Source organism: Strigops habroptila, chromosome 17 (genome assembly GCF_004027225.2).
Source record: "Strigops habroptila isolate Jane chromosome 17, bStrHab1.2.pri, whole genome shotgun sequence".
In the NCBI taxonomy this organism is placed as follows: Eukaryota; Metazoa; Chordata; class Aves; order Psittaciformes; family Psittacidae; genus Strigops; species Strigops habroptila.
Window position 1 is genome coordinate 1,699,396 of NC_044293.2, and position 63,889 is coordinate 1,763,284.

General features: G+C 43.7%; 2 protein-coding genes across 5 annotated transcripts; both read right to left on the bottom strand.

The window, feature by feature from the left end:
- Positions 1-32,156: 32,156 nt before the first annotated feature.
- PTS (6-pyruvoyltetrahydropterin synthase) lies at positions 32,157-36,749 on the bottom strand. 2 transcript variants are annotated; one of them, XM_030505345.1, is made up of 6 exons: positions 36,574-36,749; positions 35,645-35,724; positions 34,546-34,568; positions 33,476-33,532; positions 33,086-33,156; positions 32,157-32,586 (listed from the first exon to the last, which is right to left on the bottom strand). In XM_030505345.1, exons 1-6 carry the CDS (start codon positions 36,645-36,647, stop codon positions 32,445-32,447), a joined length of 447 nt encoding a protein of 148 aa, XP_030361205.1. In that variant the 5' UTR covers positions 36,648-36,749; the 3' UTR covers positions 32,157-32,444. The 2 variants fall into 2 exon arrangements, with proteins under 2 accessions (XP_030361205.1, XP_030361206.1); XM_030505346.1 differs by having other exon boundaries at positions 32,157-32,578; positions 36,574-36,716.
- Positions 36,750-38,041: 1,292 nt separating this feature from the next.
- On the bottom strand, positions 38,042-60,303 carry BCO2 (beta-carotene oxygenase 2). 3 transcript variants are annotated; one of them, XM_030505340.1, is made up of 14 exons: positions 60,061-60,303; positions 59,423-59,534; positions 53,441-53,533; positions 50,139-50,343; positions 48,847-49,058; positions 47,264-47,379; positions 45,459-45,561; positions 44,145-44,273; positions 43,859-44,019; positions 43,134-43,301; positions 41,072-41,209; positions 39,579-39,761; positions 39,048-39,158; positions 38,042-38,720 (listed from the first exon to the last, which is right to left on the bottom strand). In XM_030505340.1, the coding sequence occupies exons 1-14, from the start codon at positions 60,118-60,120 to the stop codon at positions 38,607-38,609; spliced, it is 1,905 nt and encodes a 634-aa protein (XP_030361200.1). In that variant the 5' UTR covers positions 60,121-60,303; the 3' UTR covers positions 38,042-38,606. The 3 variants fall into 3 exon arrangements, with proteins under 3 accessions (XP_030361200.1, XP_030361199.1, XP_030361201.1); XM_030505339.1 differs by lacking the exons at positions 59,423-59,534; positions 60,061-60,303 and adding an exon at positions 54,528-54,779; XM_030505341.1 differs by lacking the exons at positions 53,441-53,533; positions 59,423-59,534; positions 60,061-60,303 and adding an exon at positions 54,528-54,883.
- Positions 60,304-63,889: the final 3,586 nt, after the last annotated feature.

Here is a 63,889-nt window from a genome sequence, read left to right on the forward strand (position 1 = left end):
ACAGCAAAAGGAAGCTTAAAAGAGGCAACTGTCTTCACTACAGTTTCAAGAGCAACTCCGAGACATTAGCCATTGTCTACATCAATTCTGTTATTAATTTGAGTGTAGTATTCAGACCAGAGAATATGTATACATGCACTCTAAGGCTTCACGCTATCCTCAGCTTAGATTCATTTAATTACCTCCATTAATAAACAATAAGGCTCTTAAGAGTAACAATTTCCTTCTGCTGATCATTTCTCAGGCTCCAAGACAGAAAATGCTGTCTTCTAACTAGTAGAACTGACGGGGTAAAAAAGCTTTCCAAAGCAGTGGATCGTGGAGAAAATTGCAAGCAAAGTTAATAACTAGGATATTTTTAATGCAAATTCTGATGCACTTTGCTGTTTTAATTGCACTGGTTACTTACAAGAAATTTACATAATCAAACTCACAGCCTTTTACCATAGGCAAATTGCAATGAATGATGACTGACATCACCAGAGCATGTGCATTAATAACAGGAGTCCATCTCAACTACTGACAGGCAAAAAACCATATTGAGATGGGGTCTGTGGGGCTAACAGTGAAGTCACCCCAAAGCACGGGTGAGTCTTGGCATCAGTTTTCTAATGGGCTGATTTAAAGGACAGGTAGCTGTGTAAAGTCCTGTCAAATGTGTCTCAATCAGCAAGACAAAAATAGCTTTACAAGGACGCAATCAATGCTTTAAATCTTTTAGATGTGCTCATTTCAGAGCTATTGGAATCTGTGATTTTATTTTCGTTGGTCTATTCTTTAGATAGAATTTTACATTGATAAATAGCACTAACCTGTTTGATATCCTGACTGATGAGTGAAGCCTCACAGGCAGCATAAAAACTCTAAGCCATTCACTCACCACCCATATTGGTGCTGCATACAAATGATGATCCAGGCACTCTTAGATCCAACAGCAGGTTTCCCAAATAAATCCAAGGCCATGACTCCCTAGCAATAAATGCAGATGCCGATCACTTCCAGCTGAGGCAAGGGCTGGTTTTGATGATGAAGGATTTCAGCTGTTTTGAGGTCAGCCTTAGACACTAATTTAGAAACAAAACAAAAGAGCAAACAAATAAAAACCACCTTCCCATGCTTGCTCCACCAGGAAGAAACAAAGAGAGGTTTGGAGGGTGTTTTTAGACATCATGCTAAGTGAGCTTTCAGGAGGCCAGGCTATATATGTATTTTGAAATGCAGATGTATTAACAAGAGAGCTTCACATACTGCTGAGCTGGAGAAATACACATACAATGCTAGAAGCAGGTGACTTCCTAAAGTTGACTTTTCTCCCACATGTTGAAATTTGTCTTTACTCCTAAGTATCTAAAGTCAGATCTGTTGCAGAATCACTGACAGCATCGTAGATTTCTTATTTTCGCCTCTTTGCTACTACCAGTTCCTTCTGTAGACACTTGCCTGCACCCTCTTCTTCCAGAGTACTTGAATGAGAGCTCAGTGCCTTTGCTATTCTTCTGTCACCTGTTAGAAAACATCTCGCTTCTTCAGCTCTTCCAGGCAGATGGGACAAAGACTGACTCAAATATCTGGCATGCAAGCCATAATAATACTGCAAGAAATTTTATCATAAAACGGAAGGACCAAGGTGCAAAATGCTACTGAAAATGGTTTGTAAGAGAAATTTGGCAAAAGAAAAATCCTACCCTGCTATCTCAAACCTGGATAGACAAGCCTTTAAAGGATTCTTGTCAGAAGGAGGTTAACCAAGATATTTGCAATTATACAATATCTGCTTGCTTTTTAATTATAAATGGTTGATCTACAGCCCAGACATTCTCTGGAAAATGTTTTTAATGTAACGAGACAATAAATGTTTCAAGATGTTAGTGTAAAATTCATGAGGTTTTTTGAGGCAAAAATAAAATATTCTAAATGGCTTTTAAATAAATTTGAAAATATACTGCTTTCTATAGCAAGAAAAGCATTCCTGGCACAGAATCTGCAGTGAAGCCTCACTCTCTGTGGTGGAGGCCATTTTAAACAGGATCATAGAAACCTAGATAAGCCAGAACTGAAAATATTCATATTAGAATTCATCTCTATGCTGAAGCTAAGGAAACACAAAACATTGGACTGAATTAGATTTCTATGCCATGTTCCCATCTCTAAAACTGCTGCTTAAAAACCAAAAAGCAGTTAGTGCTGTTTTTCTTGCACCTGAGAGGTAACCTGCAGCGATCCCAAACTCCTGCTGAGCACATGAGCACACACAGTGTGTGTACAGCTGGGCTCCCGAGCCCAGCTGTGTGCCAGCAGATCCAGAGTGGCTGTCAGGAGAAGGAAGGCCCACTCTGCTTCAAGTAAGATTTTCAGAGACACAGTAATTGCAAGACTTAGGACTTTGTACCTCTTGCAACAAATGTCAAGGGAAAATGCATGTGCATGCTAGTCATTGGAAAAATTCACGCTCAGCTGCAAAGAGTTAATCAAAAGCCACTAAAGCAATTGCTCCTTGATTTGTTGCCCTATGTTTTCATTTAGTTTTCCCAACAATGACAGCACTGAATATCAAAGTCACTGGCCCGTGAAGAAATATCAAATAGTAAGGAAGAGAAGCAGAATATATTGCCCCAGCTAGTAGTGGAGCTACTGAACTGCGAAACGCATGCTGTGGAAGGTAAATGAGGGACAGCATAAGTGATTGTATGGTCTAATCACTACCGTCATTGGGCAGCCCCATCCTTGCATCTTCGTATCCCACCTAAAATGCCACTTCAAAAGCATTCCTGCTTTTGGCCGAGGTCGCTGTTTATACGGAAACCACAACAGGAACTCACACAGCACCCTTTAGCCTCTAAGCGGGCAGGGGCTGTGCCTCTGCCCTGCAGTCAGGAAATAGATGCAGATAAAGGCACTGCTTGGTTAAGGATTGCCATCTGCTGGCACGGAGGGGAAAGCCCATAGTCCTGCCACCGCCCTCTGCTTCAGCCCCTGGAGACACCCTGCCCTGGAAGCAGAGCTGTGGACAAGGAGAGATCACAGAGTCACCAAATGGTTTGAGTTGGAAGTGACCGTCAAAGATCATCTAGTCTAACCTCCAAAGATGAAGGCCTCAGCAGAGCGTTGGGATGGCAGTGACCTCCATCACTAGGTTTCCATCGGGTGCCTGTGCCCAAGCCTGTGGCCAGCCTGCTGTTATATCATGGCACCTGGCCTGTTACTACTATTTTATTTTTATTTACTCATTTACATCCTCTGGCAGGACGATTGGTGCAGGCAGTCATTAATAGCGCACACTCCAAAGAAGAAAGATTAAAGTACTGACCAAGTACAGCTGTAATTTAAGCAGAAACAGAAAAGATTGCAAGTCAAGGAGGAAATGTGCACTCCAAAGCCTTTCAGCCACAGTCCAGGTTTAGGTTTCTAACCATTTCTTTGATGCAGCCTGTCTAAGAAATATAAATGCTGTAGCCGTTCATCCCTTTCCCCCAGGCCAGGTGGGATGCTTTCTCTTCAACTGAAGCCTGTGCTGCTCCTTCCCTTGCAGAAGCTCTGCCTCCAGCCTGCACATAGCAGCTCATCACAGAGCTAAGTTCATCTCTATTTTACAAAAGGGGAAACCGATGCCCCAAGTGAGGCACATCGCTCAGTTGGCCAGTCAGGGTGGACCTTGGGGTTGCTCCCTGTTTGTATCGTAACACCAAGACCCCCTCATACCCCACTACTCTGAGCTCCTCACCCTGCAAACAATCAGCCAAGAAGCCAGGGAACAGCCTGTGCTGTCTCCAGGCCCAGAGCTGTTTGTGAACCCTCAGGCCCAAGGAAACACTGAATGTGCATGTTCACCCTGGTGAGCAAGTTGCCATGGTGATCCCTTGGCAGTGCGGCATCAGTACAGAGGGGCAGTGAAAATGACTGTAATTAATTTAAGGCATTAAGAACAATTAGCGTTTATTAGATGAAGTTTACTGAAAGAAGCACAAAGCAAACAAATCAGATTCTTAGTCCATAAAATAATGAAATCTGTTCTTTCTAATGCAGATAATACTCAGTGGAGAAAATAGTCCAAAGGAAGGATAAACTCTATCCCCAATCATATACAAGCAGCAAGTCTCACTCCTCAGCATAACAATTTATCACCCGTTCATCTGAAATGAAAACTGTGGCCTGTTAATCCATTTCAACCAGAACAAGCTTTTCTGAAGATTAAGAGGTTGAGAAGACTAAGTTAGCTGCAGATAAAATGTCTTGGTTCATGGCCATAAGCAAATATCACTGTGGTCAGGATTGATAAAGTGTTTTACCAAAGAGCAGGAAATCCATCTATCATTCTATCAGTCATCAGTAACTATTAAAGGCGATGGTCTAGATGTGCCCTCCAGCATACAAAGTCCTTAAGACACTAACAGCCTGACAGCAGCACTACACATACTCTGTGCTTTTGCGCTGATCTCTAAATATGTGCTACTGCTATTGCCCAAAACAGGGTGTCAGACCCAGCACAGTAATTCTAAGCATTGCCTATCCATCCTCCTGTCTTTATGCAGGGTTTAACAGCATCATTCCTTTGCAGAAGTTGTGACAATGATGTGTGTGTCATGCTCACTTTTAGTGGGTCACCTCAAAGAGATTAACAGCCTCCTCATGCTGCCAGCACTTGGAATGGCTCCTGCTTAAACACGCTATTGATCTGTGCAAAGAGAAGGTCCAGCAAAGATCCCTCCTCTGCAGAGATCATTACATGACCATCAAATCTAACACAGTTATTCAAACCAAAACCAGAGCTGGAATGGCTCATCTTCATTGCACTACACAAATGCGATGGGTATAAAATCCACAGCCCCTGATGAGCCAGAGGGATAGACATTTTGGAGGAAATGGCTGTACCTCACACTGCAGTATAAGCATATGCTCAGCTGAATAGCAGCTCTTCACTGGAGCACTTTCTAGTGGACATGTTTTTGCAGCTGTTTAGAAAGCCAAGGGCCTTGAATGTACAGAGCACAGCAAACCACCTCTGCAACACTTATTTGTCCTGCTTTATTCCCCAAATCCTCTTCTTGGAGCCTCCCTGGGCTTCACAAAGGTCACTGACAAGCATGGGGATATTTCCCCACTGTAACGCCGCAAAAGCAGAATTCCAAGTGTCCATTCCCATCATGGGATGGTATAAGCTGGACTTTAATTAGGTCACTCCCTAGATACATTAAACACAGATGTCCAGGTTCAGGAGATTACAGATTTATTGGGCATTGATTAAATGAAAAATCAGATAAGAGCTAGGAGAGTCACAGATGACTGCTGCAGCCATTTGCCAGCTCTCCCTGAGGGCATGTGATGCAGGCTATAATTAATATTACACAGTCCTGACAAGCAAGATAAAAGTTCTGGCCAGGCCAGGATGTAATTTAGCATCTATTTGTTCTCCAGCATAATTTATTAACTTGAACAAACACAGTGCAGGCAGATTTGTAGCTAATATGTTATGATTTCTCTGTAAAGCGTGTCAGGAGCACACTACACATGCTGTCATTCTCGCTCCCCAGACATGGCAGAAAGCTTCACTGCAAACAAACAGAGCCTCCAGCTGAAAATCCAGATCCAAAGAGAACTTCACAAATAGTCCTGCCAACTGCTCTCTGTGGACAGGGAACACTGGCTCATGCCATTGCCATCCATTAATCCCTGGCAAGTTACACCAGCACCAAGTGCACTCCTGCAGCAGCAAACCTGGGCCATGCAGCTAAAACGAAAGCTTTAGCAAACCCCTGCATTCATGCCCTTGGACTAGTGCCTGCTTTTAACACTGTTAGTGACAGGAAATTCTGGCTCAAATTAAATCAATGACAAAAGTCCCACTGGCTGTAGCGAGCCAGAATTTCAGCCTGGTTCCCATAACCTTGTGCTGCAGCATATATAGCTTTGTCCAAAACCAGTTCTGTTGATCTCAGTACAGCCTTTGTGAAGCACTACCCATAATGAGTATGGGCTTCAGAGGCTGGCCTTTCAGCAAGCTGGTATAAATAACTAGAAATACCTAGGCATAGCTGTGCAGGAAGAAGGCAGCAATTTCTAGCCAGCTTTCAGGTTCCAGGATTCAGTTTTCCAGCACATGTGAGACAGATACTGTTTTTTCTGTGATACTTGATCAGCCCGTAGAATTACAGAGGCATGAACTAGTTTGGGTCCTGCATCAACTGTCAAGTGCTTTTAAAAAAATAAGAAGTCAGTAAAGCACATCCCTTGGGATTCATAGCTGCATGCTTCCATTCAGACAATATTTTCTCCTGAAGGAAGACAGGTTCAGCTTTACCAAACAGGATGGAGTTTTTCCCATTTAAAGCAGGAGTAGTGCCTTTTCCTCACTCTGAAGACTTTACCAAAAATGGAGATAGCTGTGGAGGAGATTAATTTAATGAAAAGCATGAAAAAATGAAGACTGGCATTGCCCATGCCCCTGATGATCCCATGCTCCAACAGCCAAAAAATATTTCAGTAGCAGCATCCACTATAAAGCAGGGCTGTACTAATGTGGTTAATGGAGATGAAACACCTTGAGACTAGCTAGAGGTCAAAGAGCTATGTTTCTGATGGATTGGTATCATATGAGCAAGCCATAAGTCACCGGGCACTGAAAGCCTGTGGTTGGCAGCAGCTGTCTTGTCCCAGATGAAGCAGATTGAAAAATCCTAAATTAATTCCACCAAAAAAAGGGAGGCCAATTTCTCAGGGGAGCTTGGGTGAAAATCATCCACTATGAAGTAGAAAAAGTAACCTGAGAGCCAGGTGTTATTTCTGAAAGAAAGACTCTCCCTTCTTTACAACAAAAAGATAAGGCACAAAAACCAAATCCTTCTGGCAAGAGACATACGGTTGGAGAGGGGACAACCAAAAATAAATAAATAAATACCCATACCACAAAACCCCCCAATAAGCTAATGTCTGATTTGCTTTTATTTTCTTACTGCAATTCCTTATCCCTTCCTCCATCTTTACAAAAATATTCCCTCCTTTCAGAGTCTTGAATCTTGACTGAAGTCCAGATCGCAGGCAGCCCCTACCCTGGGTTTATCAGGTGGCTTGTTTCTATTGTCATTGACAAGACTGTTTATAATCCTATTAATCAGGCAGTGGGCCATGCCAGGAAACACAGCAACTCTATTTGTTACTGTGTCTGTGAAAAGGTAATACCAGCTACGCACAGAATACTGATTCTGAGCAGCTTGTAATCTCTGAGTTGAAATGATTGCTTAAAGTTAAGTCTATTGAGTATAGTGAAGCCAAGCTTCAGAGCACTGGGCACTGCTAAAGCGATAGTCTGACAGTTTAGTTTCCAAAATGTCTGGATCAGTTATTAAACCTACAGCCTGAAACTTAATGTGCTTTGTGTGAAAGATAAACAGCAAGAAAAAGAGAAAATATATGTGGCCATGTCCATCCCTTACCAATCTCTGTCTGAAATCAGACACTCTGTGAAGAGCTGGGAGTCAGGACATGGAAGGTTTTATCACACAGGGCTTATGCAAGGCTATCTGTCTCTTCCAGGTTGCAGGCAGGAACAGCTACAGAGTTAGAAACCATCTTTCTTTTTCCAAGATGAAACCCTGCCTCCTAGAGTTTAGGGCTGTCTCGAAAATTTACATGAGATTGGAGCTGGAAACCTAGGTCCTGTCTCCAGGAATGAATACCAATAAAACCATTAGGGGTTTACCACACAGTTCTGAGGAAACCTGACTTTGGCAAAAGCAAAAGCTCTTTCTGTGTTGTGTAATTTCCATCAGAAAACAGCTTGAATCAAGAAGAAGGTGCATTAGCATGGGTGCTGTCAGGAAAAGGCTGCAACTCTGATTATCGAAAATAATTGCCTGCCACCCGAGCCACACACAGTGCAGTTCCAGCTGCATCTTGCACAGATAAGGCTTGAAAGGCAAGTTCATATGTGATGCTCACCCATCGATCATTTCTGAAGGACACGCTTTTCTGCACTGAAGGTACCTGAAAGCCAGTGCAGATGTATCCTCTGTTTTGTGTAGTCTTCTCTTTATATTTCCCCTTTCCCTGTAACAAACACGCTTTCCATGAGGTGGACATGAATTTGACCTTAAAGAAACCCTGTCCGGTATCTTAAAATCTAATTCATCACAGCTGGTACAGGCCAAGACCTATGTCTCAGTTTCAGTCTCAGGTCAGTCAGCTTCAGGTGAAGACCCCTCTAGCATCCTGAGGACTGCAGCACAATACAACCTCATAAAAAACTGTGGGTTTACTATTAGACACAGAGCTGTATATCACAGTTGGACAGTTACTGATTTTGCACTTTCTGCTGTTGTTGTTTATCCAGTTTATTAACCATTTTCCTGAAAATACAATCCCCTGTCAGTGAAGAACAGCATCCCACAAGATGCAGTCACTCATGCAACTGTTGGTCCAGGGTAGAAGACACTGCAATGCATGTACTCAAAAGTATGTCACTGGCCCAACATGAATGCAGCATGACATGTGCCAGATCCTGAATTTGGGTGTGTATACACAACCATTTGCTCATTTTCCATAGGGAACTTGAGAAACCTTCTTGATGGAAGTTATTACAACAGATATATTTGCAGGAAAAGCTTCTAGAACATCAAATTGATATTTAGCATCAAAAAAACCCAATTAGGGCTGAAAAATCCCCATGTTTATGGCTCCTCTCTGGTCTTCTCAAGCACAGGTCTTCCTGTCTCCCTTATCTCATGATGCATAGGTACTGTATAAAGTTACCACAGAGAAGACTTGGTTGAAGAAGGGATGTTTGTTATGTCTTTAGAACGAAAAAGGTATGTTTGACAGGTGATGAAAACATTGATCAGCAACCTACTTACCTGAGAACACAGTAAATTTGTCTTCACGTCACAGTAATATACAAACATGCAGGCTGTGCCTTGGGTTTGGCAGCATTACAAGGCACACAATTAGTCAGCCCAGCCAAAGACTATCCCCTGTGCCATTAAGTCCTTTGTGAGCTGATAAGAAATGCATGCCAAGGAGCAACACAAAAGCTTGTTGAGACAGGACTAAATTTGAGGTCTCTAATGAAATGGGCTTTTGCCAACATCCACTCCCTCGAGTTCTCATTCAGACATAAAGCTGCATCTGGGCAGATGAATGAGGCTGCACGGCTTGATAGGGACAGTGGTTACCAGCAATGTACTCATTTTTAAATGATGTAGTTTATTTCAATGACAAATGCCTGATAATTTCCAGCAGCTGAAGCTCATTCTACCATCCCCTACAACAGAAGCAGCCAAGCATCCCTGCACTGGGGCACGAGCAGTCAACTGGCATGAAGAGAAACTCCCTACAGCAGCCCAATAAAAAAGGCAGATAGGCTCACTAATAGACGCATGGGCAGCTGACTCAAGATGGGGTTTTTGGACAGTCCAGAAGTGTCCACTGGACTCACAGAGGATGTTTGCTCCTGGGTTTGTCTCTAGGAGGCTACGCTCAGGCTGCTCTTAGTTATTGCATCGGAGTCCCTTTCTACTCATCTTTTCCACCGAGACTGCAAGGTTCACAGGGCGTAAAATTCCTCATATGAAGAGTTTATGCACGAATTAAAAAAACACCAGCCTGATGCCTTTCTTGACCTGGTACGTAAAAAGAACTGTAATAACAGTAAAGCTTATGTTCCTTAAGAAAGAAGGTGATGTCACTCAAGAGCATGAGGACTGGCCTCAGGTACCAAAGGGACCTAATAGAGTATCAATGTTTTGACATCCCCATGCTTCAACCTTTCCACTGTTCCCACAATCTGAGCTGAACTGATCCTGATTAAACCACTTAATGGTAGGAGCAGTGTTGTGCCTTTGGATTAGTCTGTGTCTAGGGAGCTTAACCACCAATTATATGTGCTTCACTGCTGTAGACGTGATAATAACAATAATAATCGTCATTTACAGGGGTCTTTGCATTTTCAGAGCTCTTCGCAACCATTAACTAATTAACACCATTAAAACCTTTGTTTAATTTAGAGCATCTTTAGATGGAAGTCATTCCTCCCACACACAACTGCTAACATGAGGTGTCTCAAAGCAGCTCTTTCATTTGATTTATGTGCATGTGTTCCCAGCTTCTCATTTTGGAAGAGAAAGAAGAAAGGTGACAAACAGATTCAAACACAGCTGAGATGAGACGTTAAACTGTCTTTTGATGTTTTTCTGCGGGCTCCTCTAGTGTTCTATGCTCACTGACTAATTATTGAGGTTCTTTTAGAGTAAATCAATGCCTTGCAATTCATTTAGCTGAAGAAACCTCCCAAACAATTCCTCTTGAAGCTGTTCCAAAAAACAGGAGCTAAGCCAGGCTGTTTTATGGGAATGTGGGCTGACTCGCATCGCAGTGCAAGTGGAGGAACATGCCAATTTCAGCCCTTTCCTGCACTAGGAAAGTCTTGAGCCAATCAAAAACATATTTACATTCAAGCAACATCTTCCTCTGAGCACAGACACTCCATGCACAAGCTCTTCTCATACTCCTCTTGTATACTTAGCACAAAGAGGCTGTCAACAGTATCATGCTTTCTTCATGACCTTCTGCACACAAGTAAAGCCCCACTTCTCTGGTAGGTCCTGAGAATCCTCAGGTTGGCATTGAATCTGTAGTAGCACCTCATAGCCAGAGCACATGGCAGGAGCCTACCTCTGCTTTCAGCCTGAGCGGATGTGCAAGAAGCATGAAGGAAAGAATCACTGGATTTGCAAAGGACTTGAGAGGAGGAAGCTTGCCACAGGAACCTTAGACATAATCCAAGTAAATTTAGCATCTGTTCTTGCCAAACAGCATTAGGATAAGTCTTCCAACCATTGCAAATAACAGGAGCTATGCCATGTCCTATGTGGCAGTTAGTCCAGAGCAGTATATAGGTATAAGAAATCATCTGCATAGTACAGGGAGAACTATATGGGCAACCATTGAGGGAGCATGGCAAGAGAAATGCGATGGATGAGCAAATCGAATGGCTTGAAAACTAAGAAATTTGATCAAGAAAGAGAAAGATCCACAAATACAACACACAACTATACTGAAAGCCCCTACAAAAAGAGGAGCAAGTGGCCTGGAGTTGGGTTACATGTAATGAGTATCATCTCCATTTCAGCCCACATGGCCAACTGACAAGCATTTGAGTGGGACCACCCATGTTTGTACAAATCCCAGAGTGCTATATCACGCATGCACCACTTTAACTTCATGCCTTGTTTTCCTCCTGGATAGGCTTCACGCCAGCTATCCCTTCCACACACATTCTCCCCTTTCTCTGTCCTGCATGATTTATGCAACATTTAAATAATAAATTGCATTGATGTTATGGAACTTATAGCACTCAGAGTAGGTCATTAAATAAATCACTGTATAATTCATTCAAATCAATCTGGATCTTGCAGTGGGAGGATGTCATTGGGGAAAAAAAATAAAAATCAATCCACAGTTGATAAAATTGAAGGATTGTCAGAGATTTGCAATATTTAAGTACTGTGTGTATTTAGAGTAAGAATATGCAAGTGATTTATATAGATTGACACCTTGGTTTCCACTCAGCTGGACATCTCTGCCTCTGCTTCACCAGCTGTAAAAAGGGAGGACTGACACTCACTGCTTTGTAAAGCACCTCAAACTCTACAGATGAAGAGTATCGCTGCAGTGCTGGACAATATTACTACACCAATTAAGCAAATTAAATGAGGATTAAGCTTATTTAAGTGGTCCTGACAAAGACCAGCACTGAGGTGAGTGCAGCATCTTTTGCATCTGAAGCAGCATCCCCATATTTCTGTTCCCTCAGCTTGATTGCCCATGCTGGGGTCAGCTGAGACATCCACCTCACTGAGCTCCAGCTCCTTCTCACCTTTGGGGGTCTCAAGGTCAGGGTACCCCTGTGGGGAAGATGATTCAAACAAGGAAGTGTCCTTGAGATCCACCAGAGCCCATCCCACTGAACACAGAGAATCAGGCTGCTTGTGCCACCCTGCACAGACCATGGCTCCTGCTGACACTAAGAGTTTCACCACTCTTGCTAAACTAGATCAGCAGCGATTGCGCTTCCCTGACCTTGATGTTTGCCAGTATCTGGGCAGATGTGTGTATCAGTACATGTATGTAAGCATAATCTGCACCCAAATATGCCTTCACCCACCTCTGGATCAGTTCTGTTGTTGGAACATATTTGTGCCTAAACACAAACAGCTTCACGGCCAGGCAGGACTGTGGGAAGGAAGGATGGAGGAAAAGGGGAAGCTAAGATTGAATAGTGATCTTTTAAGTAGGCTTTTGATGTATATTCTAATGTCAAGCTGCATGGTAAGCCTGGGAGCCCAAGAACCCGGCATGCTGCAGAGATCTGGGTGCCTTTACTCCACTCATTTTATCAAACATTTGATTTGTGATGCCAGTTTGCTTTCATGGCTGTGCTGCCTTCTCTGGGACTGAGGTCCTTGTCACTTTGAAGAACCCAGCTATTTGACTGCTTTGAATTAATTTGTTTAATGAACCTCAGGGGGCCACTGCACTAAAGCATTCCCAAAGATGTTCAGAGCTTTGCAGTTTCTTCACTAATTAGGGACTCCTCTGGGGCTAAACACAAGAGGTTCTGCTGCTGTGTTTGAAGATGGCAGGAAGCCAAGACAGTGCTGAATCTCCAGCTTAGGTGAAGCATTTTTAGTATTTTCCCTCCTCTATTTTTTCTTCTCCCCAGTCAGTGCAAAGTTGCCAACCACAAACACAAATTACTCAAGGTGCTCTGAGAGGGAAGCATTTATCAAAGCATAAATAAAACAGCAAAGTTCTGCAGGGTGCTTTTTTGCACATGTGCACTTTTCCCAGTAGACATTACACAGCTCTCTTCCACAAGCCCTCTCCTCAGTGCCTGTAACCTACTTACTATTAAAGGCTCCCAGCAGCTAAAACTGCAGCTCAGGTTGCTCATTAGCCACTATCCAGGAACACACCAACCTCAGCACTTGCATGGTCCAGCTGGCCAACTTCATGAAGCCAGGCACAGTCCACACAGTGCATTGCTTATAGGGGCTTAGGGTGGGAAAACAGGGGAAAGATCTCCTCAAGTGCCTCAAGGATGTGGGAGTGTCATGGCTGAGAGATGCGAGACAAAATCCACTCATAGCAGCTTTTCTTAATGCGAGAGCTTTCTCTCTGCCTTCCCTCACAGTGCCTGGCCCTTTATAGCTTCCCTACCAAGAAGTGAAACACACATGACCTAGTTAAAAAAAAAAAAAAATAGATCCATACTTGTCAGAATGAACCAGGAAAGAAATTGGTATCTTCTATTGGTATCTTTTGCAATCCATTACAGCAACTTTATTACTCCTCAGAATTTCCCAAAACTAAGAAAGGGCTGTTCAGAATCCACTCCACAGCACTCAGGGCACCAAAGATCCTGCACATCAATTACCAGGCACATTCATTACTGGTTAAATAGGAAATCCCCAAATACCGTTAGAAAGTGATGATTAAACATGTACCACTGATTGGACACATCCTCTCTCCCTTCCAGTCTCGCTGTAAGTCACCTTCCTGTTGATAAGTCCAGAAGAACAAATGTATAATAGGAGGCAGCAGTTGTAAATAAACATAGCATCCCCATAAAGCTGGAAACTGCCTTCCTGGAATGAAGTTGCAGATACCGTGCTAGCAATCGTGGCACCACCACAGGCCGCAACCTGCCGTCCAGCCTGGCAAAGCCTTTGCCAGCTAGCAGTCAAGGAGCACCGGTCACTGGAATAAGGATCTCCATCCAGCCATCTCCCTGGCTGGAGAGCGCACGCCTGAACTGCCGGGGATGATTGTAATCCTCACAGCTCTCACATGGGGTCACTGCTGTCTAGTTAACGCCACCAGCGTGACCATAGTGCTAAATCCAAGACTCAAAGTAGCCTCCAGACAGAGGCTGCAAGCCCTTGAGCCAATCTTCAGTCCTGCCAACTCCTGGGACCCATAACATCTCCACAACTGGCCACTGTGCCCTGAGCCATCTCCAGCACATTATGACACTTCCTTACCGCTTCCAGAAATAGCCTCTTTCAACATAAAAATGCCAGATGAAGACAGCTTCTCACACCATCCTGTTTCCCTGTGCTTACCTTCTTTGCTCGCTCCACATGAGGTCTCAACACCAGAGAAGTTAATAAACTTGTGGATACACCCCTGGGAGATAGAAAGGGACCACAACGACTAGCAAAGACACTCTCCTCCCCAGCCCTTAAAGGCAAAGCTAGTTATGGCAGTAGTGGGGGATTAAGTCAAGCAAATTCCAGCCCAATACAGAAGTCCCCAGATCACCACAGCCACATGCTCCCATTTAAAGCTCCTCCTGCTTCTTCCCACTTCCTTCAGATCAGATTTTACCCGTACTTTTACTATGACAACATATGAAACAGTACTTCCAGGTCTCCCACACTCACAAAGATAGCAACAGCGCAGCTCTGCCCCAGCCCCACTTATACTCTCAGCAGCACTCACACCTGTGAAATTCAGCCTCAGCCCTCTTTACCCTTTCAGCCCCTCATGCAAACACAGCACCCTTCAGAGTCTGCAATGAATATGAAATAGAAATCCTCTTTCCCAACTACACCCTGCAACCCGCTCAGCACCCCAGGCATTTGGCCACTGCTGGAAATGTGGATATGGATGGTGTGAGCACTGTGGATGCCCACATGAGGAGGAGAGTGTACGAGAAGCAGAGATGGCTGAAGAGACATCGTCTCTTTCTCCTTCGCTCCTTCCCAAGGGTTGTTTGTGTGCAGTCATGGCTCAGCTCATCAGAATCCCTGCCTCCTCCAGCAAATGCTGCCTCCTCCTGCCTCTGCATGACAGGGTGTATGTAAAATGTTAATCAGGTGGAAATCGCTTTCGAGGAGGCAGGAGGCAGCAGGGCTGGATCAGAGCCATGGTGCAACCTGGCACCAGGTTTCCTGCACCTTGCCCTGCTTCCCACTCCCTGCCAGCACCCCAACACCCTCTGCCACGGGACAGAGAGGAAGCAGACAGAGTGTGGGGGGAAACATGGGGGCTGATAGGGTTTCCCACACCTCCTCTGCTGAGCTGCACCCAAGACTCACTGTTGGGGTTAGCATTTGACTTAACGAATGGTATGGGTTCCCGCAGAGACACCAAAGAAAGGAAGAGAGTTTCTAGGGACAGCAGCCACCTGATTCCCCGCAGGACAGAGTGGCACACATTCCCAGACCTATCTGGGGTGGTTGCTGAGCCCCTCTGCAGTGGGACAGCAGAGAGACGTTTTTACCTTCTTGGCCTTGCCAGCACACACCAGAACCAGCACAGCAAACCCAGGCACAGTTGGTGGAAAGCTGCTGCCATCTCCTGGGCAGCCTGTCTCTATCCAGCACCTATCGCATCAGCTGTTTTTCCTTAGGGCTATCGCTCCCTCCTGCCCATACCTACCCCTGGAGCTACAAGGGTGCTTGCTCTGCAGCACCCCCGGCAGAGCAGGAGCCTCTGACAGCTGCCTGTCCCTGTGGCACCAGGGCAGGAGCCATCACCCATGCAAACAGGGGTGTACTCTCTGCATTGCATGATAATGCTTCTGAACAAACATGCTTCCTTGCAAAGCAAATATACCATGCGACACATGCCCGCTGACCTTCTGCTGTGCTGTTTCGATCTGCAGGGCTTGGATCCTACCAAGGCAAACTCCGTTCCCCAAGAAGGTGCCACAAGTACTTGCACTCCAGTGCTGATGCCTGTCCTCACACCAGACCTGCTTAGAGATGGCACTGAAACACCCGCATTGCTCTGGACAGATTTCTCTTGCTTTCCCATGGACAGGTTTGAGGACAGAAGGGACTGTAATGGAAACTCAAGGAAACCATCCAAATGCTGAAACAGGAAGGAGGGCAGCAGGAGCACCAGGACAGCCAACAGGACTTTCTTTCCAGAAAGGCTCAGCAGACATAAAAAGAGGACAGTAATGATTATGGTCCAACAAGGAGGATTGTAGGTGACAGCAGAGACCTCATCTCCATTTTGGGAAAGAGGAAGTAGAGGAAGCAAGTAAACCCAGATGCTATTCTGTAGACCTCCAAGTTGCAGAGAGGAAGCTCCTGGCTGCTATTTCTCTAATCTCTTGTGATCAAGCACCATTTGGGGACCAAACTTACTCGGCTTTCCATAGCGCAAAATGAGATTTGCAGTGGCCTCTGCACATCTGGCAGGAGAGCTCCTGCACCTGGGCTGTCTCACCTTTCTGTCTTGGGCAAGTTGGCACGAGCAAACAGTACTCGTTTGCATAAGGATGTGTCAAGCCTATTGCTCCAGAATGTCCAGGCTCCATTCATCCAGGTGCTACACATACCCTTCAGCAACAGGCCCTGCCTTCCAGCACAATGGGGTGTAACTTCATGTGTGTTTTGTCTCATAGGTCAAGATGTACTAAGGTCTGCCTACCTTTCCCTGCCTCCCCATGTAATCCCACCTTGCATCATCTCCCAAAGGAAGCACCTTGTGGGTTCAGGGCACAAGCAAGGGGAGGTGGCTAGGCTGGCAGAAGGTCAATATGATGGAAAGCTGTACCTGTCAAACCCATTGGAAGAGGGGAAAAATTATTAGGAGTTTCACAATAAAGTACAAAGAAACAATGGAGGGCAAACAGGAAAATTCCCTTGTTAAAATGCTCACTTGAGGGAAGTGCCCTTTTGCAAAATGTTTGTCCTTCAAACCAGATTCCTCCCCTTGCAAACTGCCAGAGCGAGCCTGCCCTCCCTCTACCTGCAGCCGACAGCCCTTCTGATGGAGGTAACAAGGAAGCTTTTTAGGACCTTATCCCTCAGAGGTAAACACAGAGTACAACACACCTTTTCTTATTCAAGCCTGGATAAAGCCCCTTCAGGCCTAACAGACTAGGATAAAGAAAGAGCCTTAAAACTAAAGATTCCTTCTGCTGATGTCTGTGGGAAATCCCATGCCAGGGACACGCTGAGAGCCTAGCTGGCAGAGGACCAGGACTGAGGTGTTTCCCTGTAGCAAATCTGTGACACGTGGGGGGACTGGCAGCCTCCCAGATCCCTCCTGATGCAAAATGCATTCTTCATCCAATCTGCAACTCCGGCAAGCCACAAGGCCCTATGTGCCCTACTCTGTGCCTCTTGAATGGAGGCAGGAGATGGCGTGAGGCAGGGCCCTCCATCCGACTTCTAGAAGCTGCAGAGAACTGCTGCGACACTGGTAACTCCAAAGCCCCTGGACCAGAAGTGCAAAGTCCATCCCAGCAGTGGTAACTCGCCTCACACCAAGAGCAGGACAAGGCATCTTTTAAAGCCAGGTCAGCAGTGCAAGCAGTAAAAAACATCCTACATTTACAAAACACACTGTTTGCAAAACAGGACAGTAAATCTCAACTGCCCCGAGCTCTTTACCCAGAGCAAACAGCCCAACAAACCCACGTAGAGGAGCACAGAGCAAACATAATTCTCCTTGCCCTGAGCTGGGCATAGTCCCCTTCTGCCACGTAGGGCCAGCAGCCTGGTGAAGAGGATACTTGGAGTCATGGGCCAGAGTGTTGTGCTGGGGCCAAGGCTGCGCTGTCCTTGTACAGTGTAACTGCAGCACAGACCAGGCTCTCCCATCCAGCACTAGAACAGGGAATATTCTCTCTCTCTGTTTGCTGCTGCTGTCTGTTCATTTCTTCAGCACCCTGCCCTGGCCCTAGCTTAGCCTCTGCTTGACCCGAATGTTTTGCTTGCTGCAACCACAGTGCCAGAGAGACAGCCTGATCCAGTTTAGCTATGACTCACATTTTCATGCTGCGAAGCAGGTGGTTACATGCAATTGTTGCCAAATAATTGCTGCATTTTTGCCAAAAAGACACCCCCTCACTTGCCATCTCCTCCTACTGGGTTGCATGTTGGAGGAGGTTTTGCTTTACTTGCTCCTGATTAACTCTCAGCCAATATGCTGAAGGGTTTCACCTCCATTCCTGAAGCAAGCTCTAAACTCAAAGTGCTGCTGTTTGCCTGGGAATTCCAGTCCTCCAGGCACCAAAAGGAAGATTAATTTAACTCTGGGGAAGGCAAAAAGGAGTGGATTTACTGCAGAAAAAGAACGCAGGGACCAGACACCCTCTGCACCAGCGAGTACAGGAGGCTCTTCGATGAGCCACGCTGGAATGCCTTCACTGCCATACCCAGTGATGCTCAGTGAGGCCCCACTGTGAATGAGAGAGGATCAGGCTTCCAGGAGCTCCTGGTCTGCAGAGATGGAGCCTTTTGAGAAGCTCCAAGAGCTGTGTGGACATTCCGCAGTGACCAGCAGTCCCAGAAGTCCGGTTGTACACAGCAAAGGAACTGCTGAGACACCTCCCTTCAAACTCCAACAAGCCAGATCGCCTTCAGGAAGCCCCTGGAAGACATGAGCCGTGGGGACTGCAGCTTCTGAGCTACCCCCTGGGTCACTCCCCTGGGGAACAGAGAGAAATGCAATGCAGTGTCACCTGTGCTTGTACCTGCTCCCTCAGCACATGGGTGGTGGTGGGGAGTACTGTAGCCTGAGGTCTCCCTGCTGCTCCGGTCCACCTCTCTGTGTGGCATTGACTGGAACACGCAGGGCAGAGTGGAGCCTCCCCACAAAAACAAGGCAAAGGGCCCTGCTCCAGATAGCTGTCCCTGCCGGTTCTGGGAGGCAGAAACCACCTACTGCAAGGAAGCAGAGAATGGCGCAAGTTTTCTCGGAAACGGCTGTGACTTGACCTTGAGAGTAGCTTCTGGAAATTAGAGCTCTAGCTTAAGTTACGCCCACAAATACATGGAAGGAACCAAACCACTTGTGCTAGCAAGGAGAAATAGAGCCAAGAGACTAACCTCTGTCTGCTTGCCAAGAGGGAATAAACCCCAAGTGATTCCATATTGTGTAACACCTGTAGTAAGGGTGGGAGACAGGGAAACATCCCTAAATAATTTCGAAACCATCCTTGAATTTACTGAGGAACTCCCTGCCCTTTCTCCACTGGACTTCACACCCATTTGATTTACGTTAGTACATGGGCTTATCACTGGATAAATTAATGACTATGAAGTCACCTTTTGGGCTAAAAATATATACTTTATTGCTTCCTGGAGCTTTCTTCTTGACGGAGATTTCTGGCTCTATCCCCTCCCAGAGGCAGGCCTCAGCTCCCACTGCCCCCACCAAGTTCAACCTCTTCAAGAACCAATGAGGAACAAAACTCCCCAATGAGGAAAAGCCCCACTGAGTGTACATTACATAATAAACATTGTCACTTCCATCATCAGTTACAAAGACCTCTTTTGCCCTGGATAAGATTTTGTAGCAGCATGTTCCTTGTTATATATGTGACATGATTCCCACCCTGCCTTTTCTTTTCAAAATTAATGCTCTCTGAGAGCAAACATATCTATTATCAAGTGTTTGTTCCAGTGACACGATACTGAGTCATCGTCACAGACTGAAAGATGGCACAGAGCTTTTGCAAGGAGACATCAGATGAAACTGCCAAGGCCAAACAGCATCACAAGTGAAGTTGTAATCCTCTGTTTCCATTTTTATTTGCTTTTTCCCCCATTCCATTTTGCTGACTAACTTCTCATGTTCCTTAAGGTGCTTGCAGAAAAGGTTGTTCAACAAGTGGGGGAGAACAGTTCCTAATTCCAGAGGACTTGCAGCCCTTTGGTGTACTCTCTCCTGCTTATCTGCCTTGAGGGGAACATGCAGAGCCCTTCTGAACTCAGCACTGTGCTGCCCACTGACGCTGGGTATCAGTGGAGCTGCAGACATTGCTCAGAGAAGCTCCCAGTAGGGCAGAAGGCAAGGAAGAAAACCACAAGGAAATGAGGCCCTGCAGGAGGGTTTTATTCTGTGAACTTAGTGAGCCAGAAGAACTCAGTTTATCATTTCCTCCATACGTTGCATTAAGGTCAAGTTTACCTCTGACCGATGTTAGCATCACCGAACATGGATCAACTCTTCCAACACATCCTCTCTTTCTCTGGCCTCTTTCCTGCTACTCTCCTTTTGCTCTGCTTGTCCTGAGCTCATCTATTCTTTTTCTTGTACTTTCCCTTTTTCTTCCACTTCTGCTCAAGTTTTATTTGAAGCATGTAACACAACAGCTTCCTTCTAAAGCTGCGGACCACTGGCAGGGTGGTGGAGCCTGCCTGGGCACGGTGCTTTGGGGCTGGAAAAAGGGAAGATGAGCACAGGGAGGAAAATCCAGACCTCCCACTCTCCCAGCCTCTTGGGTGACTCAGCAGAGGCTGGAACAAAGTGGAGGAGGTGGACTTGACAAAACTACAGCATAAACACTCTCCAGGAGCTTCCTGTGGGCTGCCAATTATATGTCTGCAAGTGTTAAGGCAGAAAGGTGAAAAGAAAGGGCATAGCCTTTTCCTTTTTGAGGATCCAGCCCATCTGGAGTACCTATGCATTCAGCATATTGCTTATTTTGACAGCTGGAAATAACTGCCCTCAGTGGAATTAGCACTGGAAACAGGTTCTGGAGCGATCTCTGTTTCAGTGGAACCAATTCATTATCATCACCATCTCCAATTACTGGGTGTCACACACTCTGGGTTTCGCTCTGGACTGTACTCACTGCTCCTTTCCCAACAAGGTGAAAGGCGTGGGGAAGGAACCCTTCCTGCTCATAGAAATGAGGCAGTGCTCCCTTTCTCACTGCACATCAGCATCACCCCAGTAACTCACAGAGCACTTGCAAAATCAGCTTCTGAAAACCCCAGGGAATAGTCTGCAGAGGACAATGGAGAAATCCAGGCAAGAGGAAAGGACTGAAGAGAAACTTATCCAATATGATTTGAGGGGTACAGCCAAAATGATTTGTCAAGGTAGCAGGTGAGAAAAAAATCACATAAATGATCGGCCCCCTAACAAGAACATGCTGTGTTCACCAGTGAAGTGCTGTGAAAGGGGGTTATGGTCCAGAGTTAGAGACCATCCTTTCAATAGGCTCTTGGCCCTTTACTTCCCGGCTTTCTCCACAGAGAAGTAGAAGCTGTATTTGACCATCTCTACAAGGATGTATCCCTGATGGGTTTTCTACATTTTCTGGAACAGCTTGGCTTTTACAAAAAGCCTGGACCTGAGCTGAAAACAGGAGTGCAGATACTCCACATTTCCAGAATGTGGGCTTCTGTAAGAGGTTACAAAGACCATGAGCATGCAAGCACACAGCACAGTGTACACCATGCAAAGGAAGCTCAAGGGATATACACATACAGACACTTGATTTTCAGCCCCTGGGTTCCTCAGTGACATGCGCACTGTCCATTTTAATCCCTCTCAGCTGGTCACCACTTTAATTTGTTCACTCGGAGGCTAAGCAGGTAGAATGAAGTAATGTCTAAAAGCGTGAGTGAAACCTCCCATTGGGGGTGTGTACATTTGAGCTGGATGGGGAGGAGGAAATATTTGCATTTACCTCATCAAAACCAGAGTATAAATAAGCTGGAAAGTGTGAGGCTTTCTCAGTTCCCAGGTGCAGGTGTATGAAGCAGAGACGTCAAAGTGGATCATGGCAACTTTCCTCTTCTTGGTGCAACTCCTCTTCATTGGGACACTAATTGTCCCATCATATACACAAAGATGTGTTTTGCTCCAGAACGCAACTGCAAGCAATTTCACCGTAACCGTGACACCTGAGGCATACCACACAAACACAAGCTACCTAGGTAAGCCACCTCTGTCTGGATCTCAGAGTTTTCACACTGCACCCTTCCTTGGGGTGCTTTTTTCCTCCCTTAATCTTTTTGCCTAAATTTGCATAGAAGGACTTGAATGCTCTTGCAAACACAGAATTTGTGGGGAAGTTGTTTCATCACTTTGTTTCCTTTCCTTCTTCCTGAGAAGCCGCACTTCTCAATGGCAATGGCTGTAAAGACAAAGGTGAAGAGGTTCCTTTGACGCTGACAGATAGTTAGAGTCAATATCTCAGGAAATTGACCCTAAGTAAATGGCAGCCTGACCTTTGATTCTAGTTACCGTCTCACATCAGCTCCTGTAGCTTCTGACAATCTGGGCAGATTTAATTTGACCAGAAGGGTGCTAAGGGCCAGGAGGGCCATGGCAGTACAGCATGCACAACCACCTGGGCTGGGAGGCACAGCTACGGAGTCGCTTGTTCCTGGCATGCAGGTCCTCTTTGCTTCATCTGCTTATTGTCCAACTTCTGCTTGCAACAAAAGCATGACACAAAGCTGTGAAACACCAACCCGGAGCAGAGACGTGGCAAAGAAAGGTTGGGGTCTGGCACACTCATAGCTATGGGCTGAAGGGAGGAACTGACAGCCCAAAATCTTGTCCCCTTTAGCTTTTCCATCCCTGCCACTTGTATGGGATCCAGAAGAGATTTACTCACAAGCAGCGCTGGTTTCACTTACAGATACAGTGCCCACAATAGCAGGGGCTGAATCTGGTGACTGAGGAGTTCTACCTAGTCTATTCCCTAACTGAGGAGGGAGCAGATAAGGGGGTTCCTGCCATTCAGGGAGGACTACACTACATCACCTTCTCTTTGTATGCTTCTGGTGTACTCGTGTTACATAGAGAGCACTGTGCGAGCAAATACTTCCTTGGCTGAAAATCCTGAATGCATGAAGTCTGGAGATGGCTGTCTTACAGAACAGACAACTTACTTTGTCTAACTTGCTCTGTTTGCAGTTACAATTAGTGACAACACAAACACCACTGACAGCAAGAGTGTGACTGAGTATTTACTGCAAGCCCTTTCCCCAGAAAATATCTCTGTGGGAGTATGGAATGTGGAAGACAGGGACAACTGCAGCTCTATTGACACGGCAGTATTAAATGCCACTCAGAACACAGCAAACTGGACATCTCCAGACAGTGACATATCTTCTGTGGAAATAAGGTAAGACTATACTCCACCTTTAAGTATTCAGTTGGGACAGTACATGTCCATATAAGCTCTTGGCAATGCCCAGAATCAAGAACCCACCTCTAGAGCAGGGGCTGAGACAAACCTCTTGAGCCTTCTCCAGATTTTCCCTTGAAAATACCAAGGAAACATTTACTGCAAAGCCATATCTAGAGGTCACCCCACAGATGGTCTCGTAGTTAAAGACTTGCTCATATTAGTAGGGATGTAAATTAGTTCTATGGATATGAGTAGATTGAACACCCCTCTTGTTTCCATTAACACTAATGGAGTTGCATCAGTACGAAATATTTGTCAAAGGAAACCATAGCCATTAGCCTGATTGGCCTTATCTGCAGGAAGAAAGAACACAACAGTTCATGACAATAGTGGCTCTAATTAGAAGGAGCAGATGGTCACAGTAAATTGCCACCCTTTTACAAGGCATCTCTATCCCATCCACAGAAGGGCAGTAAAGCAGCCAAAGTGTAATGAAGAAACAGTGTTTCGGGTGTTAAAAAAAAATGCAATATGGCTGGAGGGAAACATAAGTGAGCCCAGGATGACTTTGTAGTTCCTGTCTCTTCTTCTGCTTTTAAAGTCCTCTTTATATTCTTACATGGGGCTACATGAGACACTCAGCTGCTCTTCTCTGAATGTATTTTCTTCTCCCTTCCTTCCACAGGGCATACATCATCTTCACTGATAACTCTACCGAGTTCAAGACTGTGACTCTGAACACAGGTAAATAAGCTTCAGTTGGGCAGTTCAAAGAGCAGGGTGAATGACACACCAAGCAAGGGCTTCACTTGTACTCTGGTGTTTTGGGAAAGGGGAAAGTTGGACTCAGTGCACCACCAGCTGAAGAATAGCTCATCTTTCCAATAGTCAGGAGAAGGCAAAGACACTAGAGTGCTAGAGGTTATAATGTTGGACTTAAAACCTTTTCAAGTTTCCTTTTTGCTTTAAGGGACATTAAACAGCTACAAATGAGAGGACAGGCTTACTTATTTCTGCAGGTACTGGCAGAGGCTTCATCCCCCTATTCACCCTGCCATGCAGATACAAAGTGGAAATTGTGACTTTGCCATCACACATTATGTTTCTCATAATCCAGAAAATCCCCTGCCACCGAGGAGCCCCAAGCCTATGCTGACGATGCTCCATTGATAACAGTGGATATAGTCAGACACCCCACTTCCCCGCAGTGGGTTTGACCCCTCATTTCTAAGAAATCAGTTGATGCCAAATCAGTTACATGCAGCCTCTTGGAGTAGGTCTGTAGCCCAGCTGCTCCTCTGGACTTCTAATCAGCCCTGGGGCTTTCCTTCCATTTCAGAATCAGAAACAACCACGGCACAATCAACCACCACCTCCACCTTCAACTCTGTCTCCATGGTTCAGAGCAGCTCCTTCTTCATAGCTGCCATTCAGTTGCCACTGCTCCTTGTCACAAGCAAACTGCTCTCCTAGAAGTCAGGAAGAGAAGATGACCTACCTGTGGTGCTCCTTTCCTCCTTGCTTGTGGTATGCATGGGAGGGCAGGCAGCTGATCTACTCAGGAAAACGATTCACTTCTGTGTATTAGAATGGTAACTGCACTTCTACATTAAATTATGAAGGTCTATTTGACCAGACAGCTGATCGTCCCCATAATCCCCACAGCCAGGGCCAGCAATCTCAACATGAAATGTTTCATAGCAAGTCAGAGATCACTCTGTTACAGCTTTTCAGCTAGAAAAGCATAGCATGGGCAAGAGCAGACCCTGTCTAACAAAGGAACAATACCTGAATCAATTCCTTCCTCATCACCTGGGGTTCTGTGAAGCATACAAAACGTATGAAAATGCTTGAAGAGGGAAAAGGCCCTCTTTCTCATCAGGGTACCAGGATCTGCTGAGAAGCTCAAGGAGAGGTCTGCTTTTGGCTGTGCAGCCTGCGACTTGCCCTCACAGCGTGTGCGTATGTGCCTCAGTGACAGTCTGACACAGTCCCCGACAGTATATTCACCAAAACTGTTGGAAGCAGAATTGATCCTGGGAAGGGAAAGTACAGATTTAGGATTCACATGCCTCAGCCAGTTCAAAACCTCCAGTGCAAGCACAGAGAAAATCAGTGTGCCCTCCACTTGGACAAGCTCGGCAGCGACAAACTGGAGATCCTGCTGGCAGGGTATCCTCCATAAAGGCCCAGGCCTTGGGAGTTTATGCTCCACATTATTATTATTCGATCCAGCATCCCCTAGATTGTGTTATTTCAGTGGATGCCTTATAAAGTTTCTCAGGTTTTCTTCTGGCTTTGTGGAATGGCAGAGTGGGTATTTTTTATCCTCATTTTTTAATCAACAACTGATTTTGCTGTAGGGCAAGACTGTATGGGTCACTGACTGTCTTGCTTTTATTATTATTATTGTTTGTATTTTTATATGGATGGTGTTTATTTAGAAAATTTCAAACTTCTGGAAAGTAATTTTTTCTTAAACTGATCTAAATAAATGAAGGAATGAAAGTTAGCTCTTGTATCTAACATTATTTCCTGGCTTCATTGGGACGTGGTAGTGGGGATGAAATGATTCTGAATACTGTGAAATATTTGGCTTTGACCGAACAGATGAGCACATAAAGACGCAAATATAGGTGAGCCCTGTAACTGCAGTCCTCTACGGGGTGGGACAGAAGGCTTTTTTGGAAGACAGAGTCAGAAAGGCAGCCCTATCCCACTAATCCTCTTGCTGTTTCCTCTTTAGAAGACGGAGCTCCAGATTGTAACGGTCTTTCGATGGTCATGGATCAAAGAACTGGCTTTTACCTGGCCTTACTGGCCCAGAGTTTGTGATGTCCCTACAATTAGCCCTTACAGGTGGTGGCCCTGCCAAGACCTCTCCTGGTCTCAGCTCCAGGCCAAGAAATTATCTACCCTTTAAAGTTAACGGAATAACAGGAAGCTTTAACATGAAAGCTCCTGCTTTATCACCGTGTGCAGACTCTCTGGGCCCAGATTAAGCATGTGTACCCAGCAGGGATAACAAGGACCAACCCAGCATATAAACAAGCCTATGGGGTTTGCATTCAGAATCCTTCTCATTCGAAGACAATTTGCCCATGCATTTCATCATACTGGGAAATGCATCCCCCTCCCACACACACAATTCAAAGGGAAGAAGGAGAAAGGACTCAAAGCTGTGTTGCCTTTCATGCTTATCAGAACAGTCATTAGGTCCTTCAGACACTGGAATGGGCTCTATCCTTCCCATTAGATACTGGTGTAAGGCCCAACTGAGAACAACATCTGAGGTGCAGGTCCAGTGCTCAGGGTCAGCATCAGGCTGCCCCTATAGACTCTGGTCCCTGCATCAGACACACAGACACAAATACATTCAGACTCTCTCTCATGCTCTGTTCCTGATCCTCTGCACCCTCTCAGCCAGGAACTGAGAGGTGCCATTTACTTGGAAATACTGAATACAACCACTGCAAACCCTAATTTCTCCTACCTTGTTTGGGAATCTGAATTCTTCAGCACTGTCCCATTTTCTCAGCACTTTGCAGATGCCAGGGCAGCTGCTGGGACAAGGACTGTACTCAAACCTGCGTGGAGACAACTGGTGCTCTGGTCTGATGCCTGTACTGGGAGTGATGCGCTAATGAAATGCTTGGCCAGAATTTAGTAGAAATAAATTTTTATTGCTAAAAATAAAAATTATTCTATTCTAATTGGCATCTGTTTCGCAGGCAGGGTAATTAGCAGAAATCTGAATATGTTTTATCTTCTGCTACTGCAGTGCACAACACAATAAAATTCTTACTAGTGCTGTAAACTACTGTTCGACTTTAATCTCACTGTTGATGTCTCTCTAAGATTACAGTTCCAGCCTAGGACAACAGATACGAAACTCCTTTTAAATATGCTTGTGGCAACTCCCATTTATTATCTACAGGCACAGGGCATTCAGAGCAATGCAGTTTACCTCGAAAGATGAACTCCTACTGGCTTTGTCCCACTGATATGCCTCATCGGTGGCATTCTCATTAACTTTTACACTATTCTGTAGCAGATACTAGCACTTCCTTTTATATCCCTGTCCCATTTCCCTGGTGAAAGTTATTACACAAATGTAACCAGGAAAAGGAGTGTAAAGGGTACAGCATTGTAGCATGGAATTTGAACCCAACATATAGAAACTCTCTTGCTTCAGCAGGAAAGGAAATAAGGGTGAGGCCTGCAACACACAAAAAGCTCACATCAGTGGACAAAAGACATGGCCGAGACTAAAACACGTGAAACTGCTGTAGATAACTAAAAATAAACCCCAAAAGAATAAGGTGCCAAAGATAAGAGCTGTCAATAACAGTATGAAAAGAACAAGCATAACCTCAGTTTCCAACCCTGAAGTGCAAGCAAAACTTGCACTCCAAAGACCCTCCTTTGATTCAGAGCTGTATGTCCCAAAAGACAAGAACAGGCCACATTATCTGGCCCTGCTACCAGGACAGCTGCCCATGTCTTCCTTTTTTGCCCCAAAGGCAATCATGGAGCCACGCCACCACAGAATCTAGATTGGAATGTCAAGTATTTTGCTGAACTTGTGAGTTTTGCAGCAGAAATATATGGCAGAGACCAACAAGGCCCTACAGCTGCGTGGATGCATGCAGAGGACAAATAAGTCACCACATTTAAGACAACCCTTTCTCCTAGAAAATGTCCCCTTGGCAGCTCTCTCTCTGGCTCTCTAGCCTGTCTTCACTTCTGAGAAAGCCACAATGCTTTCATGCATGGCTGATATGAAGAAGGTCCATGGAAACGAGACAATTTACCTCCCTGGCCCATTTCCAGCACTTGCCCGAGAGCTACGCATAAAGAGCAGCCAGTGTTAAAGTGCTCTGCTGTGGTGTTGGAAGGTTGGGGATCACTGGTGCAGTCAACCAGGTCTGCTGGATCTGGGGCTTTGTGGTCTTTCAGTCCTGGGCTCCCTTCTGCTAGCTCTAATTCATACAGGACCCAAAATCTAGTGACTTAGTTCAACCTCTGTTCCTGTGATAGTCTCTGGGTTTCACACTGGGGAAACTCTGGGTCATTGTTCGAATTTTCCTTTGTGCTGTAAATAACTTGGTTCCATTTATAGCACAGCATCGAGCCTTACACTGCATTTGGAACAACCTCTGGGAGCACCTGCCAGAGGAGGGGCTGTACAAAGTCATGACATGGCATCTGACAGGGACGTCACTGTCTACAGAGCCAGAGAAGTGGCTCTGAGGGCATACAAGATAAGCCCTGAAGCCCATTTCTCCAGGACACATCTGTGAAATGTTGAGTTAACCTTGACTAGGAATCTGTTACTGGAAGTACTTAGCTTTAAAACATCAATTAATAATTAACAGAGAGATTACAGCAAATGGATTACTGCAAATGGATAAAGCTCCATTAAAATTTTTCCCACCCTTCCAGTGACTTCCTGTAGTTGCTAAACTTTTAATAGCTTTAAAGGCTATTAAACCTGGGTGCTAACCCAGGTGATGCACCCTGCCTCAAAAAAATCGGCAGAACAAACCCAGATTTCACTGCTCATTAATCTATGTTACCCTAGATGTCACAGGAGGAAGGGCATCACTCATTCTGGAGTAACCCAACAATCAGGATCGAACATTATTTTCTTAACTTACACCATTCCAAAATCCCACTGCTGCAGAACAAGATGGAGGTTTAGCCCTCGGTCTCTCGTGGGCTGCACCCATCCCCTTCTGGTGGAAATATGGCAATGTTCACTCTCCCAGCAGCCCACCGGGAGGGATAACAGGAGATAGGCAACACCTACCCATCTGAAGCAGAAACATTTGGCTCAGAGGTGCCTTGTCTTGTTTAGTCCTTTGCCACATCCACAGACATTTCTACATAACTTTTAGAGCAACCATTGATTTTTCCAAACCAGTACTTCTGCAGTGTCTGAATTAACAAATCCTACCCCTTGTATAGCAAAACCTTGCTTTCCCTCCAATCTTAATGACTCTATCGTATTTACGGACACCCACACCCACACCAATAAAAAAACACTGGTGTGGGCCAAGCACGCAAGTATCTGCGAATGTCCAAACCATGGCTTTGCCATAAAACAGCTCCTCTTGTACGTATGCAGTATGATCACACCTGCTTTTCCCCAAGCTCTGGCCTCATTGAGTTTACTCTGGGGCAGAGGCAGGGATGGGCCCTGTTTCTTGGCGAGTCAGCAGCTCTGGTCACGGTGGCCTTCCCAACCTTTTTGCAGAACAGAGATGTTGCTTCATTGAACCTCCTGTTGCCTCCCAAGGCACTGCCAGTCTTGGGCACCAAAGCAGGCAGAAACCCTATGAATGCACCCGCAGCCTTCATTGCCTTCCAGTCACTGTGCGCACAAAGAAGCCGTGTTACAGGGGAAGCTTCAATTCAGGAAGCATACATTACTTCAAGTTGTCTGAACTTGGAGAAACAGCTCCTGGTAGGGGCTCCGTGTCCCTCATCAGAAGCGATGCCTGGATTATTTATTAACTTGTCACTGTAGGGGTGACAATGAACTATAAATAACAGCCCAGGGAGTGGCACATAAAACTGAGTGGCAGGACTTCGCTCAGTCCTAGCTGCTGTTTTTTGCTTTGCTGATCCTTTTCTAATGGTGCCCCTTTTGCTCTAATGCTGTTCGTAATTCCAGACGTCATGGGAAAACAATCAATTGCCTCTCCCCACACTGCGCAAGCCTTGGCTGAACCCGCGGTCCTCATGTGGTCAATGTCTTTCAAGCACAGAAAAGAGAGTAAAGACTTTCCATCCCCACAGTAAGGCAGAATAAGAAAATGTTCCCTAGAAGCACTTATTAAAAAAGAGCTGCTGCTGAACAGCTTTCCTTTGGAACTGGGCAGCCCCAAACTTTTCTTCTAGTTGGCAACTCCCCATTCACTCAGTTTCTGCCCCAGCACTATTCCTCTTCTATATAATCTGACGATTCATCATTCCATGTGACACAAAGGCAGAACTGGGTCTTCCTCTTCAGTCCCTACTAAGCACTACCCAGCTTAGCTTCTGGTCATGCTGTCATTATACTGCTATTTACATTTACGTGCATGAAAGCTGGGAATCTTGGTCCTACAGTAGCTCTCCTGGGATCAGCTCTGACATTTGAATTGCTGTCTCGGACCCTACTGTCACCCAAACAGTTCTCTTTCAAACAATTTAATCACTCAGTAACTAAGTTATAACAGAGAAATGCTTAATGTTTAATTATGTCAGTTAATTCTCTCCTTATATAACCCTCCTTCCCTAACCTGTGAATTTGGAGGCTGATTCCTACAGAGACTTCTGTACATGGAGCTCACACAGTGCCGCAAAGATCAAGGCCCCTCTAAGCAGGATAAAGGACAGAATACACTGAAATTTCTTGTGACCCAGGCAATTACAATTCCAGCTCTGATACTGCTGACCCCCTTCACACAAGCCACTACTAAATCAATCCGTTTATTTCCACTTCTCCAGATCTGCTGCCATTTAAACCGGAGAGATAAGAATAAAAGATATGAGTAGATCTCCATCATGCAACACTGCAATAAACATAAAAACTCGAGCTATTGTGGGACTTTATCAAGGCTATGTTGCACTGCAGTAAAAGAACAGGAATTGGGCTAGATTTTTCCCGGGCTAGCACCTGACTTCTTGACAATAGTAATAGGCTGTGCTATATACATATAACCATTTGTTTGCTTGGGGTTTTTTTTTGTCAACGTCAACGGCTAAATTACTCTTCTGATAAAAAGATCAAATGATATGTTTTAGTCTCCATGACTCACTGAAGACACCAAATGCTTCATGAATCATTATCAGCAGCAGCTATCATCCAGTATGACTTACTTACAGGATTTTAGCAAACCAAGATGACATAGCATACTAGTGAACTACAGACCAGCAGGAACATTCACAAAAGCTGCAAACCTCCCCTGGGCAGAGCCTACACTGAAAAAAGCTGACTGGTTCCTATCTGGGGCAAAAAAAGGGAGAAGGGGCAAAGTCTGTCAATGGTGTTCCCTCCTTCTTGATGCACTGAGCACTCTCTACTTGAGTGCCACTGGAATGAACCTTCAGCCAATTATTCACCAAGGCACTACTGCTAAGAAAGGAGAAGAAAGAGGAAAAAAAAAACCAAAACAACCAAAACCACAACAACGCTGGAGCTCCCATGGCAGAGGTTTTGTTCTACCAAAGCGAGAAGGTTGGAATATCCCTCATCTCCACCCTTTTCTTACTGTTCCATTTTAGAAGCTCATCCAGGAAGTTTGAGCAAAGACGGATCAAAGCAGGAGACAGCACAGCACTGTCCTCACATAAAGCTGTCACAGTTTAAAAGAAAGCAGTCTGAAGTATTTTTTGGAACTGTAAAAACTACTTTCTAGCACAATGGATAGCTACAGAAGGCTACTTTACCCTCAGCCTGTAGCAGACTGCAGCCAAGGTTAACTATTAGGCAAGCTTCTTTAAGCCTTTCTAAATGGTGCTGTTTGCTACCATTATTCAGATGAATAATTTCCTTGTAAAGCAAGGGAATTATTACTCTGGAAATCTCTTCTTAAATTATATGCATAAAGTTATTCTTCATGGCCATACCTAATTACTCTTCAGGATGTTGCTCATGTGACAAACAGAATCACACACTCCACAGAGGTGGAAGTACTATTATTTCTGCCTCTGGAAAGACACGTTGATCCTATGGCTTTTAACCATAGGAATTGTACAGTAACTGTTCCCTAACTGGTTTTAACATGCATTCCTCTTCCAGCACTTAATTTTCAGAGTACACCTACCAATTCAGGAATCTTCAGAATAATTTGACTAGCGTTCATTGTGTTCATTTAAACTCATTGCACAGCCTCGTCCTTTTCTAACAACCTATGCTGAACAGTGTTGCATCTTCTAATGTGCAAGTGACAGCAGGAACCTGCAGCCCTGATGACTGATACCAAGAGTTGCTTGTGTCTAGAAATGCTTCCCAACATGGGATTCTGGTAATGAAAATACCATGTAACTGCAGATCATCGCAGGAGGAATATGAACTGACTGCTTTCTTCAGAAAGATTAAAGGAGAATGATTGATCCTGTTCCTACAGAACTTAAAAAAACCTCCCTAAGAAAAACATGCTTGATCTGGCTGCTTGTGCCAACAAGCTTTGAGGGGTCTTCGGTGAATATGGACTCAAGGTATTCCCTACTATTTCAGCTGTCCATGATCAGATGCAGAATGAAAAGCCTCCTGTAGCAGCGATGACCCATCAGCTTTATTTAACATGGCACAACTGCAAATTTCATATTAGCTTGGTCGTTTGGATCTGCAAAACCGCAATGTCTTGAGAAAAAACAGACAGCTCAATACCGAGAACCCAAAGCATTAGACTGCTGCAAGAATTCTTGTGAAACATCTGTATTCGTCCTCACATAAGATGTAATCATTGTCTAGATGTAGGAAATACAGTGAGCAGGGTTGAAGTAATCCACTGATCTGATTGTGCAGCAGAGTTTCCGACCAACTGAACTTCAGATCTCTTCACTTCTCAGACATTATTTCTTCTCCTTTATAAACGACAATATTCTGGTCTGTTTCATACACTTTGACTTTATAAAGAGTTCCCACGGGCAGGAGCTTCTTGAGGTTTTCCCAGATGAATACAGCAAGGTTCTCTGTGGTGCTAAGAATGAAACATGGGCAAATTCAGAACTGACAGCAATGATATCTGAGGAGGCTGTACCCAGAATGGACCAGAGAGGATGCTAACAGTCACAGGGAGCCATGCAGGCACCTCTCACATGATGACACCTTGAACTGAAGTGGGACTAGAACCATTGACAGCAAACATGGGTGAAATGAGGTCTAATTAACAGGTCATATATGTCTCCCAAGCTGTCCACAGACAGTCCCATGCGACAAGTCCTAGCCTGTAAAAGGCTCCATAGGCATAAGCAAGTGGTGCCTATCTTGGTGTGTAAGCAGGCCTCCACCCAGCCCAGCATAATAAGGGCACAGCAGTAGGGCTTGAAGGCAGGTAGGGCACCCAGCCCCTGACATGCACAGGTCTGTGCAACACGTGTGCAACACACACAGGTATCAAGGCTGCTCTTTCAGATGTAGGACTAAGACTTGAAGACTGTTCCTTGTAACCAATGCCACGAGGAGTCCCCATCACCCACCTCACAACCTCAGCAAAGTACGGCACATCCTTATCCAGGTTTTTGTGGTCAAGGGGTTCCATGATTGCCTCCTGCAGAAAGAAAACAGTGTCAATCTTGACCCAGTTTATCAGTGCACATGAAGTTCAAGTTACCATGCACATGGGACTACAGCAAGGCAATGGTACACAGAAAAGGATAAGAGCCCTATATCTACCTGTTAACTTCCTAGCCGAAGACATCGTACTGCCTCATATCACAGCGCTAAAGCATTTTAGTCTTAAATCATTCCTTAATTTCTTCTTTATTTCCTACCATCATCAACTCACCATGTCTCCACCCTGGTACTAGACAAATTGCTAAGCTCTAACCAATTCTCTCAAGGGATGTGTAGGAAAATAGTGCTATTACCTGCATATATTCTTTCAGGTCTGTCAGGTTTATAACCATTCCTGAGACTGGGTCAATCTGCAGGGAAAACAAAAGGGAGATTAACAGCCTAGCTACACTTACATCCTTATTACCAGGCTGCCATGAGCCTGTACAAACCAGAATATCTGTGCGTTCAGGACATCTGAGCCACAAGAAATACATCTTTCCACCTTCACATAGTGAGTTCCAGTTCTACTTCTGTGATGTTCTCAAAGGCTACCTACAGCCTACAAAAAACCTCCAATGTTTTCTCTCTCTCTTTAAAACTGACACCAGGGAGGAAAAAAACTCACTGAAACACCCAATCTTCAAGCAATGGTCCAGCATGAGCATAAGCAGGAAAACTGGCATTAAACTTCTGTGTTGCACACGCACAGACAAAACAGAGACCAGCCTGAGTTCAGGGCATCCTCCCATGTGGGGAAGGCACAGCTCTAGGGCCAAAGTCAGCTGTGTAGTTCACAGCATATATGGGGAATGTAGAAGGAAGAGGTTTTAAAATTTTAGTGTCTGTTCCTTTTCCTAGGAACTGGAAATCCTCATAGTTGTTTGGAAAACATACACCAACGTGCTATCTAAACAACTGACTCTGCAGATTACACAGAACAATGCGGGATGAAGGGTGAAAAATAACTGCAAAATCAGAATTTCCCTTTATATTTTCAGCAAAATAGCTTGATAAAACAGCAGACACAATCAGTTACTGGAAGTGCTAAGCCTCCCTGTAGCTCAGTAGTCATCCAAAGGTGTCCCACGGATCTGACCTGAGCCTATACATTCTGCAGTGAGACTCTGGCAAACTAAGCTGTGGGCCCAGAGACGATTACAAAGCTTGGACTTGAATGTGGTCACCTGCAAACCCTTGTTAGAGGCAAGATGAATAGGACAGTGATTACAGAAAACCTTCTTCTATAGTTATGCATACAGAGTTTCCACAAACAGCCTAGGAACTCTAGTAATTGAGCTAGAACTTCAGTACCGCTGAAGACAGGGACCCATGTGTCCTGCCACCCTAAGGAATGGAAAAAAGAAGTGTGCATCACACTTACCTCTCCACGCACAGTGACTATAACTGAAGAAAAAAAAGAAAAGAAAATATCAGGTTAGGGTAACACCATGAACCTAACAACAAATACACTACTGACAGGGACAGAAAACCCATTCACCACTAACCCACAAGGACTGGTGCATTGCTTCCCAGCATTTACAAGCGAGACTGTTTTTATAACATGAGTATCCATTCCATAAAGAATAATGATTCAGAGTCACCCAGCTCATTGAAGAAGTCATTCTCCAAGGCCTAATGCCCAGAGACACACCACCATCCCCAAAGTGCTCCTTGCAGGCAGAGATAAGACTAGATGACTTTCAAAGTACCTACTCCCTACGTCAGCCCATGCCCTGTACACTCACAATCAGAGCCCTTTGATCGGCAAAGTCTACGGACAATGCAGACATACTAAAAGCCCATACAATCACCAGCTTTAAGAGAGACAAACCTTCAGTCCAGCAATTTGTCAGCCTGTCCTTCCTGGTAAAGCCAGTAGCTCTGTAGCAGAGGTTTCAGGGTACTAACAACACACAGTGCTAACAGGGAGCCAGCCTAATAAGTGGAGAAATCTGGTTTTATGTGCACAGGTTGCATATAGATGGCAAAAGAATTTGTGAAAACAACATTCAAATAAAGTTTACGGCCTGCGTAAATTGCGTGTCTTTTGCTTAGAAAAACATTCAAAACTCAGTGATTTTACAGATTACAAACACATAGATTTGACTAACGAAGTGAGTTTCAAGGCCAAACTGGGTAGGGCTTTGAGTAACCTGGTCTAGTGGAAGGTGTCCCTGCCCATGGCAGAGGCAGTGGAACTAGATGATCTTTGAGGTCCCTTCCCACCCAAACTATTCTGTGATTCTATGATCTTGAGATATTTGCTATCTATTTAATAGCTTGCAAATCCATGCCATGGTTCAACCCCCAACTGCTGAAAATTCCTTCTAACTATAAAAAAAAACACCAAACAAATCAGCCACTAAAAGCCATACCAGACTGCTGAGATGCATCACTGGCCCAGTTCCTCCATGGGTTATCCCACATTCAACCCAGCCTGCCTGAGAGCAGCCTCTATCCACAACTACACATGTAATTACCTTTATAGTTGTGTCCATGGCCATTTGGATTGTTGCATTTCCCAAACAGCTTCAGGTTTTCTTCATTACTCAGTGATTTACTGTGAGAAATACAAACATGGCATTTCAGGATGCATCAGAAACGATCCTGGCTTCACTTCAGCTGTGATTGCTTTCTAGCTCTTCTACCTGTTTACTCTCCCAAAGTTAACCCACTAGCTTTTCTTACTTAGGAGGCACAAACAGAAGTGCTGGGTTTGGCCCACAAAAAGACGTTGCTGACAATGGAGCTTTTTTGCTGTGGTTTTGTATTTGTATGTGCAAGTTTCATAACAAACTGCCTAACACTGCTGCTGTATAAACTCTAACAGCTATTCACATATGAATATGGATGGCAAAACTACTTGGGCTCCTACGAGGAAGCACCTGGAGCAAACTACGCATATTATTAATTAACAAAGCTCGGGGAGCTTCTCCAAGAAATACAAAAGATGACTTCCCTCTCCAAGTCTTTCCTTTGAAGAAATCCAAGTGCCTATTCCAAGGCGTATTTCATGTCAAGGCACTCTTTAGGAATACTTAAATTTTGAGGGAAAAGGTGACAGATTAGGGGCACAATGAGTTGTTTACACACCGCAAGCGTAATTTGCCCCATTTAAAAACAAAACTTCCGTTCTCGTTAAACCTAGTTAAATATTGATGTCTGAAGTCCGGACTGACTACTACAGACTGCACAAAACGGACTGCATGGAGGAGAACAGGGAAGCAGCAGGCACGGATACACACACATGGGCTGAGCCCGGTTCCGCACTTCCAGTGCGCGAACGCAAAACCCGCGCAGCTGCCGGAGACCTTTGTGCCTTTCCACCGAGGTCTGCTCCCAGGGCCAGGCGGCGCGGGGGGAACCCGCGGCCGCCCCGCGGGTGTTTCCGCGCCCCGGGGCCGCTCACCTGTGCAGCCGGTGGCAGGCGCTGAAGGTGACGGCGCGGGAAACCCGCGCCAGCCGCGCTGCGGGCGGCGCCATGGCTGGACCGCGGCGACCGGCGCATCCGCGCTGGCGCAGCCGCCTCCATCCGGGCGCCGGCGCGCAGGGGGGGCCGGGTCTCAGCAGCGCCGCCCGCGGGAGCCACTCGCCGGCGGTGCCGGAGCCTCGGCGGATGCGGGTCCCCGCCCGCCCATCTCCGCGGGCGCAGGAGGCGGCCGTCTGCTTGCGCTGATGCGTGAAACTCCTTTGTTGATGGCCGCAGCTCGTCCTTATCCCCAGCACACATACTGCGACCTTGTATGAGCCGGTGATACGGAAAGAAAGCAAAAAAGGCTCTTAGGAGCCTCTGTATCAGCCCTAATAAATGCGGGAGTATGACAACTGCGCCAATGGACCATCGGTGTGATTTCCTGTAGCAAATGCTTTCCTACATCAGCTGTTTACTAGCTCACTTTACACTAAATCACTGAGTGATGCAGAAAACTGGAAGTTCTCTGCAAACAGCAGTCAAAATTATGGGAATCACTAATAGGACAAGAAGGGGTTGTTTAAAACATTTCTACGTGGGCTTCCAGGGGAGGGAAGGATCAGCTCTGAAGGCAGGGACGTGAAACTGAAGAACATGTATTGCATTTTCCAGTCCGTTTTTCAGAGCGGTAAAACGCCAAGCCTCAGGGCAGGATCTCTGTATAACAAGAACAGGAGAAGAAACAGCTCTTAAGGTAGCGGAGCGCAGCCTTGTACACAGTGCAGGCAGGGGCCGGGATTACATGGTTATGGAGGAAGCAGTCGGCTAGCAGGGCTGGAGCACCAGCAACGGGACGTGTTTGCCATCTAGTGGCTTTGTGAGATCAGGCTTGACAGGAGTCCACAGTTCTCACAGTGCTGCAGCCCTAGTGTACAATCCTTGTTTCTCTCCCTTGTCTTTTCCCAAGGCCTGTAAGGAAGGTGAAGAAAGCTCAGAGGGGAGGTAAAGCTGAGTTGTTTGGGAAGAGCGAGTCAGCTCTGATTTGATTCTGTTCTGTCTGGTCTGGCCTCCAGAATATCAGGAGTGAACTGCTATAGAGGGCTTCCTTCAGCACACCTATCCACCTACAGCTCAGAGTTCAATGACTATAGGAGCCTGGATGAGGAAGCAAGCTTATGAGATGGTGTTTGAGTTTGATCTGCTCAACTTAAGAGCAAAGGGATATCAAAGCCACAATGGAGTTCTACGTGTTTCATACTGGTTGAATTAGGAGGAGGGCAGTAAATGTTAGCCATCAGAGCTGTATCCAGCTATGCTGCTTAAGCAGGGGCATGGTGACGATGTGTAGTGCATGTCTACAAGACCATATAACATAATAAGATCTGTGTCAGGGTTGCAGCTGTTGCCTCTTGTGGCACAGCACAGAGTTGGCCATGGGTCTGGTGAGGGCAAGGAAAGAAAGGAAGAAACTTCACAAGGTTTTATTTGAGGGCACCATCAGTGTACAGACAAAAGCACTACAAGTACAGCTTCTGTGAGGATTTGCACTTGTCTTCTGGAGTTCACGGAAGGCAATCTTTATGCAATAGGGTGAAGTTACATCCCTTCATTGGGCCTACCTGTTACTAGTTGGTTTTACTCCTCTCTTCTGCTTTACACATTTCAGCCAAAGTCACAGCCCTAAGCACCAATATTCTCTTCCCTTCAGAGCACATTGCTACCAAGGGAAGGTATGGTCATCTTAGTTTCCATTTTCTCCATTGCAAGCCTTATTCATGGCAGCTTTTGCAAACTGCTGCTAACTGGTCTACCAAGATAAAGCAGTGGGCTGTTTGAGTGAAGAGGCTTCTGCCGTCCTCTGACTCTTTGCTGTTTATTGTTAGGAACGTAGCAGTAACTCAGAGGTTATGATAAAGAAAATGCAGTTACTTCATCCAGGGCGTAATGCAAAGGTGGGACATAAAAGAAAGCAGAGGTTTCTTTCTGAGCCTGATGCGGCCCTGAGTTGCAGGAGATGACAAGGTCTTCAGTCAGTGAGAAGTAAAGACACCATGGAATCCATAAGGCATTGGCACTGCGACTTCTGCTCGCCCCAATTCTCTGAAGGTTTCTGCATCCAAGACAAGCAGGAAAGCACTACGGTTCTGCAGGGTGAAAAGAAAGATGGAATGAATGCCCAGGCTGAACTTCATTTCACTGTCCAACCCACTACATCTGTTGCACACAAAGGAGCTCAAATGTACAACCAGGCTGTACAGATACTTGGCCAGGAGCACTGACAGTCACAGATGCCTCTCAAGAAACACTGACGTTCCAAGGTACACTCCTGCTTGAAGTTTGCCTGGCTGTGCTGGGCAGTTGCAGAGGCACATGCATGGAACTATCTGCCAGAGCGATTACAATTCAGTTTTGTGGTATAGAAAGTAAACCTAATACTATGTGACTTTGACAAACTAGTAGCAGTAAGTTACCTCAACTGGGGAGACCACAACAGACAAGATGACTCCACTGTCTTCTGCTGTGGCATTAGGCACTGGCACAAACACAGGCTCTGATGGGTAGGATCCATCCTCCTGCCAAATCTAGCAAGCACAGTAACATATTAATTTGTTTCATATCATTAATATTTGTCTACTACAGTTAGAAAAGTTGCACATTGGAGTGCTCCCCACAAAGATGCCCAGGCACACTCTATGCTCCAAAAAACCTACAGTTCAACCTTTTAATTAATTCTTTTGATTCTACAGTATGATGGTGCCACTGTTGTGACAGCATGCCTATCGTGCCAGGCATCATGCAAACAGGCAGTGAAAAGGGTTTCTATAACTCATTTCATCCAACAGCTTGCGCTGGCACAGATATAAGCTACGAGCTCAGAAAGCACCACCATCCTAGCTGGCACAGCCACCTTCACACCACCCTAATGCAGACCATGTTGTGCCCAGGTCAGTTCAGTGGAATGACTCCCATTTATGAAAACAGATAATCTCACTTCACCTCACCTTGAAATTCTTGGTCTCCACATCAACCTTGATCAAGGAATCTCCAACCAAATGCCGAAAACCACATCCATAGAAGTAACGGTACCTCCTACCATTGTACTTAGAGTAGTTGATCTGGGGGAACTCCAAGCCCCCAACCTTTTCAAAGCCCTCAGGGTGGAGATTTTCATGTGTGCACCAGACCTAGAAGTATGCATTACACAACTGTCAGTTTAGCTTTGACTGGGCAGAAGACCTGACTGATCCCACCTACCCACTGCACAACCACTGTGGAGAAGAAATGTTAAAAGATGAGCCTGACATTGCATTTAGGCAGGTAGAAGCACCAATTCCATCTCTCTTATGTGTTTCACCCAAAGAACTAACTCATCATCACAGACGTTGGAAACTTCAAGAATCAATCTGATGTGAAAAACAGGAGCAAGTCTACATACTCCTGCAATGCTAGCTGTACTCATTTTGGCTGGGGTAGTGTCAATTTTCTTCATCATAGCTAGTATGGGGCTATGTTTTGGATTTGTGCTGAAGAGCGTTGATAATTCACGAATGTTTTCATTACTGCTGGGCAGTGCTTATACAATGTCAAGGCCTTTTCTGCTTGTGAAAAGCAGAAAAGGCCTGCTCACCACCCCAGCAGTGAGTAGGCTGGGGGTGCATAAGAAACTGGGAGGGGAGGCAGCTGGGACAAGTAACCCCACCTGACCAAAGGGGTATTCCATACCATATGACGTCATGCTCAGTGTGTAAAGCTGGGGAACGAAGAAAGAAGAGGGGACATTCCGAGAGATGTAATTGTGCCCTCCCAAGTAACCATTACACATGATGGAGCCCTGCTTTTCTGGAGATGGCTGAACATCTGCCTACCAATAGGAAGTAGTTAATTAATTCCTTGGTTTGCTTTGCTTGCATGCATGGCTTTTGTTTTACCTATTCAACTGTCTTTATCTTAACCCACAAGTTTTCCCACTTTTACTCTTCTGATTCTCTTCATCCCACTGGGGCGGCAGTGAGCAAGCAGCTGTGTGGTGCTTAGTTGCTAGCTGGGGTTAAACCACGAAACTAACTCAAAAAATCCCAGACCAGCACTCAGCAATCTGATGTACAAAGTACACACAGAGATGACTCCTCTCATAGTGGAAAACACACGTTCTACACCACTGAATGCCACTCTGCGTGACTGTTCAGAGCTGGAAGCAAAGAGCAGTTCTGTAGCCAGGCGAAAGCATGGGCGATTTTGTCAATGAAATTTGGCCAAGTATCATAATGGCTCATAATACTCTTGGGCATTTTTAGTAAGTCACAATCTGTCTTTGCTCTCTCATATAAGACAACCTAGTAACCTTGATGCTAAAACACTAAATCCCATCTTAGTAATGACCAAACCTTGCTTGCCTGGTGGACAAGATCTGGGAAGACAATAGCACAGAATGTTAACTGTTACAGGCAATCTCACCACTGCCATAAATGCAGTTATGTAAGTCTTTAAAACATACCTTGCCATCTGCATCTTTCACAGCCCTTGCCAATGTATAAGACAGTGGGTTCAGATTCTTCCCCACAGGTGTGTCTGAATTCACATTCAGTGGGAGAACAAAGCGACGAGGGAAGGCTCGGGATATTGAGTCATAAATCTATTACAGAGAGAGAAAGTTACAGTGATGGAAATAGGAGAGTGGCATTGAAGGCTAAGTGCCCTTTTTGGGAACAATTCCGTAGTTTTAGACATTCCTCCCACCCTGAAAACTTCTTTTTCTTTCTATTATGTGTTTTGCCAAGTTCTGGTTAGAGCTTTCCTTGTTCCGGTACTTTACAGTAGAAAACAAAAAGATAAACAATTAAATGGGTCAGCATTGCTTTCACAGTAATTAATGCTGAGTTGTGTATGCAAATCACTCAGCCTCCAAATCCAGGATAGGGACATGTGCTGCACTATATTTTACTCAGTTGGAGCAGACTTACATTGATCCTTTTTACAGCTTGTCCACATATTCCCCGCTGACTGTGTGACTTTGGTCCTTCTTGCCCGACCAAGATCATGAGCTAATAGGGCGAGCAAACTAGCAGCCCCGGTGTGGGAGACATTCTGTGGGTTGCATGAGAGGAATAACTCCACCATTGCCACTGAAGTTCTCTTCAAGCCAAGTTTAGAAGCCATAATACTTTCAAATATTAAGCTTCTAAATAAAATAGGTGGCAAGGACCCTGGTTTGGTGGTTTTCGGTTACTTCAATCTGTAACTCACCAGTTCAATGTGAAACTTCACTTGAATCATATGTGTTAATCTTGGAACCCTATTATCAAACCTTTTATGTTCTGTGTAACCACAGTAAACTGATTGGTTGAGGAACTCTGCCAAACAAAATATGGTTAGTCAGCAAGCAAAAGCACTAAGCATGGGGTGGGGAAAACAGACAAATCATGCTCAGGCATGCCTGAGTCTGTCAGTGTGGTGTCAATTTAAGATTCTGTTCTGAAACGACTTGCAGTGATGTGTGTGTATGCAGTTTAATGGCTATGCTACTTGTCAAAGAGTGTGGGTGTTGGAAACACATGCCTCATAAGGACATAAGGACACTTTCGGACAGATCGAATTATGGCTTTTTTGCTCAGAGAAGGCTGAACAAGAGCTGGAATCAGTTTGCAAAACAAAAGGTCATATTAAACTATACTTGAATTAATGTTCACCACAACAAAGGAAAGCGGAACAAAATGACCCTATGGGGACACAACTGTACTTTTCAGATCAGAACCAGCTTGCTTCTAAACAGATCAGAACATAGACAGAGGAAGTTCAGAGTTGTCTGAACATGTTGCACAAATGCCTGCCCTTCACCCACAATACGACCTATTTCCAATAAACACACCTGCAGTACAAGAAACTGAAAGCACCCCCACTTTTCCATTGTCTGACCTATGCAAAATAATGGCTCTTACATGGCTTTAAATGGTGCTTTTGACAGAGCTGGACATAACAAGTGATTTATGATTACATGCTGTTGTGAGGTGAATGTGAAGAACAAAATAAGGGTTTCTGTGATGATTGTGTTTCTGTGAACTATATAATAAAGGCTGGTTTTCTAAAGTAATGCCTTTAAACAACAGGGTTAGTCTTTCTTTTGCATGAAAAGTCCTGCAAAAACTTACTCAAAGGTCATGCAGAAACTTATTTTGCATACATTCTTGGGGGAAACATCTTATTACACAGGGATATGGAAAATGAGTATCATTAAAAATGAGATTTTAAAACAGAAGTACATTCTGCCAGGCTGATAGAGTTCTGTGTCACACACCAGTTTTAAACGTTTCAAGGAAATGCTCCATAGAGATTATCTTCTAAAGGACTTAAAAGGAAAGAAAAATACCAACATATCAATAGCCCATTATTTTAGTTTTTCCTTGTAGGCATGGTTCCTTTCCCCAGTTCACATCCTTCATCCTGTGGTCTCCCATACATAGTGTTTTCCATTCTACTAACCTGTCCCTTGCTTCAGAAAAGTAACACAACCAGCATGAGACCCCATCAGATCCTATGCAACACAAATGCAGACATCTTACCTGATCTAGACCTTCTCCACTCCTCCGCAGATTCTGAAGTTTGTAAGTACTTAGAGTTGTTCCGTCATCCTGGCAGCACAGATCAAGGACCACACAGCCATGATCTTCAAAGGCATTGATTTGATGGAAAGAAGCAAAGGGCTTACTGTACCACTGCCCTGGGAGCACCTACAGTGACCATAAGTGAAGTTAAATTTCCTCTCGAAAGATCCTAACACCTCAAAGAGTTTTCTTTTTTCTCCCCCATTTCATTCCCCACTCATTCCTTGGTATTCGACTTGTGTCTGTGTTACTACAGAATGGCTACTTTAAGGCAGTAAGTAGACAAAACCAGATGAAGAAAAGCAAAAATGTAAAGCAGCCCAGGATAGGCCCCTTGCTTTCAAGACCCCATCCCTATAGCACCATTCCCATGACTGGCTCTTTTATACTGCGTAGCACTTGTGAACTGCATTTCAGCCCCTGAGCTGGAATCCCAGGAACCCCAAATTGCTTATTTCTGCCTGTTCTTTTAGGGTTGGCAAAGAAGTGAATCAATAGAGAGGAAAATACATGAGGTAATCCCACTTCTAAAAAACTACACATATTCTTATAAAGCCTACATTACAGTAACTTCTGGATTGATTCGTATAACTATCTGTGGCTGCTACCCAGCACTCTTCTGTTGGGATCTAACATTCCAGCTACAGCTGCATAGCTGCTGGAGAGGACAAAGATCCACGTACCTCCCCAGTGTGCTTATTCACCACATGGAAGCAAGTATTGTACTGAGGCTCCCAGCTTATCCCTTCAGAAATGGCTTCCCCGCGGAGTTTGGAAGTGATAATCTGCAACAGATTCAGCTTGATGGGTTGCTCAATGAAAATGATGTAGTTTTCACTCATTCCTGAAAAGAGAAGGAAGGAGGTATCATCTGAGCGTTAGGCAATGTAGGGGCAGAGGGCAGTGAACAGCCCTATCTGCCTCACAGTAGGCTAAATCTGGAAGGTTTGAGATAGAAAGTATTCTTACCAAAGCTGTGATAGTAGGAGGGTTTCATCTTATCCATTGGAGCAATGGAGCACAGTACTTTCGCTCCTTCTAACGTGTCACTACAGTTTGACTTCTGTGGAGGGACCTGAATGATGTTATACCTAGACCCTGGAAAGGAGAAAGGGTGTTCAACACCACTGAGATGCAAGACCGTCCACATTCACAAAACCAAAGTCAGGCTCTGATCCTTTGTGTTTCCCTAGGATATTAGGAACCACAGTCATAGCTAAACTGAGCAGAAAACAAAAAGCCAGTTGTTAAGTCAATAAAACAATCTATGGAGGATTACCTAGCAAATAAAAAAAAGCAGCATGAAAGGATGTAGAAGGATCTTCTCAGTCTGATAGACTGCCATCTAACTTTATTGTCTGCAATGCATTTCTTATGTTAATTTAGATGATCCTATAAGAACAGGATGAGAAGAAAACCGAGTTCATAGCTCATGCGTCAAAGGAAATGAAAACTTGAGCCTTGGTGATTACTTACACTCCTTTAATAAATCTGACCACATGGCAGGAAAGAATGGCATATTTGAAATATTAATCTACAGTTTGGTCTCTCCAGCTGAAAGCAGCATGTGCTACAAAGATAGATATTGCTAAGCCAAAAGGAAATGAAAACAGCAAGAATGAAAAATGATCAAAATAGGGCAACTCTTCAGTGAACTGGAACCAGCCTGAGGTACCACAACGAAGAGCAGTGGCTGTTTGCACAGGCCTCAGGCATGTGAAAAAAGAAAAGGCTTTCATGTAACTAATAGTGAATGCTAGCTCTGGGCAGCCATGTTAGACGTAACTAGATCCCAACTAGATGTAATACTTATAGTTTTGGGAAGAAGAAAAATATCCCAGAAGATTCAGCTTTGCTGTAAGATAGCCAGGTCTCTGATAAATTCTACCTTCTCTCCTGTATTAACCCTTATGGTCCTTATCAAAAGCTGCTTATTGTAAGTGGAAAACACGTGGCTAATTGTCAGTTCTTCAGATGAGGCTTCAATGCTGGATCTGACTTCAAAAATTGTTCTCCTGTTTTCCATCGAAGCTTGGGAGAGGAAGAGTGGAATCTGTTGAATATACACAGGCCAAAGTCAGAAGCAAACTAATTGCTGACAGAAGCTATTTTTATGGGACTGCCTGACATTCTGAAATAAGAACTAATCTGGTTTGCCGTCATTTTGGCACAAAGAGAAACAGCATCTTCAAGGTCTCTTTAGACACTGAAGTTTCTTCAGGAACTGCTTTTTGAAGCAGCAGCAAGAAGCAGCCTGTACACCCTGTTCATGCCCAGTCTTACCATGTTTCCCATACGAATTGCCCATGTTGTATGTTGTCCCATCAGACTCATAATGAGGATGAGCAGTGGCCCCATTCACTGCAACAAATTTGCTCCAGTCTACCTGCAAATGCCAAAGAATTTCAGTCAGTACAGAAGTTTCCTGTTGCTCTGTAGCAAGCCACAGCCTTTCTAAATGTCAGTTTCACAAAAGTCTAAAGAAAAATAACTTGATGATTATGGCTCTAGTGTGGGATCTGGACTTTAGCCTTCATTTTACCTGGAATCTTCCTAAAATCCTTGAAAATTAACAATGTTTCTCTCTGTGTTAGTCCTACCAGTAGAATGTGATTATTAGCACTAGCCATTTCTCTGGGAGACATGAAGGTTACTAATGGAAGGAAGAGTTGACACAGTGGGAATGTTGCCCTTATGAGCATTTTAGCTGGGAGCCCATGTGATAACCACAGACACACATGCATGAAGAGACAGTCACTGCCCCAAAAAATCACCAAGTTTTTTGAAAGTACCTATAGCTAATCAACAGTTTACTCTCCTCACAGAAAAATCAGTTTAGCTTCGATGCGTCCAGCTAGCAGGAAAAGCTAGAACAAAGGTACAGTTGTGAGTACTGTTAACATGTACTCCTAGTTCCTGGGTTAGAGTGTCATTTTGGCTCATACAGTGCAGAGGCTGTATTGGGAAGAAAGACTGAAGGAAAAAGTTGGAGGAAGATCAATCAATGCATCTAAGAAGCAGCTTACAAGGGATTTTATTTTAATGAGAAGATGGCTCAGAGCTGAACATTCAAACTAAAAACACCCACAGATCTTTTCATCACTGCATTATGGCTTACAAAGCAGACAAAATGTCAAATTGTCAAACTCAAGTAGCATGCTATACTTCATAAACAGTTTCTTTGTGACTTGTAACTGATCCTATATGAAAGGAAAGACTCCTGGAATGCCTCCCTCGAGATCTGAAGGTGCGCTAAGCCTGGTATTTTGTGGTATTAAATAGCCTGCGGTAACATATAGGCACAATAGCTAAAACTGATTTAGGAATGACAGAATCCTTCCTCGGATCTTCTCATATTCCTCTAGCCCATCTAATAGCCAAATTCACTATAAGGGTGCAGGCAGGGGGACATATAGCTTATGCTTTCATTTCACAAGTCATTCTTCTCTCAAATACAGCCACACTCCTGTGAGATGATGCACAGAACAGATGAGCAGACTTCTACTCTGACTTTTCAAGTCACTTGCTAACATGGGAGAAAATAAAGTGGCAAAAATGAACTCTGACTTGACTTTACATTGACTTCACCACCTATTCACAACAGAGAGTTTAGTCTAGACTCTGAAGGGCAGTTTTGGAGTGTTTAAAACTGGGAGCGTAAGAAGGAGATAAAGGGAATAGATAGGAAGAATGAAGAGACAGGGCAAGAATACCAATCTGAGATCAGTGAAGTGAACTTCTTCCTGTATGCACTTTTATCCTTCACACACTGGTAGATACAGACAAGTCCAGGCAAGTAGCGATTGCACTGTAAGAATGCCAGCTGTACTCAAACGGAAATTAGTCTATATCTGTCTCCCCCTTGCTTGCTACAGTGGGCGGTGACTGAATCTTCACTCATGAAAGCTGCCTTATTGCTAAGAGATTTTTCAGGAACTCAATCACACCATGAAGAGATGCTTATTGCTATGGCCCAGAGCTGCACTGATAATTTCTTTTGGACTCTGGATTCCCCCTTGCTGCTCCTAGAAACAGCAAGGAGTACCTCCCGTATCATAAACTAATCCCCTTATCCCACCTCCCCACACCTTTTCCTTTGTTTCAAGTGTTTCCGGGTCCACTTTGTACATGAAGATGTTCTCACTGGTGGCATAATAGTCTCCTTTATACACAACGTAGTTCACACTGGCATTGTCACTTGGCTCTGAAACGAAATCCTGTATTTGTACACAGCTCTGTTTAAGCATGCGTCATATTATAGCAAGTTAGACAAGTTTAAACAAATAAACCCATTTGCAATAATCTAATCCCTGTGACTGATACCTCACTAATCTACAAAAGCACTCAGGAAACTCTCTGCACAATTGAGTTCAGAAGAAAAGGACAAGAACTAGTTCTGGAGGAAATCACTGCAGCGAAGCCAAGGTAATCTTCTTACTGTCGTGCACCCTTTGTTTCTGACCTGTTATTTCTCTCCTTTTCCTCCTTAGCCAAAGTCCTCTCTTCTGACAGCCATATGAAGAGTGCTTGTTTGATTTACAGCATTGGAAACAAGCATTCAACAAGACTTGAAGCTACAACTTGGGCTGAGGGGAAGGCAGGGATGCTATTTCTGTGACACGGCCTGGACAGGGAATGTCTCTTCTTTCCCTCTTCTCTTTCTGTTTAATACTGAGTCAGGTAGATGCCTTTTGAGAGCTATACACACACAACAGCCAGAGGTGTTCTTGCTACTCCTAGGGGAGCTGAGACTAACTAGACAGGTGGCTGAGAAGAGCTGAGGAAAAAGCAAATCCCCCCATTGGGGGGAGGAGGGGGGCAGGAACACAAAGCCTGAAGTTGCTACAGAGAAAGCCTGGAGAACAGGAATAGCCTGCAAGTGTGTAAAGAGTCAAACAGGCACAGGTGTGCAACTCCAACAGCCTGCTGGAGTTTGGAAAAGAAGCTGAGAAACGTAGACAGCTTTGAAATTTATTGAGAGCGCTGGGGTGGGGAGTTGGGGAACTAGGCAGACCAATGAGTGAAGGTATGAGCACCTTTGAAGAGAACAGAGACATGTCAGGACAGGATACACCTCCTCAGGGAAAATAAGAAGCAGAAGATGGTCACACATGTAAGCAACAAGTTGCAAATTTCAGGTCTGTTCTGCTTTTAGTAGAAAGTACTTTGCTTGCGTTTAAGCCTATTTCTTTTCTGACATACATAGAATCCTATAGGTAATGGTTCTTCCATTCCTGTGCAATACCGTCTCTTACCCTACTAATATAATCTCCTGCACCTTAGTACAGGAAGGGATTAGCCCACTTACCCTACAAGCTTAGCAAGGCAAGGTGTTTAAAGGGCAAAGCTGTACCTGAGAGCGAACAGCACGTTGTAATGCTCATTATCAGGACCGCACAGGCTGTTCTCTGTGGAATGATTTCTGTTGGAAATTTGCAACAAACTCTGGAATCGAGGTGAGCCGAAGTGGCACTAAAACATTAAACTGAACGTGCCTCTCGCAGCTAAGCCTGGCACCAACTTGCATTTTTGTTGGTTTTGTTCCAAGGGGTCATCAAAGAAGATCATGGGCTCAAAATAGGTCTACCAGACTTCCTTACCTCTCCCTTTAAATCTAACTACAAGTTCTCCAAATCTCAGAACACCTTTTATTTCTTAGGATCCCTCTTACGTGGCATCTCAAAGCGTGACATGAAGCGCCCAAAGACACTCTTGCATGGGTCTGGCATTGCCAGCGTCCCAAATTCTGAGACCACGATGCGGTTATGCTGGCTGTTAGTCAGGTAGGAACTGCTCTGCAGAAACTTGCTCCGATATGTCACTGTGCCATTTTCCAACTGGAATTGATGCAACAGGGCCATGCCATCAAACCAATGGTTAAATCTTCAAGAAGAGATAAATAAGAGAACAAGAGTTGGGCACAATATGTTGTTCTGCTATACTGTTCCCTCCTGCCTTTAGGTTTATTATTGTTTGTAAAAAGCTAATGCCCAGATCCCATGAACACTTGAACATGCATAGCCTCATCTGGGAAAACATTTGAATTGAATGAAACGAAGTGTATTTGCAGCTGTGGGACCTGAAGTCAGATTCTGACTTTCAGTGAGATTTGGGCTCCCTATATTACTTTTGAAAGTGGACCTCAGGGACTTCTGAAAATGCTATGTATAAGCTTTTGGGGGAAATAATCTATACTGGTAAACTCTGCAGACTCCCGCACAGGGAATAGAAATTGTGCTTTACTGTAGAACAGGAATAGAAATTATTACTGGAATTCCAGCCACACAAGAAGGAGCCTGTAGCTCTCAGCTGGTTTTAGGATTGTACTCCCTCTGAAATGAGATATCTCTGAGACTTTGAGAAAACCTTATGGTCTATCTCCAGAACTATGATAAGATGATCACCTTTGGCCAGTTGCTGCCATCAGATTCGGTGGAGGAAGAGCTATGTTTGTCAGTCAGCTAGAATGGCAGATTCCAAGCCAAAGGCAGTAGTTGCCTTCTTGAAATATTTTAAGACATTATTTTTAAAACGAGAGGCATTTGCTTCTAAAACAAGTCACACAATTTAGTGTAATCAATTTCACAGATCCTGCTCTGGATTTCAGAGAGCTCATAGGATGGACTTTGTTAATAACAAAGGACTAAGAATGTGAATGTTTTAATCCCCAGCTCTGTTCCCTCATTACACCATTCTGAGTAGGTCACAGCCTCTCTGTGACTCTGCTTCTCTAACCTTAATAAGTTAACCATGCTCCTATTTTCAGAGAGCTCACTGGGACATTCCAGATGAGGGAGCAACTGTTCTTAAAAATAAGGTAACATAAGCATTTCTTCCTTGTCTTACTTAAAAAGAAACTACAATGTGCTCCAAACAGTGGTGAGACATTTGAGAGGGTCCCCTTTAGTTTTAGGCAGAGCTCAGGCCAGAATCATTTGACAAACTCACCAAACCCGGACTTACTTGTCCTTGCCAAACTCAAACTTTCCAGGACCATTCCTCAGAAGATTGCCATTTATCCATTTGGGAATATGTCCTTTAATCTTTGCTGGGATGGGTTGAAGGGTCTCCTCTACTGTCTGAATTAAGGGTGAGATGCATTGCAAACCCTTGGGGCCGTGGAAGGTGATTTCCTCTTTTGATGGGCTGGGCAGGAAATTCTTTAAACCTGCAAAGCAAGCAGTGAGAACAAAAAGCAGGTGACTAAGATTTTCACTTGAATAAACAGCCAACTGCTAGAGCTTGAGTTTGGATGTCTAGAAGAATAGCATTCAGCTATTCTTGGCTGCAAGCAGCCAAGCTGTAGCTGATATTCAAACTAAAGCTGCGTTCCCATAATACCCCACACATCCACAGGGAGCTGAAAATCCAGTGGGTTTAACTCTACTGTAAATAGTCGATTAGAGACACCTGTTCTGTAGTCCAAAGGAGGTAATAAAATACATATTGATGATAGGAAAGAGAACTTCTCTTTTAATAAAGAAGCTTCTATTCTGAATTTATAAGTAACTGAGCGGAAGTAACATATGAAGATTTATTATAAGAACCTGTGAGGTCTCAAAAAGAAATCTGTTCCAAGCTGAGATGATACACAGAGCAATGTTGAGGGGGAGCCCTAAAAATAATCTCCCAATCATTTTAGACAAGCAGCCTGCTGAAAGAAGTGACAGAAAGGAGCTAGTCCTACTTTTGCAGACCAAAGCCACAAGCAGATTGATGTAATTGGCCATCTTGTAAAGCAGTGCATGTAGACAATGCTGCCAAAAGCAAGGCAGAGCTGCACACACCTCAGATAAAAAAACCCCTGCATTCTAAAACACCTTCTAACTTCACCTTGGTATCACAAAGGAAGTCAGGAAGAACACAAATGAAACTGAGCTGAAATACATTTATAGGACAGGAGAAAAAAAGATTAAACAGTTTTCCTTGGTAAGTAAAAGCTAGCATCAGAAAAGGATGATTTCTGATAGAGCCTCTTCTTTGAATGCAATATTCCCCTTATTAGGCATAGTTACAGGACAAAAGCATCAAGAAAGCATGAACTGATTGGAATGCTGTGTGCTAACAGCACACAGTTAGTTATTGGCTCCAGTAGCCTGGCTTGCAAAGCCTCATCAACACAAGGATTGTTTTAGCAATCCATTTAGCTGCAGAGGTGGATTTACCTAGAAAATATGCAGGTTGTTGACTTCCCTCCCAGTGCTATCACCTCCTCACCTAACACAGGCTTCATGTCCACAGGTCAGTGGTGTGGCTTTGCTACACTGCTCCATCCCCTCTGTAAGACCGCTGAGCCCTGAACTAACCTAGAACTTATGAAGATATAGGTGTAAGTGAAACACTGATAAAAAAGACAGCATGGCATACAAAAATCCAATCCTGAACCAGGTCTAGTACAGACACCACCACACGCTAAACAGAGTCCAGGCTGATACTAAACTTCATTCTGATTTTTTGATGTAGCAATTTCTTCTGGTTACACTAGTCACTTTCACCACTGCTTCTTCTAGCCTACATTCTTTAATCCATGTGATTAAGTGAAGCTGCTGTACAATTTACCTGTGAGCCTCTGAAACGATACTTTCGCATGTACAGAGGAAAATTGCTATTTCAGACAGGAGAATATCTGCAAAAGAACTGAGTTGGCAGACAGCATTTTTCTAAGTGTGCTGCTTTAGAACAGCCACAGACAGAATGGGTGTTAGGCATGGAGGAGGGTAAATTGCAAGATCCCTTCAATGTAGTTCTCTGGCTTGCCAATCCTCAAATCCTTCTTTAGATCTCTAATATGGTAAGTCAGCTAGATAAAGAAATCAGGCTGCAGGACTTAAAGCAATTAACCTCAAACCAGCAACATCCTCTCCCTCTTAAAATTCAATTAAGTTCTGATTAAATCCCATATGAAGCACTCAATCTGATCCCACCATTAGTGCTTCAGAGTATTTCCTTAGACATAAGGAAGCTTTTCATATCAACAAACACCTGGCAGGTTTAGTGACTGCAATCGCTATTTGCAGAAATGCAGCTTTACCATGCCAAGCTACTGTTTGTAAACATGTAAAATATTTAGGAAAAAAAATGAAAGCAATGTGTCCCTAAGGAGGTATTTTTGCATTCAAGCAGAAACAAAGGTGGCACGAGCAAGGGCAGCACTACACTGAAGCTTCCTGGAAGAGCAGTGTAATTACACCTGGGAATTTAGAAAGATACACTTCAAAGAAGAGCCTGAATAGCACTGGATAATCTCGTCCCAGTAGCTGTCCCAGAAAGTGATAGATAGGAACTCTATCTTAAAACTTACTATGTTTCCTCACACTTATCCCCTCTTTGGAAGGTTGTTCATTGCCCAGATTACTAGAAAAATCCTTTGACTTTACAGACGGACTTTATTTGTAGGACAATTTGACCCCCTTGTTCTTCCGTGAGCACTGTTAGGCGGCTATGGTAGTTCTCCCTCTCATGTGGTGTTTACCACATGTATTTAGAGTAAGGAATCATACCACTTCTTAAGCTAAGCAAGCTAAGTTGTTTTCGTTTTTCTTCTCCTGTGATCACCTTCCCGTTCACATGATCAACTTAGTAATCATTCCTGAAATCTGATCTAGTTAGAATTCATCTACTTAGAATACCTTCCAAGACATAGTCTAGAAAATGTCTGAGAACGGGCTATATACAACAAGAATGTGTTAATATCCCGTCCTACCAGACCAGAGAGAAAGAAACAAGCATATCTTTCTAGCTTTCCTTCTGGGAACCACTCAAATGTGCTGAAGATCCTGATAGTAATGCATGCAAAATGCCAGGGATGGGGCAGCCACAGCTTCTCTGGGCATCCTGTGCCAGTGCCTCACCACCCTCACAGGGAAGAGCTTCTTCCTAATGTCTAATCTAAACCTACCCTCTTTTAGTTTAAAGCCATTACCCCTTGCTTAATCCGTAGAAGACACAAGTCTCTGCAAAATACAGAAGACAGACTAGTTTTTCATCTTGAGCAGCATTTAAATTAAAATTTAATTAGACAAAATAAAATGCTGACTCTGTTGTGGCTGCACTCCAAAAGAGAAGTGAATAAGCAATAAATCAAACGCAGTACAGTCCCAATTGGGTTTACTGTATTTGCTTGAACATAATACCTGAAAAGCAGCACAATATTACACCCTGCCATCTCAGACTCTAACCTCCACCTTTTGCCTTCACCAGTCTTGAACCCCTCAGCTTACCTGAGTGTCCCACACTGATTTCTGAACTGAAGTTATTGCACTTGCCTTGTGCCTGCTGGGAAGTCCCCGTACTTGACTCCTTGTTCCATGTAGCTTGTTGATTTCCCATTGTCAGGGACTCAGCCACCCAGTTCCTTGCTAACAGGCAAAGCAGCATGTGAAAGAAGTGACAGAAAACACAGGGGAAAAGAAATGGAGAAAAGGAATGGAGAAAGGCTTGTCAAAGGGAGCTAAGGGAGAAAAGCAACTGTGAACTGTGCATACTCTTGCATATGAAATATCTGTTGATTTCCCAAGGACACCTATAGAAATAGGTTCTACACTTCCAGGGTGTTTTTTTGCTGACATGAAAAAGTGTAGTTTCTTTGTTAAATATTGATATACACCATCAAGTCCTTGGAACAATTGTCCAAGAAAGGTACTGTGAACCTTTTTGGGGTTTTTTGTATCTATGGATGTATTCTGGTGGCAGAACCAGGCAGATTTAAGACCCTTTCAGCTCTTTGGATACCCCAGAAGCAATCCTTTGATTCTCTAGGGGAGGAAAACAATATTACCACCATTAAAAAGCAGACATTCTGGTGAATTAAGTCATGATCTTTATTGATTTCTATTTTATGATAGTAGATCTCACTATTGGACAAAAAAAGAAAAGAGAGAGAGAGAAAGGAAAAAAGACTGCTCAATTTGTGCATGATACAACAACGGCAGAAATTGCAGAGTTCAATGGTGACACAAAATCCCTTGGAGCAGTTTCCCACTTGTATGTTCAGATCAAAGCTTCAGTAATGCTGCTGCTCTGAACAATCCTCTCCCTTTCACAGCCCGCCTACATGTCTCACAGCAGGCTCCCTTGCAGAGAGAATCTGCTGCTTACTGGTTTTCTAGCTCTAAACCATCAATATCTGCTAGTAATCTGAGAAAATCTGTGCAATATACTTGCCTCTCCTGCTTTTCAACAAATAACAGAGAAATCCTAGTTCCTAAATAACACTTCAAATTGCTTACTTCGAATTTCTGATCAATAGAAATTAAATTGCTCTAACGACCTGTGCCAGCAGCAGCTCTTAACAGCATCAGAAACCCCCTTCCCAAGATGGAATAGAACAATTTCTTTGTTAATGCATTTTACCTGGAATGAACTGCATCAAAGAGGAGAGGAAATGCCGCAAGATAGCAAGCAGGAGGCTGGTGACAGACAAAAGGATTTTGGAAAACATATTCCGCGCAGCAGAAGGCATCAATCGGAGATGGTCATGCGAAGGTACCGTGCCGGGATGATAGTGTGCAGCCAGCGCTGGATCGGTTGAAGAGCTTCCTGACATCATCATTTCAGAATAAAAGCCAGGAATATCTTCCCTAGCAGGTCAGGATGAACACGCCTGACTGCACTGCGCTGCTATAGCTGAGCCAGGCAGTCGCAGGGCACGGAGGAGACCTGCCTCTAGTTGAAGCAGCTCAGCAGCCCTAGACCCTCTTGGCAGCTGGGCGAGGTGTGTTGATGAAGTGCAAAGACATTACCACTGCTGGAAAAATAATGCTTTATTGCTATTTGCCAGCTGCAGCTTGAGAAATTGGAAGAAAGGTGAAAAGAGGTGACGTATTCTTGTACTGAGGTAGCCAGGATTCAAGGCACGTGATTTTAAAGTCATTGTTAAGAAATTTACTTCAGAGTCTCTACTGGGAGATAGGCTGATTGATCCATGATTCTTTGCCCTCCTTTTTTCTCATTATTCACCCTGATGATGTAAACCACTCACTATGCCCTTTTCCAACGCTTCCTTCATCATTAGGTTTTCAAATTCCAAAAGATTTTTAAAGAGAGAACAAGATTCTGCAAGTAGCAAAATTGAACTCTGATGAGTTCTAGACAGAATGTCATGAGCCTTAAACACATCTATTACTTATGGATTTGGTCTTTTTCTATTATGACCCCCATTCCTACATCAATGCTAAAAGGCAGTTTCATCTTCAGTAAAAAAGTCACAATTGGCATTTTCTCGGGGAAGAATTCTCTTTGCTGAGTACCTAAGCGGTCTCTGCATTATCTGTTTATTTTCCATTTTTAGCTATTAAGTAATAGAAGAGCAATGAGAGGAACTGAGTATTGGGTTTTCATGATTTATACTTTCCACACTGTGGAGGTATTCACAGCAAGGTCAGACCTGCAGAAGACTCGCTGTCAAAAGTTCCCTTGACTTCTAGAGGGTCCGAACTTTTTCCAAGACATTTCCACATTTTTTATAAAAATCCATTTATATTCTGCTACTGATCTGTCATCTCAGACGTTCTTGTTAACTTACTAAGGCACTGCAGCTTAAAGACCAGGAGGAAAAGCTTAAAGAAAACATAGTGACCAGCTGAGCTTTGCTGATCAGATTTGGCAGCTTTAAAGCCAATTAATTTTCTGTTCAAACCTCCTTCAGCAAAACCGGAAAGCGGATAGGGATGGCACTGGTGCCAGTATGATTTCATGTGTACTCATTCCTCAGAGACAGAACGAGCTTTTACTTTCACATAGAGTACAGAAGTTGGTTTGTTTCTCCTAGACATATCTAAATACCCAAGAGAAGCCAATCAGTGTAGAAACATCATTAGCAGGGTAGACAAATTGTCAACAAATAGGAAAACAGTAACATTTTATTTTCAAATGGTTTAGAAGAAAAACAGCATGTAATGATTATTCCCACATATATCGATGTTGAGCGGAACACTGAAAGGCAGCCAACAGGAAAAAAACCACACATGCACACAAACCACCCCCACACTGTATTTTTATACAGCGAAGTAATTATGGAAGGCTGCCTTTTAAATAGGAAGAGGCTTACGTATGAAAGCAACTAGTAAGTGGATATTTCCATTCCTGAAGTACTTTTTAGCTTCAAAAGAGAAGAGACTGGTTTATTTTAAATGGCTGTTTTAAACTTTCTGAACTTACCATTTCAAGCTGTTACTTTATAAAACTACATATTTTATTCATTTTAAGTTGGTCAGTGTTTATTATTATATATATCTCCTCACATAGCTTTGTGCAGCAAAACCAGAAGCTTTGGTGCTCTTAGCGATTTAAAAACAATTTCTTAACACACCTATTTCAGAATCTCACAAAGCTTTGAATGACTTCCCTTTAACAAGCATAACCACACTGTTCATAATCTCAGCTAGGTTACTGTGGCCATACTTACTGACTTCACTTTCAATGTTTTTTCAAATTCTAAAATCCTCTTACTACCACAGAGATCCCGCTCTAAAGTATAACATGTAATGACAACGAACTATATAAGAAATCCCTGTAAAAAAACCAAGAGTCATCGTTTAGAGAGGTATGTCTTGAATTTAACTGCACTTGAATGCCAGACTAAGCAGTTCTTCATTCTTCTAGGAAGTATAGCTTTAGTAAGTTTTACTGGATTTTATGAAGTTTCTCCATGGAGCAAACTGCTGCAGGAGTAACCCTGTATGTCTGCGCCCTCTTGATGCTCTAAGGGAAGAAACTTAGTTTATGTGATCCAATAGTTTTCTAAGTTCTGCTTCTTAATAATACTAGAACCAAAGGTTTTCAACTGGGATGTATTAGCTAATAAACTAAATCTAGGTTATCTAAATGCAGGTGATATAAAAAGTTTGCATAATTTTCACAAGCACAAACAGATAAAACGCAGCAAGTTTCTGACTTTGACAACAGGCAGACATGTAACAGTCAGGAAATTTATGTAGTTTTTCTTTAAAGACTTACATAAATAATTATAGGTGAATTTCTAAATTGAGACACTTCATAGATGACAATTTAAAATGGCTTTTTGTCATCATTATAGATGATCACAGATTTTAGAAAAACTTAGCACAATATTCTAGAAAACTTAACTTCCAAAATATTTTCTTTTTCGCCCACTTTCTCCTTTTAAACAGCATTACCAAGACCGATTACAAGATGAGATGTGATTATTAGGAAAGAGACTGGAAAATAGGAGGTGGACTAGTGGAGTGATTTTTCTGAAAGTCTTTAGATGCTAAAGATGCAGATAGGCACCTTATGGGATTTTCAAAAATTCCTAAGCATCTAAGGCGCTTACATGCTTAGGCACTTTGAAAATCCTACTAAGTACATATCTGCATCTTTAGGTATCTAAATACCTAGGAAAATCTCACCCTAGATGTCAGTTTCTCTCGTTAAGTGTTTTAAATAGTACCAGTTTGTCAGGTAGCACATTTGCTTGTGGCTTTTATCTAATAAAAAGGGGAAAAGAAGGATTAAGCCTGAACAAATTTAAACAGAAAATTAATACACAGTACTGGGGTAAAGATATAAATACATCTTATGCTAGCAACAGGACTATCCAGCACTTTTCTTTATTACATTAGCCTCACAACTTGTGCAAATGATGCTTTGTATATTTTAATGTTTCATCTTTTTCAACAGAGTCAAAGGACGAGAAAGAAAAAGTGCTCAAAACCCCTCCAGAAGCATCCTTAAATAAACTGGTTATACTGCGAACAATACTGATGTATCTAAATAACAAAATAAAAGGGCAGTGTAATTCCAGATTATTTTATCTAGTTATTTATTGACATTACCAGCAAAGTTTTAATGATGTGCTTTGATGTTTATATCAAAAGGGCCTTGGTTTCATTTGAAATCTCTAGAAGTATTAAAATGTATTTTCAAATTAAGACTTTATACTTCTTTATATGTTTCCCAGAGTAGTATTCTTAATAGAGTTTCCCTTTTTCTAGGATGATCTTTTGAATCTATTTATTCTGAGACAAAATGGAAATAAGATTGCAAGTATACTCTACTAAAATTTTAGCACCAAAACAGTTTCTAAAGTAGAAAGAAAAAACCAAACAAAAAACCAAAAAAACAAGAAAATCCCCCCAGAAAATGGCTAATGTAAAATAATCTGAGGTCCTTTCCTGCTTATATCACAAAAGTCTACGTTTCGTAGAAATGTTTCTATACTATATTCTAGAGCAAAAGACTGGTTGTGACAAAAGAAAAAAACATCCTTAGCAGTGACATTAGAAATACCATGCTGCTCCTGAATTCAGTTCTATTGAAATTCCACAGCCTTAAAACCAAGCCATGTAAAATTCACTCTGCTTTCTTTTTCAAATGCTTCCAATATTTTCTAGTAATGGAATCACGGGGACAGCCTAAGCAACGGATCAACAAGTAAGAAAAGATGTTTTAATGTGCAGAATCCTGGGGAGCCATAGGATTTAAAATGGATGTTTAGTATTGTTTTATACTAATTACCATTACCCTATGTATTGAATCTACTTATTTAAAAATTAAATTGCTGCTCAAGTTGTTGAAAGTCTCCTGAACTGCTGGAAATATTGACATAGGACACTTACGAAACACACATCATAGCATTCATCATAGTTTATATTTTAATACATAAAATATACTACAAATTTTGCTCTGCATTTCTGCAGTCTGACAAACTCCATTTAGCTTTGCAAAGTATTTGCGATCACAGTGAATCTCTGTTTCAGGCTCTCCCTTTTCTGTTTTAAGTGGTTTTCTATGGTCCTCGCTTCTTTTAGGATTCCATCAAGTTCTTGGATGTAAGAAGCATCCATCGCTGCTCTCTCACTTAATTGAAAAAATCTGTAGTTAAAATCAGTTAACGCCATTAACATTCTCCATTCCTAGAACTGCTTTTATGCTTTTCTTAAAAATGTGTTGCCTACCAGTACTCAGTTTCTGACCAGATTAGTTCTCTGTTTTAACAGAATATAGCATTTTTCTTTCAAAATCCATGCTTAATGGTTTTCAGCGCTAATTTCTCTAAACTGCAGCCACAGTAATCACTTATCTAGAGAAGCTACAAAAGTGCTGTACAAACAGGACAAAGTCAACTTGCCTTAAAATGTGAGCATATTTTGATAACAAGTTAGTAATTTCTTTGTTCATCTCTGTTAAAAGAAAAAAGTAATTTTATTCAAACCTTTGCATGAATTTTCATCTCGACATTAAATCAGGTAATTACATAGTTACTTTCAGTATATTTAATACGTCACCATTTAAAACTTTTTCCAGTTGTTCAGGTTTGCAAAGGGACTGTGAGCCCTCCGAAAGAGTCAGATCTGTTTTGTCAAGGGAGGACAACTGAGGATTTTCTGAAGCTTCATTCTAACAACAGAGCACAAAAAAATACGGGTTCTAGAACTTAAAACACGATTAGCACAGGTAGACTTTAACTGAGAAAAAGAGAGTTGAGTTTTTAAAGGATCTTGAAAGGCCGTTTTCAGGGAAAGTGCAAGTGTTGCACAGCATCAACACCGTCCATCATGAAAAGGCATGGCATCTATGGGAGTGGGTGGGAAGCGCCAGCTTGAGATCTTTGCTTGTATCAGTAATAGCTGGTGTACTTCAGAAGCTTACTCTCCAGAAGTCCTGCATAACTGTGATGCAGTGAATACCCAATTTCATTGGTCTTCAAACACTAAGAGGAATTGCACAGTCTCCTTACACAAGAAAGTCATGTATGTTTCGACTAACCTACATAAACTGACATGGAGCTCTTTGCCCTCTCTTAGGCGGTGAGAGAAACCCATTGTAATGCTAGAGGAGGGCATGGGACTGGGGGGGTTCTACTGCTCCCCTGGGGCCACAAGGGCCCAAGTCCTCCCTCCCTCCCTCACACAGCACGGCTCACCTCCATCTCTTTTTTACGTTTACTTCGATTTTCATCAGCCTTTTGAGCGCTGCTTGTCATCGTTGCCTGGTAAGAAGTACAACGTTGTATTTGGTAAGCGGTTATCTTGCGTGTCTGGAAATCATCTCTGTATAAAAATGGGTAAAACCTGTCACCAGCACCTCTTTAAGCTGCCCTGCAAAGGAGCTCTCCTCCTCACTGGAGGCAGGTAGAGCCTCCAAGCATGGCGAGAGAACCGATCGGAGCTGAAGACAAGCGGGTCCGAGCGCCAGGCTGGCCCGGGCCGAGGGTCAGAGCCCAGGCGCTGAAGGGTGCCTAAGGTCGGCCTCAGGCTGCCAACGCCGATTCTACCTTGTCCAAAAGGGATCTGTCCCTCCCTCCCAGTTCTACCTATGCTTCCCCAGTACCCCCCACGCTTACGGACATGGGGGCACCCCCTCCGCCCCGGAGGCCTCCCCCTTTGCCCGGACCTCTCTCCTCAGGCAGCGGTTAACAGTCCTCGCGTTAAGGGCCGGCGCGCGAGAGCGGCCGCGGCGGGCCGGTTGCGGGCGCTGCCGTCCCCACACGCCCCGCAGCGCTGCCCCGGCCGCTGAGGCAACTGGAGCCCGCCCTGGAACCCTGCCCCGGCCGCCTGCGGTGCCCGGGGCGGCTCCCGGGCAGGCTGGGAGGTGGGCCGCATAGCCCGCTCCTGCAGGGGCTCGGGCAGCCGGGCCCAGCTGGGGAAGGGCAGAGAAGGAGCACAAGGCTCCCCGCTAAAAGCTTTCCTGATGCAGAGGTCCCAGGAAGAAGCTTTCCATCCCAATGAGAGTTAAAGCATGAGGAGACTATCTGTAGCTAAAACGTTGCCCTGTCCACTCAAACAATTCCAGTTATATATCGTCTTCTAAGCATCTGTGACTGATCCAGTCACAATGTGAATCACTGGAACGTTTCAGGATGATGGTGGATGGATTTGTTTCAAAAGACAAGCCATCGATTAGCAAAATATGAGAGAGTACTGTCACTAAAATAAGGCCACTAAAATTAGACAACTGCCGAGACCAACTTTTGTTTTCTCTAAACAATGGAAAAAAAGACTGTATTTTCCTTATGCCATGCTTCACTTCTGTAAGTAAACTGTATTTAGTTTCATCAAGAAATGACTGAGTCGGATTACACGTGAGGTGGCTTGCTTACAACAGGAAGAAACTAGACACAATGGTTCAGGAGAGCTCCTCCAGTATTACCCTTCATGCTGGCAGCCAAAAATATTAAATGCTGTATCAAGTTACTACTTTCCTAAGTCCTTTCATTTGGTTTTTTCATCTTTAATTTCTGGTTTTAAGAGAAGAAAGGGTCTTAACCTTACATATGTTACCCAAATAGGCTGTGAGTGTCAAAACACAGGACAAGAAATTAAACCACTAAAAGAAGAACTAAATACTTCCCCAAAGTGGCAACAGTATGCTGCCATGTCCAAGTTCATTTAATTCTCAAAAATGTTATAGATATTTATGTTACTAGCAATACTAGCTAAACATTAAGAAATAGATGCAAAAGAATACACTAGGAAAACGTTCTTAAAGTGTTTACCTAATCTTTATGATTTGAGATATTAAAATACCAGGAGAAATGAAAGCTTAAAACTTACAATAGAAACTATTGTTACGAATTAGACTCTAGTCCTTATAAACGCAAATATACACAGACTAAGAGAAGAAACCCCTTTTTATTCAATGTGCTAATTGAATTTTTAGGATCTTAAAGGTTGATGAGAAAGACCAAGTCCTTCTTGATAGTTTTGTAGAGAATGTCAATATGCTAAAAATATTAGTGCCAGCAGTTAATACAGAATAAACAATGTTGACTGACTGGCATCAGCTTTTGCACAAATTTTGGTATCAAATACAATATTACTTCATGTTTCACTCGTGATCTGCATGCAAGTTTAAACTTAATGAGAAAAAAATGGCACTATTACAGCATTTTTTTAATATATATATTTTTTTTTCCCCAGCAAAATGAAATGTTAGGTATCCGGGAACGAGAAACACAAGCAGGATCACCCAGATGTGGAACTCTCCCCAATAAAGCTCTCATGTAGAAATTTTCATTAAATATTTCATTATTTTGAAGCTGAATAAAATTATTCCAAGGTAAAAACTTAAAGGTCTGAAGCCGTTCATTTTAGTTCAAAAAGACCAAGAGGCAATTTGATTGTACTTCACAGACAGGAACTATTTGTTACAAAACAGCTATCAAGAAAAAGCACAGAAATGGGAGACCAGAGCCAGAAGCCAGTTAAATTTAGAAAGATTTCCTCTGCCCGCCTCCCAAAGAACTAACCATTAAAATAAAGCACCAAAAGGAATGGTAGGATTACAGCTGTTGTATATTGCAATCAGCTAGATCTAGGTGTTTAAATCAACTTTTATATCTCTCTGGTACACAGGTTTAGGTAAACCAACTCCACACATGTACTGAATGCCATGTAACAAAACAGGAAGTTGAAAGGGGATGATGTAATATTACTGTCTGGCTGGAATTCAATCAGTGTAAGTGGGTGTCTGTAAATAGTGGTATACATTTCTCATCTGAAAGCAATAGTTGCCAGAAATGTATTGTTCTTTGCTTATCTGTCTAAACAGGAGCTTTTACTCTGTTGCTGAATTTCTCTGGGGGTTTGGGGGGGGGGGGGGGGTTTTGTTGGGGTTTTTTTTCCTTAATTATTCTGAATAATTTTTATTAGTTTCTTTCAGGAGCTTCAAAGAAAGAAGATAAATTTCTGCAGCACACAGTTTTTGTCTTAACATGTCAGGGAAATACAGCGCTCCTTGTGGGTAGAGCAGCCTAAGTCCACAGTTATTAGTACAATGGACAGTAGTTTTAGGATTATTAGTTCAGATAAGCTTGAAAGATGTACCTTAGACCTCAAAATTACCTCCCTGGATTTATCATACAGACAGTAATACATTCCCTACAGACATGTATTGCACGTCCCCCCTAACCCCAGCAGCAGTAATAGGCATGCAGACAGGTGAGAAAATATCTTATGGTCTTAGGTATTATCTTGGTTGAGGGGTTTGAGGGGGTTCTTTTTTGTTTGATTTTGTTTTTCCTACAGTCCAATACTAAAATACTCTTCAATTTACCCACTGAGCTACACAGTCAAATCCCCTAATGCCCTTCTATTCAGCATTATAAACAGGAAATAGAGGCACCGAGATTCCAGTTAACACTGCCAAGTTCTACAAACGATACAAAACATTGGTCGATATTATTCATTCCCGAGTTGATCTACAGGGTACTTTACGGCCCTAGTTGTCCCATCACTACACAGTTCACCATTACAGCAATATTTACTGTATTAAGCACTCCACAAACACCAACAGCAGCACTTACTTCTAAAAAAACATCGCAGAGCTGCAGCAATTAGATGCGAGTAACACCTATTGCCGTTGTTTTTATTTGCAATTAATACATGCCTGGGAAACAACTTACAGCTGGCGAAGTAGGAACTATCCATTAATGGTGTTTCGACTACTTGGCACAGATTCTGGTTGTCTGTTTCGCTGAGAGGAGCCTAAATTCCTCCCTACTTACATTCAAAGGGATAAAGAACAATTTGAGGGTCTCCCACCAGACATCAGTGGTATATTCCTTGGTGTTGTTCTTATAAATAGCTAGATACACGCAACGTGTTTTCGATCCTAAACGGGTTTCCCCCAACGGGACCCAATGTTCACGGACAGTTTGCAAGTGTGGGGAGAAGAGGAAGTTTATGTCCTGACGGCTAATACCCGTTCTCCTGCTCCCAGAGACTTTATGGACCAAGCGAAGCGGCTGCAAT

Coding starts and splice junctions, on each gene's coding strand:
- BCO2 (XM_030505339.1), bottom strand. CDS start 54,726: ATGATGATGTCAGGAAGCTCTTCAACCGATCCAGCGCTGGCTGCACAC. Junction 50,344..53,440: donor GACTTCCCAGCAGGCACAAG/GCAAGTGCAATA, acceptor CTTGCTTTGCAG/GTTTAAAGAATTTCCTGCCC. Junction 47,380..48,846: donor GTCACGCTTTGAGATGCCAC/GTAAGAGGGATC, acceptor ATTTCGTTTCAG/AGCCAAGTGACAATGCCAGT.
- PTS (XM_030505345.1), bottom strand. CDS start 36,647: ATGGCGCCGCCCGCAGCGCGGCTGGCGCGGGTTTCCCGCGCCGTCACC. Junction 33,533..34,545: donor TAGTCACTGTGCGTGGAGAG/GTAAGTGTGATG, acceptor TTTTCCCTGCAG/ATTGACCCAGTCTCAGGAAT. Junction 32,587..33,085: donor TACTTTGCTGAGGTTGTGAG/GTGGGTGATGGG, acceptor TTTCATTCTTAG/CACCACAGAGAACCTTGCTG.